The sequence below is a fragment of the Rhinopithecus bieti genome, unplaced genomic scaffold (genome assembly GCF_001698545.2).
Source record: "Rhinopithecus bieti isolate Rb0 unplaced genomic scaffold, ASM169854v2 scaffold_33121, whole genome shotgun sequence".
Classification (NCBI taxonomy): domain Eukaryota; kingdom Metazoa; phylum Chordata; class Mammalia; order Primates; family Cercopithecidae; genus Rhinopithecus; species Rhinopithecus bieti.
In genome coordinates, this window is record NW_016814090.1 from 199,069 (window position 1) to 270,292 (window position 71,224).

Consider the following 71,224-nt stretch of genomic DNA (forward strand, 5'->3'; position numbering starts at 1 on the left):
TAAACTCTCAAAGTAATATCAGAATCCCACACAGGGGCCTATAGGAGGGAGAAAGGTAGGAAGAGGGAGAGAATCAAAGAAAAATAACTAATGGGTACTAGGCTTAATACCCGGGTGATGAAATAATCTGTATAACAAACCCCCGTGACACACATCCTTTGCCAGAATAAGGCCCAGAGAGGTTAAGGGACTCACCCAAAGTCACACACAAGGTCTTCCTATAACCTTCCCCAACCCCTAAAGATAGTGATGGAATGTTCCAGAAACAGTCCCTCAACTCTCCCCTTTCTAATGGGATATATGAGCTGACACCTAATGATATGATTTAACAAGCAAAATATAGGTTAATATTTTGAGATATTAATGTAGGCTTCTTTCTTCCTGTATTTTCTCCTTCTTCTCTCCGCATATGAGCAGGTAGCATGGACAGGAGAGAAAAGAAATATCCTAGAAGGCTGGCTGCTATAATAATATTCATAAATACTACTATTATTAGTCTATAGTCTAAGTCCTTAGGCGAAATGACTTGCAGCATCTTGACAAAGGCAGGCAAAGAAAATGCTTTCATTGCCTCTAAGGAGACTTCCCAGGGTTGGACCTGCTCTGACACATCTGCATGTGTTTCCATCTCCCCATCTGACTCTGAGCTCCATGAGACAACAGACTTGGTCTTTTTTATCCACTGCTCTGTCCCCAGCACCCAGAATAGTGCCTGATGCAAAATTGATAATAAATATTTGTTGAATGAATTAATATACGAGGGGGAGGCAAGAGAGAGCAAGGAGATTGAGAAAGGAGAGACTTCGGAGCCTTGGAGAAGGAGCCAAGAAGCTGTCATCCAGGATGAGCTGGTGGGTGAGTCTGACAAATGGCCACAGGAATGCTATTGGGGTGCTCAGTCACCTTCTGTGACTCTCAGGGTTCCATTGGGGGAAGGTCTTACTATCACCAACACCAGGGACTGCCAGCTGTTTCCTCCACCAGCCTTCACAAGGACTTCATTAGTGTCTGCCCCTTACAGATCACTCAACAGCATTGATGCCCAGCAAAGCCCCAGGGCTTCACTCAGTCCTGATCTAAATTCACCACATGGACATTGCACACCACAGCACCTCAGGACAGCCCTAAACCCAAGAACAGAGGAGTGGGGCCCTGGAAAATGTCTTATCAAGCTCCTTAGGAGCAGAAGCTGAGACAGGGTTCAGGTGCAGGTGATTTGGGATCAGGGATGCTCTCAGGAGAAACTCCGGAGGGAGGGAGGGAAGCAGGATGGGGCAGGGGAAGAAGTTAAGCAAGGATGTGGGGCCAGCTGATGTCAAGGCTCAGCCGGATGCCTTGGAGAGCTCTGGGCTATAAAGAGTACTCAGTCTGTCTTCCTCAGGCCAGAGGGCCAGAATGTCATTGGTTATGGGCACAGGGGGCACACCTCCCAGGCACCGGTGGGGCAGTGCTCTATCCTCCAGAAAGCAAGCCTTCAGAGAAGGTCCCTGGTAGGAGCCTTTGGCAGCAGCTCTAGCTGCTAAAACGGAGATCAGGGGTCAGGGCAGGGTAGCCCCTGCTGCAGGAAGGAACCCTCCTTCAGGTACTGAGAGATGAGCACGGGAGTGGCTTTTGAGACCACCTTTATTGGTTTCTTACAGCTGCCATGACACAGTACCACAAACTGTAGGCTTAACACAACAGAACTTTACTCTCTCACAGTCCTGGAGGCTGGAAATCTGAAATCAAGATAACTGCAGGATTGGTTCCTTCTTGGAGCTCTGAGGGAGAGAGGATCTGTTCCACAACTCTCTCCTAGCATCTGGTGGATGCTGGCAACCCTTGGCATTTCTTTGCTGGCAGACACGTCACTCCAGTCTCTGCCTGCACTGTCACATGGTGTCGTCGCTCTGTGCCTGTGTTTCTGTGTCTTCACATGTGTCTTTATAAGGACATCAGTCATCAGATACAGTGCCATGCTAATCCAGTGTGACCTCATTTAACTTAATTATATCTGGAAAGACTCTATTTCTACAGTCACATTCACAGGTACCAGGAGCTAGGACTTGAATATATTTTTGGGGGGGAGTGCAATTTAACCCTCAACATTCCTGAGCTGGGAGAGCCCTGAACAGAGCCAGTGGGTAGTGATGTGAAGTATGGCAGAGGCGGCCGATGGCCTCACACTTCTGGGTGTCATGCAGCAGGATCTCTCTGGGCTTCCCAACATTTCCACCAGTCTCTCCAAGGCAGAAACCACCACAATGGTGCCTGCAGAAGGAAGGTGTTCTGTTTACTGCAGGACTTAATCTCAGGTTGTGCCAGCCACCTCAGAGAGTCATGGTGGAGTCATAAAAGGTTCTTTTTCTGGATGAAGAAGACAAAAAATAAAAAAGTGACAGACTTACTGAGCACCAACTATCTGCTCAAATGTTCACACATAGAATCTATGGCCAGACGACCAAGAAACTGGTTTCAGAGGGTACGTCTGGCAAGACGTGGCTGGGGACAGGGAGGGGAGGAGGATTAATTTTCAGCCTGGATTCTTTTTGTAGTTTTGGAATTTTTAATTATGAATATGTATTTTCTTTTCAATAAAGAAACAAATTAAGAAAACCATCTATTTATTTGAAATGGGATTTTAAAAATTTTCTATAACAGTAAGACTCTAAGTGTTAAAGTTTCTTCTAGACTGAATATTATTATAATTATTTATTGGTGAACGTTGAATCAAAATAACATATTTTGATAAATAGCAAACATGAAAAATAAAATTCCAACGAATGTGCATCTCATTGAGATGAAACTTGTGGTTTTTTCCTAATTAGTTCGTGTTTCCATAGGTGAATATAACTTATTGACAGCACAAGACAGAATTTGGCATCAATTCTATTTCTGTCTTTTTAACTATACAAATAAATAGATAGGAACAGAAGGATTTTCTTTTCTTTTTGTGACAGGGTCTCACTCTGTTGCCCAGGCTGGAGTGCAAATGGCACCATCACAGCTCACTGCAGCCTCAACCTCCCAGGCTCAAACAATTCTCCCGCTTCAGCTTCCCCAGTAGCTGGGACTATAGGTGTGTACCACGACACTCAGTTGATTTTTTAAAATTTCTCTTTTTTTAAGAGACACTGTCTCCCTATGTTGCCCAGGTTGGTCTCGAACTCCTAGGTGAGGGAAATTCTCCTGCCTTGGCCTACCAAAGTGCTGGGATTATGGGTGTGAGCAACTGTATCCAGCTGGGTTATCTTTTAATAGCAATGACACTCAATTTTTTGAACCCTTTCCAAGGGAAATGCTAAAAATCATTTGGAAAATTTGCCATCATCACAGTGTATTTTAATTAATTATGTGTCAGTTGTAACTCTATTATCTTCCTTCATGTTTGCTGAAAACACAAACACACAAAAACACACTTTTGTTGAAAACACACAAAAGTTGATTCCCCTCTAAAGAGGGGAACAATTATATAAAATCTCTTTATACTCTTTCATTTTTAAAAATGTGTTTTCTTTTTTAAAAAAATTATTAATAGAGATGAGGTCTCACTATGTTGCCCAGGCTGGTCTCGAACTCCTGGGCTCAAGCGATCTGTCCCCTCGGCCTCCCAAAGTGCTGGGATCACAGGCATTAGCCACCGCTCCTGGCCTCATACCCTTGCTTAACCCTTGAAGATGATTATAGATTTTCTGTAAACATTTCCTTATCTTTCCTCCCAGGATCTATGACCATTTCAGCCACTTCCTCACCGTTCTAAGGTCTGCCCCACTTTCCCTATTGACAGCCACATTAATAGCAAGCTCATTAATTACATCACCATTTGGTGTTCACTATGACCCCGGCTCTCTCTTCTTGCCAGTTCTTAACTTCTTCCCTGGGGTAAGTGATGTTTTTAATGCTCCAAATTTAATGCCCTGAAGTCATCTATGGAGCTAATCCTTAAATGTCGACTTTCTCTAATTTATCAGTTACAATTAAAGCCTTTTTTCCTAGGTCATTTTTCCTAGACTTCCAGCTAGGAGTCTTTGCATCCGGAAGCAAGGACGCCTCACCCAGGTCGCCACACTAATGCAGGAGGGGAGGGGCAAACAGCAGCTCTCTGGGTGTGATCTTCTCACCTCTAAGCTGAAGGAGACACCCACTTGCTGCTGGGGTCTCAGCAGATCTGCTGCCGTTAGCAGGAAATAGAACCACTCCCTTTCTCAGCTCCTTTTCAAAGAAATGCAAACCTAGACACTTCGAGACAGAGGGCATTGCCCTGTAGTACCATTGAGTTCTCTCTCAGTACCCCCTAAAGGTTGACAGTTTTTCTATTTATTTTTGCTCATTTTCTCCTGCATGAGAAGAGACTAGCAGGTATAGCAGCAAAGAGAAAATTATATTGGCTTGTGCACACGGGAGCTGGCACTAAGAAAGGTAAAGGAATAGGCTGCTCCCCAAGGGCAACATGTGGGTTAGTGTTATAGGGTCTTTCTATAGGGAAGGTTTACGTCAGGGCACATATAGGAGGGGTTTTTCTAGTGCTTGCACAGTGGCTCAACATGCTTCTTTGTACATCGTGTGTAGCATTAGCATTTTAAATCTCCACCCCTGGGCATGATTTTTAGCATTAAAATGAGGAAGGGTAACTATAGGTTGGAGTTTAAGTCTAACTGCACACATGGGGCTCTGAGGAAGCAGCCAGCCCCCTGAAATAGAAACATGACACCTAACAGCTTCTTGAGTCTTTTGTTACTAATTGGTTAAACGTTAGATAAGCTAGAGCTTAAGCGAAGGGCTTTTATTCTTCGTCCCCACTGAAACCATCTTAACATAGGGAACCAACCAGGTTGCCTGTCTCAGTAATACATGAAGGTCTGACAAGTGGGACCAGGAGAAATTAAATGAAGAGCACAATTCCCACTTTGTATGGTTTCCATTCCATCTCTGGAAATCCAAAATAAAAAATGCACAATGCTGTGCATATTCTCTTGGCAGAAGCAGGAAAGCAGCCCATCCAAACACACCTCGTCATTCCTTGGCTCAAGCCCGCAGTCCAACATGAAGTCCATGTCTTTGCCCTCCAAGTCCATGCTCTTTCCACTGTACCTGCTCTAGCATCTTCTAGAGGTGAGCAACTTTTTTCTGTGGTAATCCATTGAAAGACAGTTTTAAAACACCTCCTCTGTGTCAGACATGGTGCAAAGTGCTAAAGTTACCAAGATAAAACAGGTGTAGTCCCTGTCCTCAGAAGGCTTAATGGGAGAGACATTAGAAAGCTGGAAGAAGTTGATTGCAATACAGACAGAATCACCAGTGTAAATAATAGAGGTAAGCCAAATGGTCCACCTAGGAAGGTTGGCTAGGTAGGGGGAGGGGCAGAGTGGTCTAGCAGAGCTGCACAGAAGAGGAGGTCCTCTTTCTGTTTCTGGAACATGATAAACCCATTTCCAATTGACAGTCCCACCACATATTTACCTAGTTTACTCCTTGCTTCATACAGGTTTGGGATCAAAGGTTATCTGCTCAGAGAAACCATCTGTGTAAAATAACTTCTAATACATTCTTTATTCTCTTTTCTTCTTTCATTTTTCTTCACTGAACTCAATTAATTGCATTCTCTGCCTTCACACACATTACTAGATGAATTGTCCATTCTTCTTCTTATAGCTAACAGTGTGCTTGATGTCATCCCTCTTGCCTCTTCCTCAAGGACATCTTACCAGCATTGCTCTCCTCCTTCCCTACATTATTATTTTTCCTACTGTTCCCATGAGCATGCAAACTTTATCTTTGCATTATCTTTATATAAATACTGGACATATAAAACAAGCATAAGAAACCCTGGAAGTTGGAGAGAATAAGGCAGACTGGCTAGGAATCTCAGGACCCAAGGCAGGACATGGCAGTGAGTCCTCTGGCTTTTTCATTTTGCTTCATATATCCTGGCTCAGAGCGGAAAAGCTGCAAACCCAAAACACCAATGGGCACAGACAAAACAAAATTTTTTTAAGCCCAATAAAAGACTTTTGTCTCCAGCCAAAGGAACAGTAAAGAGGCGGCCTAGCAAGACAGAAAACTTTTAGACAACTGCTCTACTCCAGCCAAACACCACAGAAAACACAGAGGTCTCACCCCAACTCATGCCAGCAAATGCAGAGTGGGGACTCCACACTTTGACCTTCCTGCAGCTGTAACAAGCCCTCCCCTCCAACTCCCACCCTGTATGGTGTTAGTAGAGACTCCTTGAGGCCCTGAACTTTCACTCATGCCAGGCAATACTGAGACACCCCTCTAACTCTCCACTGCGGTAACATCAGAGGAGGCCTGCTGAAGAGTCAGGACTTTTACCACTGCTTAGTGATAATGAAGGCCACATGGAGAGTAGTAACAAAGCACCCCTACCCCTTTCAGCCACGGAGGTATCAGTGGAGGCCTAGTGGACCAGAACCCCCATTCCCACCCAACAGTAGTAAGGAGTTTCCCTCCTCAGATGTAAACAAAGGCCAAGTGGAGAACCTGGACTTCTACCTTCACCTGCAGTAATGAGGCAGCAGCACCCCTTCCTCTACTGGACTGGTGTCAAAAAAAGCCAGCTAAAACAGCAAGTTGAAGTAAGACCAGAGTCTCATAATATAGTAGCCAAAATATACAGATTTCAATAGAAAATCATTCATTATACCAAGAACCAGGAAAATCTCAAACTGAATTTTAAAAGACTATCAACAGATGATAGCACTGAGATGTCAAAAATGTTAGAATTATCTGACAAAGATTTCAGAACAACCATCACAAAGATGTTTCAACAGCAATTACAAACATGCTCAAAACAAATGAAAAAATGGAAGGTCTTAGTAAGAAAATACAAAGTCTCATCAGATAGATAATAGATATTAAAAAGAATTAAAGGGAAATTTTAGAACGAAAAAATGTAATAACCAAAATTTTAAAACTCAGTGGATGGGCTGAACAGCAGAATGGAGGGGACAAAGGAAAGAATCAGTGAACTTGAAGATAGAATAACAGAGAGAAAATAGACTAGAAAAAAATAACAAACAGAATCTCAAGGATATCAGGATTATAATTAGAGAACCTGCATTAATGTCATTGGCACCCTGGAAGGAAAGAAGAAAAAAGGCAAGCCTGAAAAAGTACTCAAAGAAATAATGGTTGAAAACTTCTCAAATTTTGCAAAAGACATAAATCTACAGATTCAAGAAGCTGAGTAAAGCCGAAATCTAAAATTTCAGCAAAATTTACACCTGAATATATAACAGTAAAACTTCTGAAAACTAAAACGAAGAGAAAATCTCAAAAGCAGCAAAAGAGAAATCACAATATACATGCAAGGGAAAAATAATCCAAATAACAGTGGATTTCTCATCATAAACCAGAAAGGCCTGAAGGAAGTTCTTTCAGCATTTTTCAAGTGCTTTTTTCAGTTCTTTCAAGTGCAGAGAAAAACAGAAACTCTCATATCTAGAATCCTATATCCATTGAAAGTATCCTTCAGAAATGAAGGGGAAATCAAGACATTCTCAAATAAGGGTAACCTAAGGGAATATATTGCCTACAGACTTGCCTTGAAGAATGACTAAAGGAAGTTCTCTAAACAGAAAAGAAACAATAAAAGAAGGAATTTTGGAATGTCAGGATGGAAGAAAGAATATAGCGGGAAAAATATGGGTGAAAATAATACATTTTCCTTATCCTCTCAGGTTTTTAAAACTATGTTTGATAATTGAAATGAAATTATGACACTGTCTCATGTGATTCCACATGTATATAAAATAAATATTTAAGAAAATTAAATTATAAGTGAGGGAAGGCAAAAAGATGTAAAGGGAGCAAGTTCTCTATATTTCATTCAAACTCATAAAATGTCAACATCAGTAGATTGTGATGGTAGATATATTTAAGGTAACACCTACAGCAATCACTGAAAAATACTATACAAAAAATAAGCTCAAAAACATTATGGATAAATCAAAACTGCTTTCTAAAAAATGTTCAAGTAACCCATAGGAGACAGCAAAAGAAAACAGATAAAGAAGAAAAGAAAAACAAAAGATAAAATAGCAGACTTAAGCCCTAATATATGTATAATTGCCTCAAATGTGATGGTCTAAATACATGAATTAAAATATGAAGCTTGGCAGAAGACATTTGAAAACATAACCAAATTATAAGCTCTCTACAAAAACCTCACTTTAAATATAACCTAAATCTCACACCTTACACAAACTTAGAATGATCACAAACCTAATTGTAAAATGTAAAACTATAAAACTTCTGGAGGAAAAAAAAACATAAAAATTAATAAATAAGAGGAAAAAAGCCTAGTAAAATATCTTCATGACTAGAACTAGGCAAAGAGACTTGACATCAAAATTACAACCCATAAAATTTAAAAATTGATAAATTTGACATTACCAAAGTTAAAATATGTTTTCCACGCAAAAGACTCTTTTAGGAGGATAAAAAGACAAGCTACAGAGTGAGAAAATATTTGCAAACCATGTATCCAACAAAAGAGTAATATCAAGAATATATTTCTTAAAACTCTCAAAACTAAACAGTTAAAAAAGCAAACAATCCAATTAGAAAATGGGTAAAAGACATGAAGAAATATTTAACCGAAGAGATGTATAGAAGGCAAATAAACACATGAAAAAATATTCGACATCGTTAGCCATTAGGAACATGCAGATTAAAACCATAGTGAGGTACCACAATAACTAAAAAACTATAACCAAAACTATCTAAACTATAAACTAAAAAACTATCAATAACTTAAAAAAAATAGTGACATCACCAATGCTGGCGAGGATGTAGAGAAACTAGGTCATTGATACGTTACTGATGCTGCAGACACTCTGGAAAACAGTTTGCAGGTTCTTTAAAACTGAACCTGCAACTACCATATGGTTCAGTAAAATTGTATTTCAGGAAATTTGTCCCAGAAATGAAAGCTTATGTTCACACAAGAAAACCTGTACACAAATACTTACAGCAGCTTTATTTATAACCCAAAACTAAAAATGACTCAGATATTCTTCAACAAATGAATGGTCAAACTGCGGTATGTCAGCACCATGGAATACTGTTCATAAATAAAAAGAAATGAACTATTGATACATGGAGCAACCTGGATGAATCTCCAGAGAATTATGTTGAGTTTTGTTTTGTTTTGTTTTGTTTTGTTTTGTTTTTTGAAATGGAGTCTCGCTCTGTCACCCAGGCTGGAGTGTAGTGGCCGGATCTCGGCTCACTGCAAGCTCCGCCTCCCGGGTTTATGCCATTCTCCTGCCTCAGCCTCCCGAGTAGCTACAGGCGCCGGCCACCTCACCCGGCTAGTTTTTTGTATTTTTTAGTAGAGACGGGGTTTCACCGTGTTAGCCAGGATGGTCTCGATCTCCTGACCCAGTGATTGGCCCGTCTCGGCCTCCCAGAGTGCTGGGATTACAGGCTTGAGCCACCGCGCCCGGCCTATGCTGAGTTTTCTTAAAGCCATCCCAAATGGTACATACCGTATGATTCTATTTATATAATATTCTTGAAATGACAAAATTATAGACATGAGTAAGAGGTTAGCAGTTGTTGGGGATTACGGAGGGGGGTGTGTCTCTTAAAGGGCAATGTGAGAGATCCTTGCAGTGGTGAAAATGTTTTGTATTTTGACACTGTCAATGTCAATATCCTGGTTGTGGTATTGTACCATGGTTTACAAGGTGTTACCATTTGGGGAAACAGGGTAAAAGGAACATGGAATGTCTCTGTGTTATTTCTCACAGTTGAATGTGAATCCACTATTACCTCCAAGTAAAAACTTTAATCCAAATAAAACTTTAATTAAAATAATAAAAAAGAAAACTTACACAAAAAATTATAAAGAATTAACTTTTAAAATGCCTCTCAACACCACTTCCCCTTTTATACCACAGCTCGATTTCTCTGTTCTCCTTCACAGAGCAAGTCTTTAAAAAATAAGTTTTCTTCTCTGCTTACTGACTCCAATTCCTCTCCTTCCAGTCTTTCTTAAATGTGCTCCAATCAAACTTTTGTCCACTTCATTTCACCATAATAGCTCTGGCCAAAGTCAGCTCTGGCCAAGGTCATTTATAACATTGCTAACTCGTATAGTCAATCCTATTTCTCATCTTTCTTGAGTTATAAACAGCATTTTACACATTTGGCACAATTAGTCAATTCCCTCTTCCTCCTCTTTTGGTTTTCCTCTTACTTTGCTGGATCTCTTTCTCAGTCTTCCTTTCTGGTTCATCTCCCCACCTCTTAATGTTTTAGCATCTCAAGACTAACTTTTTTTTTTTTTTTTTTTTTTTTTTTTGAGACGGAGTCTCGCTCTGTCGCCCAGGCTGGAGTGCAGTGGCCGGATCTCAGCTCACTGCAAGCTCCGCCTCCCGGGTTCACGCCATTCTCTTGCCTCAGCCTCCCGAGTAGCTAGGACTACAGGCGCCCGCCACCTCGCCCAGCTGGTTTTTTGTATTTTTTTTTTTAGTAGAGACGGGGTTTCACCGTGTTAGCCAGGGTGGTCTCGATCTCCTGACCTCGTGATCGGCCCGTCTCGGCCTCCCAAAGTGCTGGGATTACAGGCTTGAGCCACCGCGCCCGGCCATAAGACTCACTTCTTTATCCTTCCATTGTTCTGTCTATATTTGCTCCCTACATGCTCAGCCAGGCTCATGGATTTAAATATAATCCATTTCTGATGACCCTGAAATTTATATTTCCCACCTGGGCACCTTCCCAAACTATAGATTGTACATCAAGTGGTTTCCCTAACATCTTCCTCTAGTTGTGTGTTAATAAATGTCTTAAAGTTATGTGAGTAAGTCTGACCTACTGACTTCCACCCAAAACATCTCCTTCTCAGTGTTCCCTCTTGGATTATGGCATTTTGATATATTTAGTTGCCCAGATGTGTAATCTTGGATCATCCTGGACTCCTCTCCAACTCCTTACATTTAATCCATCAGCAAATCTTGCCCACTCTACCATCGAAATATGTCAAGAATCCAATACTATATCATGACCCTTAGCCAAGAGTAATTGAAAGCCACAAAGGATTTGGTGTGAACCCAGTGGGCCTCCTTCCTCCTTGTGGGTAACTGGACTTCCATCCTCCTGGACATGGGTCTGTCTGAATCACAGGCAGATTCTCTTCTGGATTGCCTGTCATTCAACCTGGGCCAACTATGCAGCAAAGGGTCCTGTCTTCCCAAAGAAATGTACTCAGCTGCTAGAACTAAATCTAGAGCTGCCTGTGATTTTTTTGCTACAACTTGGGGAGATCTGGTCTGTGAATGAAGGTGATTTAGAAGAAAGCAGGGCAAAGGAATGAAGAGATAATTTTCTGATGACAGTGTTGGAATTTCTGGATCCAGCTGCATCTGAAGCCAGATAAAACCCTGAACTTTTCAGTTATGTGAGCCATTAACTCCTTCCTGTCCTTACAGTATGAATTTAGTTTCTGTATCTTGCAACCAAGAATCCTGACTAATCCACTCCCTCCCCACCTCTATATGCCCAGGAACTTAGTCCCCTTCTTATTTGTATGGCATTTCCAGTAACTGATAAAACCAGGGTGCTTGTCTTGGGCTGTCAACAAACAGACCTTCTCAACATGTGTGGCAGCTGGAAAATCTTAACATCAAAGGTCCAGGTTGTATAGATTTGGTGTCTGTTTCCAAAATCCACATGCTGTTATCTCTTAAACTCAACAAATGTTTTTTAAAGCCTGCTATGTGCTTCTCTTGGGGCTGGGAATATAACTGTAAACAAAATAGACAAAGCTCCTGCATTTGTGGCACTTATGTCCTAATAGGGGAAGCTGATAATAAGCATAACAAGAAACTTATGTAATATAATACAAGTAGATCAGATGTTTATCAGGTGCTAGTCTGCCAGTCCAGTGGAAATATTTCTGTACCTCTGCCCTAAGGCCTGAGTGCCCCCTAGCTTCCTTGCCCCTTTCCAGGAACACCACCACCCTGATCTCTTTATGATCCAGTAACTACAGGGTTCATGCTCAGCCCAGCAGGGGTCTCTAGAATCCCTACCTTGTTTCGTACCCTATAGTTCTCTACCCTATTGGATGGACTGTTAAGTATTTTGACTATCACACCTGCTAAGATGATAAGTGCTATGGAAAAGAAAAATGGAACAAGGCAGTAGGGTCAGAACTACAATTTTAAATAGAATGGTCAGAGTCAATTAGTCGAGAAAGTGACATTTGAATAAAGAGTTGGAAGAAGGAAGGGTATGAGCCATGCAGTTATAAGGGAGGAAAGCAGTCCAGTTAGAGGGATAGCAAAGAGAAAGAGTGCAGGAATAGGAGATGAGACCAGGAGGTAGTGATGAGGGTTCTGGATCCTGTGGGGCCTTGTAGGACATTAGGAGGACTTGGAAATTACTCTTCTAAAGGAAAGGGGAGCTCTTGAAGGAAGCTCAGGAGAGGCAAGATATGATCCAATTTGTATAGATACAGACAACTTTAATGAGATAGAATTTATATTCCATACAATACACTCATTTACAAAGTATAATATCATGCTTAATTGTACATTCTCAGAATTGTGCCACCATCACAACAGTGATTTTTTCTTTATTATTTTACTTTAGGTTCTGGGATATATGTGCAGAACGTGTAGGTTTGTTACATAGTGTTTGTTACATAGCCATGGTGGTTTGCTGCACCTATCAACCTGTCATCTAGGTTTTAAGCCCTGCTTGCATTAGGTATTTGTCCTAATACTCCTCCTCCCCTTGCTCCTCATCCCCCCCGACAGGCCCCAGTGTGTGATGTTTCCCTCCCTGTTCCATGTGTTCTCATTGTTCAGCTCCCACTTATAAGTGGGAATATGCGGTGTTTCGTTTTCTGTTCCTGCGTTAGTTTGCTGATAATGATGGTTTCCAGCTTCATCCATGTCCCTGCAAAGGACATGAACTCATTCTTTTTTACGGTTGCATAGTATTCCATGGTGTATATGTGTCACATTTTCTTTATCCAGTCTATCGTTGATGGGCATTTNCCCATCCCCCCGACAGGCCCCAGTGTGTGATGTTTCCCTCCCTGTTCCATGTGTTCTCATTGTTCAGCTCCCACTTATAAGTGGGAATATGCGGTGTTTCGTTTTCTGTTCCTGCGTTAGTTTGCTGATAATGATGGTTTCCAGCTTCATCCATGTCCCTGCAAAGGACATGAACTCATTCTTTTTTACGGTTGCATAGTATTCCATGGTGTATATGTGTCACATTTTCTTTATCCAGTCTATCGTTGATGGGCATTTGGGTTGGTTCCAAGTCTTTGCTATTGTGAATAGTGCTGCAATAAACATACGTGAGCATGTGTCTTTATAGTAGAACGATTTATAATCCTTTGGGTATATACCCAGTAATGGGATTGCTGGGTCAAATGGTATTTCTGGTTCTAGGTCCTTGAGGAATCGCCACACTGTCTTCCACAATGGTTGAACTAATTTACACTGCCACCAATAGTGTAAAAGCATTCCTATTTCTCCACAGCCTTGGCATCATCATCACAGTGAATTTTTAAATATTTTCGTCACCTCAAAAAGAAACACCCTACCCCTTAGCCAGCACTTCACAGTATTCTCATTAACCCCTTCCCCCTGCTAGGTCTAAGTAACTAGGAGTCTACTTTCTGTTTGTTTCTACATATTTGCCTATTCTTGACATTTCCTACAGGTGGAGTCATATAATATGTGGTCTTTTGCGACTGTCTGCTTTCACTTGGAATAATGTTTTCAAGGTTTATCTGTGTTGTAGCATGTATTAGTACTTCATTCCCTTTTATGGCCAAATAACATTTCATTGTATGAATATACTACATCTATCTATGTATCAGTTAATGGACTTTTGGGCTTTTATGAATGCTGTTATGATCATTTATGTAAAAATCTTTGAGTGGAAGCACGTTTTCATTTCTCTTGTGTATACACATAGGAGTGAATTGGTGGATCAAACAGTAACTATGTGTAAATTTTGCTGAACTGTCACTGTTTTCCAAAGTGGCTAAACCATTTTACACTTCTACCAGCAGTACTTGAAGGTTCTTTCTCCACATCCTTGCTAACACTTATCTGATTATTTTTACTGCAGTCCTCATGGTGGGTGTGAAGTATTATCTCACAGTGGTTTTGGTTTACATTTTCCTGATGACTACTGATGTTGAGCACCTTTTTATGTGCTTAGGGGTCACTTGCGTGTCTTAGGAGAAATGGCTATTCAGATCCTTTGCCCAATAATTGGGCTGTGTATCCTTTTAAAATTGAGTTGTGTGTGGTCTTTATATCTTCTAGATTTACAAATCTTTTCTCCCATTCTATCAGTTGTCTTTTTGCTTTCTTGGTCGTATCCTTGGAAGCACAAAAGTTTTTAATTTTTATGAACTCCAATTTTTTTTTTCTTTTATTGCTTGTGCCTTTGGTGTCATATCTAAGAATCCATTGCCAAATTCAAGGTCATGAAAACTTATACCAGTATTTTCTTTTAAGAGTTTATAATTCTGGCTCTTATATTTTGGTTTTTGATGCACTTTGGTTTAATCTTTATACACAATGTAAGAGTCCAATTTCATCCTTTTGTATGAGGCTATACAGTTATCCCAACACCATTTGTTGAAAAGACTCATTTTTCCCCATCGAATAGTCTTGACTTCCTTGTCAAAATTCACCTAACTATAGATAAATGGGGTTATTTCTGAACTATGAATTCTGTTTTGTTAATCTGTGTGTCTATCCTTAAGTAAGTACCACATTGTCTTGATTATTGTTTTGCAATTAGGAAGTATGAGTCCTAATTTTTTCTTCTTTTTTATGATTGTTTTTGGCTTTTCTGGTTCCTTGAGTTTCCATATAATTTTTAGGATCAGCTTGTCAGTTTCTATTAAAACCCAGCTGGGATACTGATAGGAACTGTATTGAATCTAAAGATCAGTGTGGGGGATATTGCTATTTCAATGCTTAATATTTATTAACTATCTGAGACAATATTTATTTTCTTCTGATTATGAACGTGGGATGTCTTCCCATTTATTTAGTTTAATTTCTCTCAATACTGTTTTGTAGTTTTTAGAGTATGAGTTTTGCACTTCTTTTAACCTTATTCCTAAGTGTTTTATTCTAGTTGATGCTACTATAAATATTGTTTCCTTAATTTCATTTCTGGATTGTTCATTGCAAAGGTATCGAAATTGATTGTTACATATTGACTGCATATCCTACAACCTTGTTAAACTCATTAATTAATTCTGATAGTTTCTCAGTGGATTTAGTGGATACACATCATCATATAATCTGTGAATAGAGGTAGTTTTACTTCTTCCTTTCCAACATGAAAGCCTTTTATTTCATTTCCATTTTCTTCCCTAATCTGTACATTAGCAAACAGCTACCTTGTTGAGCATACACCAAATCCGGGTGAGAGTGCAGCAGGAATCCAAGTGAGAACGGATTGCGCCTTGTACCAGGGCAGCAGCAGAAAAAGGGTCACAAAATGGTTTGGATGTTTCTCTTTTGTTCTTCTCTCCTTTATTATTTTTGACTATCTTGATGGTTTTTTGTTGTTGTTGTTGTTTTGTTTTGTTTTTAACCTCAACCAACAACAAAGCCAACATTTACTTTCTTAAACTCCTCCTGTGGTTAAATTCTTAGTAAGCAGTTCCACATGAAGGAAGCAGACACCAGACTGGAGGCTAGAAAAGCACAAACCCTACACGTCCTGTCTATGTAACAACAGATCTAACAAGGCAGGTCTGGCTGGAGGGAAGGTCTATTTTTACGAGACGGGGAAAAAGAGAAGTGTCCATCACCAGGGCTGAGAAATGCTGCAACTCTCAGCAATCAGCTAAAGATAACTCAGGCCAGGAACTCTGCACGCAGACTGAAGGGGCCTCAGTGCTCTGTGCATGCAGGATAATTCAAGCTTCTCCAGTGAGCAGCCATCCCAAGCTACTGGATCCTTCACTTTGGGGACACTAGCTTAACCAGCGTTCCTCAAGAACTTCCTTCTCCCTGAAGGTGGCAACACAGGAAAACTCCCCATCAGTCCCTCTTACCCATATACTTCAAGCCAGATGTGATATCTCTCCCTCCTGGCAAGCAGGACCCTAGAGTTCTAATCTGGGCTGGGCCTAGGGTGAGTCAAGGGAAGCCCCTAGGGCACTTGCATGACCCTGAGGGTGAGGGCTTCCTTATATTTTGCATCTTAGATGTTTCTCTTGCCTCACTGGATGGCCAGCCCTGGTTTTAATCCCAGATCTGCTGTTGACAGGCCATGTACATGAGGACAAGTCTCTTGTTCTCTCTGGGCCTCAGTTTACTCATCTGAGAAATTGAAGTGCTGGAGTTAGATCAGTGTTTCCCAGTAACTGATCCACGAACCCAAAATTATCCTTAATGTTCAGATTCACAGAACCTTTACCAAATGTCCTCACTTCTGAAAATCTAAAAACTTCTCTATAAGAACCTAATGTACGACTATAGAATGTGGCAAATGGAGTCAGGGTCCTCCACAGGACTCATTCCTCCCTAAAGAAACTGCACCATCTTCTCTACAGCCCAGTCAGGGCTGTCCCAGCCACTATTGTAACATCACTAACTGCCCTGACCAAAAGTGATTAGACTAGAGGTAGAACCCAAACCCAAGATTAACCAATCTATAGACTGGACAGGGACAAGCAAGTTATTGCTCTCACAGTTTGGGCATTTCAGACTCCGTAGCTGATAATGGTGGGCAGTTCAGCGGTCAGGTCAGACTCAAGGCGGATGGGCACAGAGACCCACCTGCAGGCAAAGAAGCTGATTAAAAGAAGGAAGATGCAGACAGACGCAGTGATGAGTAAGTCTTGTGGCCTATGAAAGTTGAGAAATTACTTTGCTCTTGAGAGAGGGAGAGTGTCCCCAGCTCCTGACTTTCCCATCCTATGCAAACATGAGGCAGGAAGGCCCAGAAGCAATAAGCAACCAAGTACCTAGATTACAGTCTCCAAATATCATTCTCAACTTTAGCACTTTTGCAGAAATAAGTAATTCCAAGGCCAAGGCAGGGAAATTGCAAGATGAACCTGAAACATTTTCTTGTGCCAGCAAGTAAAGAATTACTCAAAGAACAATGGGGACATGTCTATAGCTCATGGGTACAAATGTCAAAGGTTATCATCTAGCCAAATCTGGAATAATTTGATATTAAAATAAATACTGATGATAATGGATTAAATCTGCTGAATAAAATAGGAATCCCTGAGCCTACATCAATAAAAATAAGTAGAGGATTGACTATGAGTAATTTTTTTTAAAAGGAAAAAAGTAAGTGGAGGAAAAGGGAAATGTCTTCCTTATAGTAGCACAGCAGCTAATATATATCGTAGGAATGATGATAATAGATAAACCACCATTTACAACCGCCCTAACAGTGGTTAATTCAAGCAAAAGTAATCAATAGCTACTAAATCGAGTTAGTGGAGATTTAATGGGATACAGGACATTGGCATAGTTTGAGAATATCTTCCCACAAAATGTTCATCAATTACAAATAGAAAAATGATGAGTTAATGTGGAGAAACCTGACACAAATTGACCAGGTGCTAAAGATGGCCATCCCCAGTGTGGGGACGAGCCCACATTGTATGCCCCCTCGTGTGATGCAGTGAGAAGATGACAGCCTCCCTTCCACATAGCACTCCCAGAACATACATGTGAACCAGGAAACACTGGTGGAACCAGGCTGAGCTTCGGCACTCCCAGAACACAAGTGTGAATCCAGTCCTGAGGAAACATTGGTGGAACCAGGCTGAGCTTCATCCTACAGACTGAGATCATGAAACTATTGAGATCATGAAAAACAGGGAGAGACCAAGGAATTATTCCAGATTGAAAGAGACTAAAGAGACTTGAGTATGAAGTGCAAAGTGTGATCCTAGCCTGGACAGGAAAGAGACATTGTTAGGACAGCTGGCGAAATATGAATACATTCTTTGGATTAGATGTTAGTGTTAGAGCTGATTTCCTGACTGGAAGAGTTGTATGCTGGTTATGTAGAAGAGTGTCCTTGGTTTGGAAAGGTGCACACTGAAGATTTTGGGAATTTGGTGCATCATGTTGCAAATGTATTTTTTAATGTATGTATTTATATGTCTTTATTTTATATATTTTTATCTTATATAATATATAACTATATCATATGCACATTACTTATGAATATATCATTAGTATCACAAGACAGAGCTTCTATAATTTTGTCTTTCAGGCCTACCATTGACTTTTTTCATTTTAACAAATATTTCTAATTTCCTAGAATTCTTTCTTGCAAGTTTTTCCATAGTAATCTATTTTTGTTTTACAAACAGAATATATTCTCGATACTCCATTCAATTTTGGACCTTGCCAGTTGAACATTCCACAGTACTGCAATATCAGCCTGATCAAAACTGAACTTCCCTTCTTTTCCTACAAGCCTGTGGATCCTATAGTCTTGTGGGCCACTGAAAGCAATAGCTTTCTTTCTAAGTTGGGTAGGGAGCCATTGAAGGGTTTTGAACAGAGAAGTGACATAATAAAATTTGCATTTTAAAAGAATCACCCTAGCTGTATTGAAAATGGACTGTAAGAGGCAACAGAAGAAGAGAAGACTCCAGTTATAAGTAGGATGGCAAATAATCCTGGTTTGTGCGGGGCTGAGGGATTTCCTGAGACTGGACTTTCAGTGCAAAAACTGTGAAAGTGCCAGGCAAACTGAGACAAGCTGGCTACTCTAGTTAGGAGACTATTTGAGAAGGTTCTGGTGTGAAATGATGATAGGTTGGACCTGTTAAATGGAGATAATCATAATCATTTATGATTATGATTATGTCTCATAATCATGAGATGTCAGATTCTGGATATATAATGTGTATGTTTTATATAATACATAATGCATGGGATGTGTCATGTGAGGAAAAGAGAAGATTCCTGTGTTCTCAGATTGAGTACTAGGAGACCTGAATTAGCATTTACTGAGGGATGAAGGGGACTGTGGAAGAAGCCATGTTGGAGGTGAGGGGTACGTCAAAAGCTCAATTTTGGACTTTCTAAGCATGAGATGCCTATGATCCAAAAGGAGATGTTACAAGGCAGTGAAATACATGAGCCTTGAGATCAGAGGAAATAAGTCAGGATTGTAAATATTATATATAGATGGACTTTAAAAAGAAATTCATAAAGTGTAGATAAAGAAGAGAAGAGGTTAAGAACTGAGTCCTGGAGATCCCCATATTAGAAGGGCGGACAATAGAGGGAGAACCACCAATAGAGAGTGAGAAGGAGCTGCCAGTGAGCTCAGAGGCAAACCAGGAGAGTGCAGGGGTCCTGGAAGCCAAGTAAAGACGGGTGCTTCAAGGTAGGTGGCATGATTCCCTGCATCCAGTGGAATCTGGGGCCTGCAAATTGACCTTTGGGTTTAGTTATAGGGAGATCATTGTTGAACTTGACAAGATTTGTTTGGGTAGAGTGGTGGGGACAAAATCTTGATTAAGGGAGAATGGAGGTGGACGCTATGGCTCATGCGTGTAATCTCAGCACTCTAGGAGGCCAAGGCGGGCAGATCACTTGAGGTCAGGAGTTCAAGACCAGCCTGGCCAACACGGCGAAACTCTGTCTCTACTAAAAATACAAAAATTAACTGAGCATGGTGGCACGTGCCTGTAGTCCCAACTACTGAGGAGGCTGAGGGAAGAGAATCGCTTGAACCCGGGGGGCAGAGATTGCAGTGAGCCAAGGTCGCGCCACTGCACTCCAGCCTGGGTGACAGTGGGTGACAGAGTGAGACTCGGTCTCAAAAAAAAAAAAAAAAAGAGAGAGAATGGAAGATGAAAGGCAGTAGCTGGAGGGGAAGTGGAAATGCTCTTTGTTGTTTTTAAGATGTGAAAAATAACAGCATGTTTGCAGATGGGAATAATACAGTAGAGAGGGGAGAAATGATGATTCAGGAGAGAAGGCAGAGAATGGTGAAGTCATGTCCTTAAGAAGCAGAGAGAGGATAGGATCTAAGCCTTCAGGGAAGGAGCCAGCCTGACCTAAGAGTAGAGACAATTACTGCACACTAATAGGAAGGAAGACAAGGCATGTGAGTACTGTGTCAGGAGACTGGGTGGATCTGGCAATGGGAGCTCATGAAAATTCTCTTCTGACACTTCTAATTCTCAAGAAAGTCAGGAGCAAGGTAATCAGCTGAGGTGGGATGGGGAGGCTGCACTGGAGGTCTGAAAGAGGTAAGCTATAAAGTCATCACCTAGGGAAGCGGATGGAATGGGGAAAAGAAGGACACTTGCTGAGCAGCACTCTGAGCTACTTGAGGTTTCAGTGGTCATGGATTCAGAGAGAGAGACCAGTCAGCACTTTACAACTTTCAGTTCCCTGAATGCTATCTGGGTTTCTTTTTTTTTTCCTATTTGTTCATCTTAGTCCTTCTCAATTTTACTGTTGGTTTTGCAGAAATGTCTGGTGGTCCACGGTGGCCCATTTATATTTGAAGTAAAGGGCTAGGTTAATTCATGTAGGTGACTGAAGACACTCAAAGTTCCCCTCCCCAGTTACTAAATAGGCTGAATGAAAAAAAGACCTACAACTAGACACATCATTGTCAAGTTTCAGAACACCAAAAATGAAGAGGCAATCTTAAAGTCTTCAGGTACACACACAAAAATGATAACAGCAGTAAAATTGTCACCTGCAAAATAAAATAATAAGGTATCAGAATGCCATCAGCTATCCTAGGGGCTAGAAGACAAAAAGCAAGCCTTCAAAGTTCTAGAATTCTAGACCTAGCTCAATCACCAATACAGCAAAATGGTAGAATAAACATACCTTTCATCGTACTTATGATGTGTTCCAACAAAATAAGGAAATCAAAGAAAGACAAGGGCAGGAAAGAGTGAATCCATCTCAGAAGAGCAATGAAGGGAAAGCCCAGGAGGAAGGTTTACCTTTCATCACTCTTAGTTGCACGCCTTTCCTCAGGTTCAAATGTCTTTATGTTGTGCATCTATCACTTTCACAACTGTTTCTTTTGAAATAGAGTCTTGCTCAGTCACCCAGGCTGGAGTGCAGTGATGCAATCTCTGCTCACTGCAACCTCCACCTCCCGCATTCAAGTGATTCTCATCCCTCAGCCACCTGAGTGGCTGGTATTATATGTACCACCATGTCTGGCTAATTTTTGTGTTTTCAGTAGAGGCGAAGTTTTGCCATGTTGGCCAGGGTGGTCTCGAACTCCTGATCTCAAGTGATCCTCCCACCTCAACCTCCCAAAGTGCTGGAATTACAGGCGTGAGCCACTGCACCCAGACTAACAACTATTTTTGTTTAAATAACTCTTCACTTTTTACCTCTCAGATCGTCAAAATTCTGGACACTGTAACTTCTCCCCTCACATGACTCAAAGTGTTGGAAAAATACATAAGCTTAATTCCTTACTAATTTTCACATCAAACCTCTTTCTTTTCATATTATCAGAAATATTTAGATTTAATTATTTATAACTGGTTTCACTGTTATCAATAGTTACATAAAATGCCTCTTCACATAAAAATGCCTCTTTATTACAGAAGCTGTCTTCATTTTAATTTATTTTTAATTTATTTTATTTGAATTTAGTTTTCTTTTGGCTGAATCTTTTCAGCCATATTACCCTTTTCAGAAAAAGTTCCTGGGCAGTATACTTTCCAAAATGTCTTTCTGTGACTTGTACACACTGATAATACACAAATGGGCATAATTTCTAGGGTTACACATTTACTCCACAAACTCTAAGACAATGCTCAATTGGCTTCTATTATTTAATTAAAAGAGGGTATGTATCCTTGGCTGTTTAGTAGAATCCTGTTTAGCAAATGCACACACCAGGAAGTAAACATGATCCCCAGTACTGAATTCCATGAGCTACACATTCTATCTGAGCACTACTCTTGTTTTCTCTTCTTTAAAAACATATGGTTGCTTTATTTATTTAGCAAGTGGATAACATTAAACATGAAAGCTTTCCATTTGTGGCACTGAATGATGGCCTACACAGAGGATCCTTCAAAAGCTGCAATCAAGTACCCACCCATCTAACTTTTCAGCAGTACAAACCCAATTGAGATCTTCTGGTTCATTTGCTTGAAATTTCTTTTTTATTCCATCCTTAGAGTTTGTGTAGATCATTTTACTTTTCAGAGGTGGTAGTTCTGGTGCCCACAAAAACAAACAAACAAACAAACAATATTCTTCTGAATTTCTTTGTTTCAAAGCTTGCATCATATAAAGCATAGCAGCAATCATTTTCAGGAAGCATTCCCACGAAGTGCTTGAAAGGACCAGTTATGGTTACACCAGTATCTCCAGCCGAGATCTCTTTGCCCTCTTCTACAATGATGCACTTTTTGTCTGCACTGAGACAAAAAATGACAGTCTTCTTTCTTTTCTTGATTTCTTCTGGTGTGGAGCATTTATGAACTTTCATGTCATGAAAAATGTGACATACTTCATCAGCCACTTGCGCTCCTGAGTCCATCTTTGCTGCTGCGGTCACAGGGACACAGGGGAGGCCGCCGGCGGGCACAAGTCTGTGGAGTGTTCTTTTCACAGCTGCAGACCAACAGACCGCACTGCTCTTAACTAGAAACGTCTGAACACTGAGTATTAAACAATAAAGCCTAAACCCTGGCCACATCCCGACTCTAATCCTAGACCAAACAAAACACTAAAACTCACCTTAATCTTCAGCCCCTTGCCCTAACCTCAGTGTTAACCTAAACCTTAATCCTGATGCTACAATTTTAAAGCATGAGCATTTGGTCTATGCATAAAGTGGTTTATCCAAGGCAGTGAGTAAAGAAGGCATCTCCTTCCACTTCCCTTTGCTCACTCTGCCCCAGCCCACAGCCCCTGGCCAGTCCCCTCATTTTCTTCTGGTCTTTACTCACACACCACCTTCTGCAAAGAGTTTAAGCCAATTGTGCAGTTAGAGAGAACAGTCCCCACAAGAGACCACCCTCGCTTCTGACACCAAACGCAATTTAGGGTGCACAACCACCTAAAACCACCCTCAGGTTACATAACTTGCTGGCAGGGCTCACAGAACTCACAGAAAGCTGTTCTATTCATAGTTGTGTTTTATTACAGGGAAGCCATACAGATTAAAATCTGCCAAGGGGAGGGATGAGATCAGCCAAGGCAGAGTCCAGGAGAGTCTGTCTAAATATAACACTTCCATTTGTTCTCTGTGACATCATGGGCACCGCTTATCACCAGTGGGCATAAAATCCACTTTACCTATTTGTGTATTGCCTCTTTCTCCCATAGGAATGTGAGCTTTATGACGGCAGGGAATTTGGTCAGCTTTACTCACTGCTGTGTTACTTCTAGAACTGCACCATCCAATACTGTAGCTACTAGCCACGTGTGGGTAGTGAGCACTTGAAAAATGGCTGTCCCACCTCAAGATACACCATAAGTGTAAAATATACACGGAATTTTAAGGGCTTAGTATTACAAGAAAAAAGTAAAATAACTCACTGATAATTTATTATACTGGTTATATGTTAAAATATTTGGTAGATATTGGGTTATATAAAATATATTATTAAAATGTATTTCTCTCTTTTATAAACTTAAATTGTAATCTGCAATGTGTGTGTGTGTGTGTGTGTGTGTGTGTGTGTGTCTGTGTGTATCAGGCAGCACTGATCTAAAAGAAATGTCAGTAAACTTTTTCTGTAAAAGATCAAGTAGTAAATATCTTAGGCTTTGGGGCTGTATGGCCTCTACTCAACTCTGTTGTTGTAACACAAAAGCAGCCATAGAAAAGACTTAAACAGATAGGTGTTGCTGTGTTCCAATAAAACTTTATTTACAAAAGCAGTCCCACAATTTATCTTATGGTCCACAGTTCAGCCCCAATCTAGAACATTGATCCATAGTCAATATTCAAAAAATACTTGTTGAGCAAATGGCAAGAGAGAAGGCTAATATAGCTGCAGCACATAAGCCAGGAGGAGAATGGTAAGATACTTCTGAAGTTAATCAGTGGCCAGAGTGTGTAGCATCTGTTACCCACGGATTTCATTTTAAGCCACTGGAGGAAGTTAAGGAGGATAGTGGTAAAATCTAATGTAACTTCTATCAAAGTTCACTGTGATAGATGCTACAGTTTGGCACTCAGACATGCTGCTCTCCCACCCCTTTCAGAACTCATCCTGAAGGTTGGCGGCCAAAAGCTCTCAGGTGAGTCCCTCTCCAAGGGTTGCTCATGGTTGAAGAGCACTGCCTTGTTCAAAGTAGCACTCCTGGTCGGGCATGGTGGCTCACGCCTGTAATCCCAGCACTTTGGGAGGCCAAGGTGGGTGGATCACCTGAGGTCAAAAGTTGGAGACCAGCCTGGCCAATATGGAGAAACCCCATCTCTACTAAATATACAAAAAATTAGCCGGGCATGGTGGTGTGCACCTGTAGTTCCAGCTACATGGGAGGCTGAGGCAGGAGAATTGATTGAACCCGGGAGGCGGAGGTTGCATTGAATGGAGATTACACCACTGCACTCCAACCTGGGTGACAGAGCAAGACTCCGTCTCAAGAAAAAAACAAAAACAAACAAACACAAAAAAAGTAGCACTCCTTTCTCGAAATTAACCCACATTCAATGACTCACTAATGTATGGCATAAAAGTCTGACCTTCTTGCACCCTGTGCAGACAGTTCCAAAGCACTGCTCCAGCTCCAGAGCTCCCTCTGGGATTGCGAGCAGTGACCTTGGTTGTGGCTGCATGGCATTTCCACAGTCCACCTCACTCCCCACGGGAGTTCATCTGCTTCCATCCCTCTTTCACAGATGTTGATGTCATGAGCACTCCCCAAAAACCTGCCTGCATGCAAATCTGCATCTCAGAGTCAGAATCCAGAGAACCTGACCTGCAACAGCTTATACCAGCAGTGGTCCAAGAAAGCAATGCTGATTGTAGGTAAAGTACAAGTAGCCCCAGCAAAATGAGTAGTGCAATTGTCAAAGCTGTCGCGCATGGTGAACTAGGATGGCATATGGAGGGAAGGAATGCCCTGGTGGGTGGAATGTACCAGGCCTGTGTGAACTATCAAGTAGTCATCATAAAGACAATGGAATTGGATGGCCATTGCCTGGGAGCTACTGAAGCATTGGAGAAAGTGTCAGGTGTGAAAGCCAGAGGGCCTCCTAGGCAGCATATCGAGAGACTCAAATACTGCATCCAGGGAGCAGAAAAGGCTGGGTGGTCAGGGTAAACAAGGAGACCTGTATGCAGGCCATTGCAACAGCCTAGGCAAGGAATGTAACTGGCTTGGCCCCAATGCTAACAGCAGCACTGGGGAAAAGTGGTCGGATCCTGGCTACATTTTGAAGATGAAGCCAACATAATTTGCTATGGCATTTGTATTGGTTTCCATTGCTGTTGTAACACATGATGCAAAGTTACTGGTTTAAAACAACATAAATTTATTCCTTTACCATTTTGGAGGTAGGAAATCTGAAAATAGTCTTATGGGGCTAAGAGCGAGCAGCAGGACTAGTTCCTTCTCGAGGCTCTGAGGGGAGAATTCCCCCAACTCTTCTAGCTTCTAGAGGCCACCTGCATTCCTTAGCATGTGCCCACTTTCTCCATTTTCAAAGTACATCTCTCCAACCCTGCTTCGATCCTCACATCTCCTTTTTCTGACTATCATGCTTCTGCCTCCCTGTGGTACAATTGGTCTGCCTGGATAATCCATCCCTATCTCAAAATCCTTCATTTAACCATATCTGCAAAGTCCCTTTTGCTGTGTAAGATAACAAACATATTCACAGGTTCCAGGGTTTGGATGTAGACAGCTTTGGGGAGACATTATTTAGCCCATACATGGTTGGAGATGGGGGTGCAAGAAAGGGAGGAGCCAAGAATGACCTGAATGCTTCGGGGTCTGAGCGATTGGGGAATGCGTGGCCACTAACCTAGATGGGGGAGACACAGGGCTCAGCGATTCAGTCCATTCTTCTTTGGAAGCCAAGTCCTGCCACTTCCCCCCAAAGGCTTTCCTGTGTTAAATGATAATTTTCAGAAAAAGGTAAAATCATGACTCTCATACAGATGTAAAAATTAGCACATGTTGAAGAATTTACTTCACTTATATGATCTAAGAAAAGCAGGCAGGTGTTACAATCAGTTTAAAGGAAAGCTCAAAACAGCACAAATTTATATGGAGTAAAGGAATGTTAAGATAAATTGCAAATGAGGTCAAAACTGAGTTTTCCACAGTGAGGAGAAAGTCATTTAAAATCACTACCAGACAGCACAGCATTTATATACCAGTTATAACTTACAAAGAGTTTCAAAATAGCTCAGACAATGTACAGACCTAGAATCTTATAACGCAGGAAGGTGTGCTACAGATGGTGCATTGTTTTCTATTGAAATACAAAGATTTTTTCCTACACTTGATTTTTCTGACAGAAGTACTCCATGTTTAAGTCCTGTCAAGGGCAGATTGAGTTTCTGGAAGGCAAGGAACAAGAAGGAGGGTTTGATGTCTCCAGGCAAGATCTAACAAAAGACTGGCAGAAAAATAACAACAACAACAACAACACATATTAACATGAACATTTGGTATTGTATTCATTACAATACTTTTTAACTAGTCTTTATTTATAGAGAAGGTGTTATGGACTCATAGTTTGTGACCACCCAAAACTCATATGTTGAAACCCGAATGCCACCCTCCCCCCAGCCCCTCCAAGTAATGGTATTAGGAGGTAGAGCCCTTGGGAACTAATTAGGTTTAGATGAGGTCATGAAGGGTGGGGCCCCATGATGGGATTAGTGTCCTCATAAGAAGAAGAAGAGAGACCACAGCTCACTGTCTGCATGCACATAACGATGAGGTTCTGTGAGCCCACAGTGAGATGGTGGTCACTGTTACCAGGAACTGAATCTGTCAGCACCTTGATCTTGCACTTCCCAGCCTCTAGAACTGTGAGAACTAAATGTCTGCTGTTTTAGCCACCCAGTCTATGGGATTTTGTTATGACAACTCTAGCAGACTAATGCAGAAGCTATTAATCTGTTTTTGGTCCAATCAACGTATAATCAGCCACTTGGTGACATTTAACATTCTACTTAAGTGCAATTAAACCAGACTAAATGTAAACCAGCATAACTTATCTACCCTTCTGGCCATTATCACTTTGAAAACAAAAAAAGCATTCCTTTTGTTCAGCCATTCTACAGCATACACCAGCCCTTCGTTGTCTGTGGCTAAATTGGAAGTACAATGATTTATATAAATAAGGTAGGGAACAAAAAATAATTTTCCCTCTACCCTTCTTTTCTTTTTTCTTTTCTTTTCTTTCTTTTTTTTTTTTTTTTTTTTTTGAGATGGAGTCTTGCTCTGTAGCCCAGGCTGGAGTGAGTGAAGGGGGGTGATCTTGGCTCACTGCAACCTCCACCTCCCACGTTCAAACAATTCTCCTGCCTCAACCTCCTGAGTAGCTGGGATTACAGGCTCCCGCCACCACACCTGGCTAATTTTGTATTTTAGTAGAGACAGGGTTTTGCCATGTTGGTCAGGCTGGTCTCAAACTCTTGACCTCAGGTGATCCACCTGCCTCAGCCTCCCAAAGTGCTGGGATTACAGTCATGAGTTACCGTGCCTGACCCCCTCTAACCTTCCTAGTTGGTGTGGGACCCTCTGTAACAACAGACAGATTAACAAGAGAAAAACAAAGAGAAATGTATTAACATGTATATTTTATATATATATGGAAAATACTCAGGGAAAGATTAATTCTCAAACAAGTGGCTTAGAATTTCAATTATGTAGCATCTTCAACAAGGAACAATACATTCTTAGAGAAGTGTCAAGACAGAAGAAAAAGAGCTTGAGTCTCCAGGTGGAGAAAATTGTGGGAAAGCAAACATATGGGAAATTTGTGGTAGATAAGGGCTAGTCAGTGAAGTCTGTTATGTCTACTCCTCTGGTGCCACCTTCAGGCTGATGAGGGCCTAAAGTTGTCGTCGGTCTTTGTTCTTCCTGACAGAGGAGGAAGAACTCCTTTGTAAAGTTATATCCTGTTTTTAGGCAAATGGGGAGGGCAAAGAACTTTTCTTGTGTCTGCCTTTTCTCAATTACCTTCAGTTTAAAACAATCCTTATGCCAGTGTAGCATATTTTAGGGTGGAGTATTCTGCTACCCTTTAGTAGTACATTTGGCAGTGCAGTCTCCTATATGGTCTCTTTCCCTCCATCTCTTCTAATCCAGTTAACATGCATGAGAGAGAGAAAGAGACAATAAGCAAACCCTCTGCTATTCAGCAACTTTGGCAGGGCAGGAAGATAAAATCCAGTACCAGATAGAAAATCTTTGCCAGTCTCCCGTACTCTTGTTGGCAAAAGGAAAGTGTGTTGGGAGAAAACACTTTCTCTTTACCTATTTATGTTCAGAGTCTACAGATTAACCAACCACAGACAGATTAAGGGAAAAAAGATGAAGTTTATTTATTCAAAGGAGTCTTCAGATAAATATGGCTGTCTAAACAGCCCAAAATAGGAGTTTATATACCCACTTAACAAGGAGAAAGGGAGGTGGAGAGAGGACTTCCATGGAAGAACAAATGGAAGGTAAGAAGTTTCAGATAACATTTGTTTAAGCAATTACTCATTATGGTGACAATGATTAGTGCCTTCTCTGGCTGTAAACTTCCTAGAGAGGGGATTTATGGCAGCAGTGTTTAGGAGGTCCTGCTTAAGTCAGCAAAGTTTAGGAACTTTTTGTTTATTTGTTTCTGCAGCTGCTGTTTGTTCAGATGTTTTTAGCTTAAAATAATCTTTATGCCACTGAAGTGCATTTCGGATCCCTGCAGGTGCAGAATAATTCTTCATGTAACGTGACTTTTCAGGGTCTCTTCCTGTCTCAGAGATTTTGGTCTAAGCTCCAGAAGTAAGAAAGATGCATTCAAGTGCCACACACTCTGAAATGAAGTGGCAATTGCAGAAAAATGGTGACTGAATTGGTTCTCACTTTTTAGTTCACCACCTGCCACCAGGCTATATTTGGGGAAGCTGGCATGGGCCCAGAGGCAGCCTGAGGTGGCTGATGGTCCATGATACCATCTCCAGAAGCCCTGCCCTAGCTCAGGTCATCACTTCTTATGTCTCACTATGACATCAATACCCCAACTCTTCCTCAAGCATCTACTCTTTGTGTGTTCCCCCCAACACCCCCACCACCAAGTCGCAAAGCAGCAAAAGAGGTCTGTCTAAAATGCAGTCTGTTTATACTATTAACCTGTTTAAACCACTCCAAGACTTCCTACTACTCTGGGATAAGATCGAAGTATTTGCCGAAGCTCACAGAGCTCTGTGTGATGCACCTACCCCACCGGTCCACCTCCATCCCCTACTGAGACTGATAGCACTCTCTCCTTCCCTCCCTTTCCTGTCCCCAGAATGCACAATGTTCTCTCTCACTTCAGGGTCTTAGCACCTGCTGTTTCCTCTGCTGGGCTGCTGGGGACATCTTAGCCTCCTCTCCTATCTCACCTATCTGTAACATTTACAGACAGAGGCAAGAGAATAAATGGATCCCTGGCCTCATCCCTCTTTTGCTCTCGTCCCTGGTTCTGTTCCGCACCATGAAGTGCATATATGTGAACATCCCAGACTGCAGATCCAAGGAACGTCCATAAACTCCCCTCTCTTTGGCCACCCTCCCAGGCCTAAAGGTGTATGGTTTAGCATAATAGTCTGCCCTCAGTGGATGAACCTAGAAAAGAGGACCACACAGGCCCTGGAAGTGAGGTGGAATGTTTGAATTGAGAATACTTGGTCCCAGGTACGTTGAGATGGAGAGAGATGTCTTAAAAGGATTTGCTCATGGGCTGCCTGGAGGGCCAATAGGAGCCCAACTGATTTGCATAGATGTTCTCCTAGGACCAGGGGTTGAATGGGAGTTGTCAGGAGAAGGCTGGAAAGTACATCACCTGTGTCAGTAACTGCAGGGGGTATGGGGCATGGACATCCCCAAAGAACCTTCAAAACACCCATGATAGAAAGAGCCACCTGCTGACCAGGCACGGTGGCTCATGCCTGTAATCCCAGCACTTTGGGAGGCCGAGGCAGGTGGATCACAAGGTCAGGAGATCAAGACCATCCTGACTAACATGGTGAAACCCCGTCTCTACTAAAAATATAAAAAATTAACTGGGCATGGTGGCGGTCGCCTGTAGTCCCTGCTACTCGGGAGACTGAGGCAGGAGAATGCTGTGAACCCGGGAGGCAAAGCGTGCAGTCAGCCAAGATTGCACCACTGCACTCCAGCCTGGGCGACAGAGCAAGACTCCACCTCAAAAAATAATAATAATAATAAAAAGAGCCACCTGCCAACTCCAGGAGCAATGTGTTAGGGAAGTCCCAGGCATTCAATCTCTTTCCTGCCCTTTACCTGTCTCCCTGCCCCATCCCTTGAGTTTTGACCTGGAGAGGTCAAAAAAGCTGGAGTACAAGCTGGGCAGGCTGGGGAGATGGACAAGGTGGGTACATGGAAGGTACCCTGGCTCAACTTGGAAACCTGGTGAGGAAAGGAAGTGTAGCTGGCTTCCTCACTATTTCTTCCCTTACTCCTCATTCCTCTTTACCTACTCATGATGCCACTCCTGACTCATGTAGAGTTGGGTAAGGAGAAAGAGGAGAGATAGAGTGGCAGAAAAGTGTTGCTGATGCCCTCTGGGTGGGTCAGATGTCCAAATGCTGGCTCTTTCTCTTGTGGGGTGCTCTGGTGGGTGCACTGTAGACACCATCCCACAGGTGCACCATTCCCTGATAAGAACAACACAACCTCCAGCCAATTGCTTATGATGGCTTCCCCACCCACACAGGTCCTTGCCCTGCCAGCATCCTCTCGAGTGGGTTCACAGGAAATCTTGGCAGTTCTCTTCACTCTTGCACCCCAGTCAGCTCGAGCGACTCAGGCCAAGCTCTGCCAATGGCTCTCTTGAAGACCCCTATCAGACTTGAGGGGAGGGGAAGAATAACCCTTTCCTTTAAGAAATCCTCTGTCTATCTTCACCCTTAGTCCCATGCTTCTCTTTGTGTGGTCTTAATAGCTATTATCCCATTGGAGAATCACAATGACTCTGAGGAAAGGGAGGGTATTTGTATATGCAACATATTGGAGATAACGTCAAAAAGGACAAGGGCCTGGAGCCTGGGAACCTTGTCACAGCCTCAAGTTTAGGTTAGCCAGCAAATTAGTTTACTTTGATGGCAATCCATTTTCCCACCCAGGCAGTAAATTCCATAATAGCACAGACTGTCTGTCCTGTTTACCATATATCCCCAGCTCTTAGCAAAGAGCCCAGCATAGAGTGGGCACTCATAAATATTAATTAATGAATTATCTCTATCTATTGCAGCATAACAAACCACTCTAAAACTTAAATGGCTTAAAATAATGAAAATCATTTCTTTTGCTTACAGTTGGACAAACAGGAACAACTCATTTCTGCTCAATGTGGTATCAGCTGGGACAATTCATCTTGAGACTGGAATATCTGCTTCCAAGAATATCCACAAGTTGATGCTGGCTGTTGGCTGGGAGCTCAGCCAATGCTGTGGCCTGGGGGCCTTGGTTCCCTTCCACATAATCTCTCCACAGGACACTTAGGCTTCCTCATAGCATGGTGGCTGGGTTCCAATGTCATCAGAGATGGAGGCTGTATTGACTTCTATGACCCAGCCTCAGAAGTCACAAAGTGTCCTGCCACTGAAGTGATAAGTCAGCCTGGATTCAAGGGGATGGCACAAAGACCTCTTTCTCTCAATTAAAAGAGTATCAAAGTCACATTATGCGCATAACATATGAGGTAGGAGATATTGCAGTGACCATCTTCGGAAAATTCATCTAATCTGTCCCATGGATAGGCAAACACGATCACTTCCTGGTGGACCCAGTATTTGAACTCAAGTTCTGCTCAGTACATTTTGTTCTAGGAGGAGGGGATATATGTCACACATTCTAGAAGGACTTCTCTCTAACCTGGAAAATATAAAGCCTTGGAGTTTGGAGAGTTAATTGACAGTTATGAAGATAATTCACTTATTTGTGCTAACTGCCTCTTCAACTAAAATGTAGGCTTCCTAAGAAAGTTTTGTTATGTTATATAATTTTATACATATTTTATATTAATATATTAGATTTTCTATTAGGTATGTACATATACAATAGTCTCCAGTGCTCAGCCCAGAGTCTAACACATAGCAGCTGTACAAAGAGTACAAAGAAATCTTGTAGAATAAATTAAATACCTGCTTAGTCCCGCTAGATGAAGTATGGCTTGATGAGGTGCTGCCACCTTCTGGGAACTGAGGTATTGCTAGCCATTTCAACGGCACCATGTCTTTGCAACTAACTATGCACTCCTTGCCCCAAGCCACTCTCAGTTTACAAGGCACTCTCCCAGTGGCTGATTTTTTATGTATGTAAGTATTTATTTATTTAATTTGAAACAGGGTCTCGCTCTGTTGCCCAGGGTGCAGTGCAGTAGTGCAATCTCAGCTCACTGCAGCCTTGACCTCCCGGGCTCAAGCTATCCTCACGCTTCAGCCTCCAGAGTAGCTGGGACCACAGGCATGTGACACCAGGCCCAGCTAATTTTATTTATTTTGTAGAAATGGGGGTCTCGCTTTGTTGCCCAGGCTGGTCTCGAACTCCTGGGCTCAAGTGATCTTCAGTCTCCCAAAGCGCTGTGATTACGTGGGTGAGCCACCTTGCCCGGATCCCTAATGGCAGATTGATTTTTTTCTTTTTAACAGGAATTCCAACCCCTGTGTTGATTCCTATTTGACCAATGAGAGCTCTGAGGACCAGAGCTGCTGAACAGAAGCCTCCCTCCTGGTATCTCTACGGCCTCACCCAGCTCTCCTCAGCCCCCGCCGCCTGGCTGTGCCTCCTCACTGTCACTGTTCTGCCAAAGTGCTCAGGGGAGGCCTTGCTGAACCAGCAGCCCATCCTGCCTGCTTATCTTATCACAATTCTGTGTAGCCCCAGACAGTGGTGCTGTCCTCCCCACTCAAATATGGTCTTCCCTTAACCTCCTCCATGATCAACTCTTCTCCAGGTTTTCTCTCTCCCTCTCTGGCTGCTGCTTCTCTCAAGTCCGCCTTCTCCCACATCTGACTCTAAGCCCACTTCTCTTCACAGACCCCTGCGAATGCTGCTCCCGTCACAGCCTCAATCCCCATCTGCACACAAACACCTGCCAGCCCAGTCTTCTCTCTTGAGCTCCACATCTGATTGCCTGGTCCCCAGAAAGCTAGCTCTGACTGGGACAGCCCGACATTTAATGTGTACCTTGTCTAAAGTCAGCCTGTGGTTTCCCCACACCCCCAACCACCCTGCCCCTTCTCCCACTCCCACTGCCCCCACTTATGCGTCCCCCCACTCACTTATCCAGACAACCAGGTATCAGCCCAGAGTTTTCCCTTCCTCACCTCCCGGGTCACTAAATGGTTTTCAGAAGTAACATCAAACAGTACACCAAGCAGTTTGGCATATTTTAGCTCTTTTAGGTTCTGTCGACTCTGACTCCTGGGCAGCCCTCAGATAGTCCCTCCTCTCCCTCATCTGCCACCATCAGATCCTCATCACATGGAACCTGGACTGCTGGGACAGATTCCGTGCCCTGTCTCCTCCCCTGTGGCCTGACTCTAACCGACTCTACACTCCAACTTGCCCCTGATTAAAACCCTTCAGGATGGGACCCAAACTCCATGCCTGCCATTCAGTTTTCACAACTTGGCTCCATGCTGTCCAAGACCATGCTCCACCTCTGCCCACATATCCTGCCTTCAAGGCACACTGCACATGTCACACCATCCAAGCCTCTGTGCCTTTGCCCACTCTCTTCCCTTTGCCCAGAACCTCCTTCCCTCATCTTCTCATGTCCAAAGTGTCTCATCCCCACTGTACAGACAAAGAAACAAATTCATTTTATTATTTTTATTTTTTTGAGACAGAGTCTTGCTCTTTCACCCAGGCTGGAGTGCATTGGTATGATCTCAGCTCACTGAAACCTCCACCTCCCCGGCTCAAGCAATTCTCCTGCCTTAGCCTCCCAAGTAGCTGGGATTACAGGTGCCTGCCACCATGCCCAGCTAATTTTTGTATTTTTCGTAGAGATGGGGTTTCACCATGTTGACCAGGCTAGTCTCAAACTCCTGACCTCAGGTGATCCGCCCGCCTCTGCCTCTCAAAGTGCTGGGATTATAGGCATGAGCCACTGCACCTGGCCAGAAACACCTGGCCAGAAACAGGCTCAGAGAGCTGACACAGTTGCCCAAGGTTGTACAGTTTGGGAAGTAGTGGAGCTGGGGTCCCAAAGGAAGACTGCCTGAAACCAGCTCTTTTCAGTGCTCTGCAGGGTCCAGACTTTATTCCAAGCCTTGGCTTCCCCATGTGTAAAAGGGGGAAATAAAAAAACAAAGGGGTCTTCCTGTTCCCACTTTGCCTGATCAGGATTTCTTCATTCTGAGATGCTCTGAAGTTCCCTGGTGACCTGGGGGCACCGAGCACAGCTGCCTAAGGCCCCTAGCCAGCCACTGAGTGGACAGTGCTCAGGTCAGACCCTCCTCAGGGACCGCCTGCGTGACCTGTGAGTGCTTTCCACTAAGAACACTATGACCAGTGGGCGGCGTGGCCTTCTGCCTGCCCTCAAGTTCTCCAGTTTCCAGTCTGTGTTCCTTATCTATTGCTGTGTAGCAAAATATCACAAAATTATCAGTTTAAAAGGATGCTTCCACTCCCAGTTCTGAAGCTCAGCGGTCCTATAGACATGGCTGGGTTCTCTGCTCAAGGTTTCCAAGGCTGAACCTGGGCTGAGTTCTCATCTGGAAACTGAAGAGAAGTCTTCCAGGCTCATTCATGTTGGGGAAAGGATTCAATTCCCCGAGTTTCCAGGACTGAGGTTCCTGCTTTCTTGAGGCTGTTAGCCTTTCCTGGCTCCTTGCAGCCACCCACAGTCCTTCTCATGTGATCCCTACAAGTTCAAGTCAGCAAGGGTGCAGCAAATTCCCCTCATGCTTCAAATCTCTCTTCGCATTTCTCTTCTGCCATCAGCTTGGGAAAACTTTTGAGGGGCCATCTTTAGAAGTCTGACTAGACCCTCATTCATCAGGCATTTGCTATCTGCTCCACACCTAACCTGTACTCAGCAGTGCTGGGGGGCAGAAATGAACAAAATTTGATTGCATGGCCTCTGGGACTCCTGTCTCAATACCCCTCTATTCATCCTGTGCTTAACCAGATTTTCCACCTACCTGTCCATACTTAGGCCATACCTGTTACCTAAATGCTGTTCGCCACTGTATTCATTGGCCAAAGCTGCTGTAACAAAATACCACAGACTGGATGGCTTTTAAACAGACATTTCTGTTCTCACAGTTCTGGAGGCTGAAAGTCCAAGATCAAGGTGTCAGCAGGGTTGGTTTCTGGTGAGGTCTCTCTCCCTGGCCTGCAGACAGCAGCCTTCTCACTGTGTTCCCACATTGCCCTCACTTTGTGCATGTACATCCCTGGTGTTTCTTCCTCTTCTTATAAGGACACCGATAGGGCAACAGTCACACTTTTATGACTTCATTTAACCTTAATTACCTCTTTAAAGGGTCTATCTCCAAATAAAGTCACATTTCAAGGTAGTGGGGCTTCCACATATGAATTGGGGGAGGGGAAAAGAATTTAGTCCACAATACCTACCATCTCCACCCATCAAGTATCTCATCTGGGGGGCTCAGTTCACAGGCTGCCTCTTGCATAGATGGAGTTTGTGTCTCACTGGGCTCCCCAACACCCAGTTGGTACTTCTGTTCCCACCATGTCAGTTTCCCACTAGACTGGGAGGTTCTAGGGAAGGCTCCACAGCTGACAAGCTGGTGTGTCCTGGGAATCCTCCAGCAGAGGCCTGCTCCCAGTAGGGCATCAATAAGTGTTGGGGAGGAACAGAAGAGCAGGGGATGCTAACAAGGTCAAGCAACAGGGCCTCCAGCTCCAGGAGAACTGACGAAGGCTGCCAACCACACATCTTCCTCGCGAAAAGTGTTCTGGGTCCCCAAGACTGTGCGCTGCATGGCTGATGACAGTTCTGCAAGCCCAAGGACTAGGGGGCAGCCATCTCTCAGCCTTCTGCAGCCCCACCCAGACAGAGTTGGACCAGGTCCTTAGAGAGACTTAGGCCTGTCTCATCCCCCATTACATCCCTCCTCACAACGTATCCCTGGGTGCTATAGAAGTATACGTGCCATCCTGATCAAGGGCTCAGGAAACCTGAGTTCTAGTCCTTGATGTGCCTCTCGCTTATTGTGTCACTTTAACATTTCAACGTAACTTCTCTGAGCCTTTGTTTCCTCACCTGTAAAATGGGCACACAAATAATTTTCTCATAGGGCTTCTGTGAGGATTGCATGAGGTCAAGCATATACAAAAGGAGCTCAGAACACTGGCTCAGAACACTAGAACTGGATATTAAAGGAGTGGGGGATTTGAACATTCGCAGTTCTGGAAAAGGTGTTCTAAGCCAAGGAAAGTGAACTAAATGTTAGTACTTTTACCTTCCCTGTGGCTGTTAACCATAAATAAATCCCTTTCCTTTGCTGGGCCTTAGGTTTTTCAATTGGAAAATAGGAATTTGGATTCAATCTTTCCCTGTCACTGAGATTTTTGACCTGGAGAGGACTTTGACTGTTAACTTATACATTTCACAGATGGGGAAAATGAAGAGGGGTTGTCAGGGCAGTAGTGGGGCTACGAGTGAGGACTTCTGACTTCCAGGCCAGCGCTTGCCCCAGCACCTTTCAGCCTCTCCCAGTGTGCAGAGCCAGCCAGACCTGATACAAGCTGACTACCTGCCTTAAACACCTTACTGGGATTAATCCTCTACATCTGTGCTATCCAATATAGTCGCCACTCACCATATGTGGCTACTGAGCACTTGAATTATAACAAGGGTAACAAAATGCAACATGCACAAATGGCTTCTTTAGTTTTATTTAATTCACTCAAATTTTAAAACTGATATTTAAGTTACTAGAAAATTTTAAGTGTGCTTGAACAACTTGAGAATCTACTTTTCAGCAATACAATACATTTTATTAAACATAGATCACGTGGTTTTTCTCATTGTTGTTATTGTTGTTTGAGACAGGGTCTCACTGTCACCCAGACTGGAGTACAGTGGTGCCATCTCGGCTCACTACAGCCTTGACCTCCCAGGCTCAAGTGATCCTCCCACCTCAGCCTCCCAAGGAGCTGGGATTACAAGTGTGTGCCACCACTCCTGGCTAATTTTTGTAGAGACAGAGTTTTGCCACATTGTCCAGGCTCGTCTCAAACTCTGTGCTCAAGAGATCCACCAACCTAGGCCTCACAAAGTGCTGGGATTACAAGCATGTACCACCATGCCTGGCCAGATAAAGTGTTTCTGATGAAAATTTAGTTTCTGAATTAAGATATACTACTATAAATGTAAAATATACACTGGATTTCAAAGATAATTCAAAATATCTTATTAATAATTTTATATTAATTTATGTGCAAATGATAATTTGGAAATCTAGGTCAAATAAAATATTAAAATTCATTTCATCTCTTTTATTTACTTTTTTAAATGTGGTGACTAGAAAATTTTAAATGACTTATATGGCTCTCTCTCACACTATTTGGCTTATGTTATTTAGACAAATTGCATTATTTTTCTACCCAATAGCACTGGCCCAAATCTTCAAAGCAACTCCATGACATGGGTCTGTTATTATCACCCTCATCTCACAGACAGGGGACCCTAACGTAGCATATGCTGCCCATGCCCCATACTACCTTGCCCCACTTGGGGTCACCTGTAACTTCCATAGATAGTTCCTATAAGAGTTTCCTACTTCAAATACTTGCATCTTCTCTCTGCTTGAGGAGCAAGCAAGAAGTACAGGGGAAGAGAAAAAAGATAGCACTTCCTGAAACAGCACCCAGTTAATGGGAGGTGAGGGTTGGTAGAAAATACCCGACTGTCTTAGTCCATTTTCTGTTGCTTATAACAGAATAACTGAAACTGGGTCATTTATGGAGAAAAGAAATTCATTTCTGGCCGGGCACAGTAGCTCACGCCTTTGGGAGGCCAAGATGGGAGGATCACAAGGTCAGGAGACCGAAACCATCCTGGCTAACACAGTGAAACCCCATCTCTACTGAAAATACAAAAAATTAGCCAGGCGTGGTGGCGAGTGCCTGTAGTCCCAGCTACTTGGGAGGCTGAGGCAGGAGAATGCTGTGAACCCAGGAGGCGGAGCTTGCAGTGAGCCAAGATTGCACCACTGCACTCCATCCAGCCTGAGCAATAGAGCGAGACTCTGTCTCAAACAAAAAAAAGAAGAAAAAAAAGAAAAAAAAATTCACTTCCTATAGTTATGGAAGCCGAGCAGTCAAAGGTTGAAGGATGGCATTTGGTGAGGACCTTCTTGCTGGTGGGGACTCTCTGCAGAATCCCAAGGCAGCTCAGGGCATCATATGGCCAGCGGGCTGAGAGTGCTTGCTTAGGTGTCTCTTGCCCTTCTCTTCTAATAAAGCCATCAGTCCCACTCCCATGATAACCCATTAATCCATTAATCCATTAATCTATTAATATAATCTATTAATCCATGAATGGCAGAACCCTTATGACCCAATCATCTCTTAAAGGCTGTCATGTTTCAATACTGCCACATTAGGGCTTAAATTTCAACTTGAATTTTAGAGAGGACAAATATTCAAACCATAGCACTCACTTTCCTCACCCCAAGTGAGGCATGCACTATCCCCCATCTCTCAGAGGGTCTCCAGTGAGATTAAACTCAGTTTCATGACGAAGTGGAATCTATCCCTAGGATACAAGAATGGTTCAACACACAAAAATCAATTAATATTATATGCCACTTTAACATAATAAACGATAAAATCACATGATCATCTCATTTGACTTAGAAAATGCATTTGACAGCCGAGCCTGGTGGCTCACCCCTGTAATCCCAGTACTTTGGGAGGGGGAGGCTGGTGGATCACTTGAAGCCAGGAGTTTGAGACCAGCCCGGCCAGCATGGTGAAACCCCATCTCTACTGAAAAAAATAGAAAACTTAGCCAGGCATGATGGAGTGCACCTGTAATCCCAGCTACTTGGGAGGCTGAGGCAGGAGAATTGCTTGAACCTGGGAGGTGGAGGCTCAGAGGCTGCAGTGAGCCAAGATCATGCCACTGCACTCCAGCCGGGGTGACAGAGCGAGACTCGATAAAAGAAAACAAGAAAAGAAAAGAGGAAGAAAAGAAAAGGCATTTGACAAAATTTGACTGCTTAAGCTGTCAATAAACTAGGAATAGAAGGAAGGTACATCCTAACTAGGAATAGAAGGAAGGAACATCAACATACTAATAGCTGTATATGAAAAGCCCACAACTAACTTCATACTCATAAGTGAAAAACTGAAAACTTTTCCTCTAAATTCAGTAACAAGGCAGGTACGCTCCCTCTCACCACTTCTATATTGAGTAAACATAGTACCGAAGTCCTAGCCAAAACAATTAGGCAAGAAAAAGAATAAAAGTTAATCAAATCAGAAAAGTAAAACTGTCCCTATTTGCAGATTCTTATATATAGAAAACTCTTAAAGACTCCATTTTAAAAACTGTTAGAACTAATGACAAAAACTCAGTAAAGTCGCGGGATACAAAATCAACATATGAAAATCAGTTGTGTTTCTATACTCTAATGATGAACTACCTGAAAAGGAAATTAGGAGATTAAGCCCCACTTGTTTACAGAGGCAACCCGCTTTCATCCCTTCCCTTACTCACTTCTCTACCCTCACTACATTCCTGGGATCCTCTCCCAGTTAAATCACTTGCACTCAAATGCTTGTCTCGGATTCCGCTCTTGGAGGAACCTAAATACAGACATTAAGGTACAGAGAGCTGAAAGACTCTCAGAGGTCAAATAAATACTAAGAGACAGACTGGCAATTTGATCTGAGGCCATCTGACACCAGCTCCCACTCTCTCAAACACCATGCTCTGTTTCCTCTCACACGGTAGCCATGATATTGCCATGGCAGGAGGGTGGAGACTCTCCCCTCAACTCTGCTGACCCCAGAGCAAAAAAATCCCTTCTCTAGCTTCAGATGATTCTCTCTGGTATCAAGAGGCTGAGCAGACCCCTCCCCTGCAGGCTTGGAATACAGCCAGCCTGGCTGCCCAAGCTGTCCCCCTGGCACCAATGCCTGCTTCCCAGCCAGCAGGAAGCCAGGACTGCCAGCCACTGCCAGCCACTGCCAGGGTAGCCAGGAGTTGCACAGCTATTAAGTGTCACGGGTAGGATTCAGCCTCAAGCAGTCTGGCTCCTATCATTCTTGAATCCCATCTCTCCTGAAACTTGAAGTGAGTCAACTGCCAGCTACTTATCAGCTCCTTCATGATTTATGTGTGAATTTCTGCCCAAACCCAACTTCAATGGACCCCACTTGGAGGGAGGGGCTGGTAGGAGACGATGCCTTGGACCCTAAGAACCAGTAGGCTCCGAAAGAGAGGACTGTGATAGCTGGAAGGGAACCACCCTTCCCTCACACACCCTCCACGAGCACCTCTCTGCCTGTTGACAAAGATCAGCTGTTCAACCTCAGTATATTTATTTATTTCCAGCCTCATTCCCAAAATGATTTGAGAGAGCTTGAAGAAATAGAGGCACAGCATCTCCACTGTTAAAGTAAGTTAAAACGGAGCTCAGACCTGAAGTATCCCTGAGCAGGCAAAACAAGTTAGGTCTCGTAAGGGACCTTAACCTTGCTTGATTTGCAGACATAATGCAAAACTGGAGCCCTTCCTGCCTGCCTGCCTTCCTTCCTTCCTTCCTTCCTTCTTTCCTTCCTTCCTTCCTTCCTTCCTTCTTTTCTTTTCTTTTTTTTGGAGACAGGATCTCACTTTGCCACCTAGCCTGGAATGCAGTGGCACAATCACGGCTCACTGCAGCCTCCACCTCTCTGGCTTAAGCGATTCTCCCACTTCAGCCTCCCAAGTAACTGGGACAACAAGTGCACGCCACCACACTCAGCTAATATTTTCTTTTACTTTTTGTAGAGACGAGGTCTTGCTATGTTGCCCAAGCTGGTCTCCAGCTCCTGGGCTCAAGTGATCCTCCCACCTCAGCCTCCCAAAGTGCTCAGATAACAGGTGTGAGTCACCATGCCAGCCCTTGAGCTATTTCTTGTAAATGCTTCTATTAAAGAAAAATAAAACTTAAGTGCAACTAATGAGAAGCAGCTAGCACAAATAATTATATAACCAGGGACTTTCCAATGGGATAGACCAAATAAGACAACTGTATAACTGTAACCAATCAAATATTATCTTTGCTTTATTTCTGTATCTGTCTTATAAAAACCTCCCGCTTGTGTTCCCTCAGTAGAACTCCCAAGCCACTTCTGGTTTGGGACTGCCTGGTTCAAAAATTGTTGTTTGCACACATAAACTCTTAAAAAATGTATTATGCCTCAGTTTACCTTCTTAATGCCACTAAAGATACTCCAGTAAATAATGCCTAGTTTACTACCTTGACAGCCTCATAATTAATACCATGATGATGTGATATCATTAGATCATTACACATACAGTGACTAGCTTGTCCTGGCTTTGTTAGAACTCTTCCAGTTTTAAAACTGAAAGTCCCTTGTCTTGCAAAACTCCTCAGAGACAGACAACAAAAAGTTGATCACCCTCATTACACAGAATTTGAACCATAAAATCTACTTGCTAGTTTAAAAATTTAGCTCTGAGTTTCCTAGCAGCCAAGGCAAAGAGAAACACCATATGTTATAAAAATTGTTTATTTTATTGACAATTCTCCTTCCAGAAAAAATTATTTTCTTATTTATTTTAACATCTATAACAGCACTATCCGGTAGAACTTTCTGCAATAATGGAAACATTCTGCACTATTCAATATAATAGTTTCAGGTCGGGCACGGTGGCTCATGCCTGTAATCCCAGCACTTTGGGAGGCCAAGGCAGGCGAAACAGCTGAGGTCAGGAGTTTGAGACCAGCGTGGGCAACGTGATGAAACCCCATCTCTACTAAAAATACAAAAATTAGCTGGGCACAGTGGCACACACCTGTAATCCCAGCTACTCGGGTGGCTAAGGCAGGAGAATCACTTGAACCCGGGAGGCAGAGGGTGCAGTGAGCCGAGATCGCACCACTGCACTCCAGCCTGGGTGACAGAGCGAAACTCCATCTCAAAAACAAACAAACAAAATCAATATAATAGTTGCTAGCCACTTGTCTCTATGGAGCACTTCAAATATGGCTAGTGTAGTGAAATAACTGAGTTTTTATTTTATTTCATTTTAATGTACTTAAATTTAAATAGCCTCATTTGGCTAGTGGCGACTGTATTGGACAGCACAGCTGTACTAGATACAAAGAAACCAAGTGTTCAGGGAGAGCCTCTTTCTTAATACTGAGGCCTGAGGAATTTCTCCCATGATTATCACAGGAGGTGAATACAAAAGTTAGTTCCACCTAGCGGCTTTTCTTTTTTGTATTATATACAGTATAATAGCTGGCGCTTCTAAAACATAGGCTATGTGCTAAGTGCTCTCAGGCACTTTTTTTTTTTTTTTTTTTTTTTTTGGAGACAGAGTCTCGCTCTATCACCCAGGCTGGAGTACAGGGGTGCGATCCCAGCTCACTGCATCTTCTGCCTCCCAGGTTCAATTTTCCTGCCTCAGCCTCCCAAGTAGTTGGGATTACAGGCGTGTGCCACCATGCCCAGCTAATTTTTTATATTTTTAGTGGAGACAGGGTTTCACCATGTTGGTCAGGCTGGTCTCGAACTCCTGACCTCAAGTGATCCACCAGCCTCAGCCTGCCAAACTGTGCTGAGATTACAGGTGTGAGCCACCGTGCCTGGCTGGAGGCACTCTTTTCATATAATAATTCCTTCAATTCTCAAAACTAACCTAGAAAGTAGGAACTTTCAGCATCCACAGGGAGAAAGCTCCTCCTGGGAGAAAACCTGAGAGACCTAAGGCTGCCCCTTCCCTGAAACACTGGTTCATTGGTCTCCCTGCCCTTCCTAGAGAGAGCCAGGAGCCTGGGGGACAGATAGAGGGCTAGAAAAGAGCAGGGGAAGAGACAAGAGGGAGGGAGACCAGGAAGAGGGGTTCCCAGATGTCCTCACCCCCATCCCAGCTGCCACTGCAGGACTGATGTTGACTACATGGAAAAAGTGAGCAATGTCTGGCATCATCCTGGTACCAGAGGGCATTTGGGGAGTCAGAAGGAAGACTTCATGTGCCAGGCCACAGAATGCACCTGCATACCCACAGGCATGGAGCCTGGGCCAGGCCCACCTAGGACAAAACACCTCTTTCAAGTTTTCTGTGGGTGGTCCCCTGATATCCTTCACCACACTGGTCTGACTGCCAGGATCTCTTGGGCCTGCTGGGCCCCTCAGACCCTGGTAAGCAAAGGAGGAGGCAGGTGTGACCCCCCTCCCCGCTGCCACTCCATCTGTGACTGGGAAGCTGATGACTCCAGGGTCAGAAATAACCCCACGGTCAGCTGCCTGCATGCCGCCCTTCTCCTCCCCTCCGTTCCCAGAAAGCCTGGGCCCTGAGTCAGAGGGAAGAGTCAAGAAGATAGAAAGGACTCAGATAATCTGGGATGAAAACCACGGAGTCCTGCTGTGGAATTCATTCATTGGGAGGCCGAGGCAGGCAGATCACCTGAGGTCTGGAGTTCAAGACCAGCCTGGCCAACATGGTGAAACCCCATCTCTACTAAAAATACAAAAATTAACTGGGTGTGGTGGCGCAAAGGAGGAGCTGGACCTGGCCAATCTTGGCCCAGTGAAGAGCTGTGCCTCGTCATTCAGATGTCTTCCCCCCAAATCCAGCTTCATCAGGGCCGTGTTGACCTGTGCTGTGGGGCACGGGGAGGAATGGATAAGAAAGAAGGAACTCTTTAGTGCAGAAGGGAATGGGGAAGAAAAAGAGCTAAGCCTCACACTCAGAGGTATTCAGGCTCAGAACAGAGGAGGAGGGGCCCAGCCTGCCCTCAGGAGACCTCCAGTCTCCTGGCACGGTGGGTGGAGACACGTCAGGAAGAGTCAGAGGCAAGACCAGAGTAGAGTGATGGGGGCTCACAAGACGGGGGCAAGCTGTCCAAGGTGTCAGATGCCCCTTCTTATTCACTCTCTCAAAATAGTCTGGGACACCCCCAACCCCACAACCCAGCTGAGTCACTGACCCCAATCCCCAGATCAGACTTTGGATGAATGAAGCTTCTCCCCCTCTGTTTCCCCTCCCCAGCCCAAAGGACATGTAACTGATTCCCCAGGATGGAAGAGTGACTTCCACAAGACCTAAAAATAACCAAACCACTTAATACTCTGAACATAGCCTCTCCCGCCCGCCCCCACCACAGCCCACCCACTAGCCAGCAAGATAAAGGCAGCTGCTGGGGCTGGCAGGGGACAGAGACCCGGAGCCAGGGCAGCAAGAAGGTGTCTGTTGGAGCCAGCAGAACAGAACCAATTTGAACAAGAACCTGCAGAGGAACGACGAACCCTGAGACCACAGCTGCTACAGACCCCAAACACCCCATCAGCCAAGAGAGACCCTCAGTGAGTAACCTACCTCTCTGTCCTTCCACGGCAGGGCTGGCGTTCACAGCTGGGATCCCCTGCCCTTCTGAAATGGATGTATTAGGGGTGGCTCTGAGTGGGGGAAGGAGATTGAGGGGCATGCATGGGAGGAGGTGAGTGGAAGTCTCAGATATAAAGAACCCACAAAAAAGGTAAAGACAGTGTGAGCCCCATGGGAGCTCTCAGAGTGGCTGCCACAGGCCTGAAGCTAGCAGAAAGGACAGGCTCCTGCCAGGCTGGCATAATCCAGAAAGCCCTGGGGTTGTGATTTTTAAAATACAGGTATGGAATGCCTCAGGCTTCAGGGCTTCCTCCCAGGGAAGCCTCAGGCAGGCCCAGGGTCTGGAGGAAGGAGGAACAGAAGAGAGGCGGGAGCAGGGGGCTGTAGGAAGGCCTGAGTGTGCATTGCTAGAACAAGCCCCATGCCTAGTTGCTGTGGATGACACTCTTGGCATATCTGGCCCAGGGATAGCTCCCAGGGGCTGGCCGGAGCCCAGCTCCCTATGTATCATAGCCTAAAACCTGGGGTGGAATTTGGACTCTGCCCATGGTCTTGCCCAGTGGGAAAGCCCCCAGGGCAGATCTGGGGCGCTCAGGGGAGGGAGACCGGATCTGAATTTGCCCAGATGTAAAGATATATGGAGCCAGCTGGGCCAAGGAGGAGGTAACCTGAGGACAGCAGTGGGACCATCCTGAGAGGTTGGCCCAGCCCTAGGAGACCAAGCTTTAGGACAATTCTTGGGGTCACCCCACCTAAGTCTGGTCCCGGTTATGAATTCTGTCCTGACTCGACACTTGCCCCAGGAGTCTCAAGCCAGGCAAGGATGGTGGCAGGAAGGCCAGGAGTCAGGAGGCATGCTTCAGGCTTTGCTACTGCCTTGCAGAGCCTCCTTGGACAGCTCCTTTCCCCTCTTTGGCCCTCTGTTTCCCTATTTGAACAATAAGGGGTTTAGATTGAGTGACCTCTGAGGGTCCTTAGGCCTGACATCCCTGGACTCCATGATAATAACTATATGTGGCCTTAGCAGAGATTCTGGAAATTCCTGGGGGTGGGGGTGGGGTGAAGCTGATGGTCTGCCCATGCCATCTGCTCAGGTCACCCTGCTGGTGACAGGATGGAGTGGAGGTGGAGACAGGCACAGGTTTGCCTTGGGCAGGGGATCCTTGTTGGAGCTCAGAAATGAAAGAAAACCACCCAGAGCTTTGATGAGACTCAGGTTACAAGTTTCAGAGCTCACACTCCCCAAAGGTTCTGATGTCTTTGGTAGACATGCCAGGGTGGGCATGGGGTCAGCAGGTCTCGGTTTCCTCTCTCCTCCTTCTGAGGTAGCCATAGGGAGGAAGTCCTGCCCCACTTGCTGCCAGTACTTCCCTCCAGCGTAGACTCCTTTGGCCAGGGAAGGTGTCCAGGTTCTAGCACCTGGTTGGACTGCAGCCCAGGGGCCTGACACCAGCCCAGGAGGCAGGATAGGTGAGCCCAGGGTAACGAAGGAGATGAGGTGAGCCAAGGGCACTGAGGATCCCCACTGGCTGGGCCTCAGCCTCCCTCTGAGCCCAGGGCTGCTGTTCTGAGGCCAGAACCTCAGCTATATTTAGCACCCTGTGTGGTGCAGAGCAGTGGGTCAGGGGCAGCGGGAGGGGGCACATGCTTCCCATTCTTTCCCTACTGGCCTCTGGAACGGTTAGTACACCTGTCACAAGACAGATAAGACATACATGGACAGAGACCAGAGAAGGGCTTGAGGGGTGGGAGGCCATTGAGGGGCGGGGGTGGAGCCGGGGAGAGGCTAAGCTGGGGTGGCCATGAGGCCTGCAGGGGCAAGGCTTAGCCTGAAGCCCCCCTGAGTCTGAGCCCCTGAAGCTGTGCTTGCTTGCTTAGAGAGCGGTCTCCAGGAGCAAGGGGCAAAGCTGTCTCTGCAGAAAGGACCCTGGTCCCATGGTCCTCTCCCTGGTAGGTGTCACCCTCATATCCTCCGAGGGGTGTCTGCTGGGGAATAGACTGGTCCTATGGCCAATAAGAAAGCTTTATACCTCCTACCCTCTTATTTCTTGGGCCCATGCCCTAAATGGAGTCTAGGGACTTCCACTTATTCACCAAGATCTGACTCTGGGCCTAAGTTCCCTTGTCTTTATTTATAAATGGTTGTGCTAAAAGACCTTTGAGATCCCCCTAGCTCAGACATTCTCAGTCTTGGAGTATAGTGCAGAAAACCCTGACCAGAGATTCAGAATTTGGATCTGGCCTAAACACGAGATATCTGACGAGCAGCTTCCCAGCCCTGATCCTCAACTGCTTTTGCTCTAGCATGGGCTGTTGGCCTCTGCTTGCCTCCTTGGGCCTGGGAAAAGTTGGAGTGCGTTGACAGCCAAGAGATAAAAGTTAGGCAGCACTCCAGGTCAACATGGCAAGTCTGCCCTCTGGTGTTCTGCAAAGGAATCTCGTCTCCATGGGAAATCAGTCACCAGGTTAGAGACCTGTCCCTCCATGGCTGGGACTCCAAAAGTCAGGATTCCCCCAGTCCACTCTCCTGGGAGTCTTCTAGGGCAACACTGATTTTTAACAAAGGAAGGCGAGGATGGGACATGTCCAGTTTGCCCACTGGAGGTTTAGGCATCCCTTATGGAGCTAAAGGAAAGAGTCTCATGTCCAGTTGTCCCATGGTTGCTCCCTAGCAACCCAGGAGATGTAGGGAAAGCAGGAAGCCACTGTGATTAATGGGTCCATATGTCCTAAGTTCAAGACCTGTTGCCCACAACAGGCAGCAAAGTGAAACCCAGGCCAGGCACATAAAGAGAGGCAAGGAGTCTCTAAGTGTAAGTCACCCAGAGCTACTCTGACCCTGAGCCCTGTTTACTGCCATTTCTCCCAGCATCCAGCCTCTAACCTGCTGAACATCTAGATCTAAGGCCCCCCATCCCATCCTTATCTCTGCCCCTTCTTCTCAGAAGGATGGCCGACGCCCAGACACAGGTGGCCCCCACACCAACCATGAGGATGGCAACTGCAGAGGACCTGCCCCTCCCTCCACCCCCAGCCCCAGATGACCTGCCACTGCCACCACCCAAGGAGTCCTTCTCCAAGTTCCACCAGCAGCGGCAAGCTAGTGAACTCCGCCGCCTCTACAGGCACATCCACCCTGAGCTCCGCAAGAATCTAGCCGAGGCTGTGGCCGAGGATCTGGCCGAGGTCCTGGGCTCTGAGGAACCCACTGAGGGTGACGTTCAGTGCATGCGATGGATCTTTGAGAACTGGCGACTGGATGCTATTGGAGATCACGAGAGGCCAGCTGCCAAGGAGCCTGTGCCGGGTGGTGACGTCCAGGCCACTTCCCGCAAGTTTGAGGAAGGCTCCTTTGCCAACAGCACAGACCAGGAGCCAACCAGGCCCCAGCCAAGTGGAGGAGACGTTCGTGCAGCCCGCTGGCTATTTGAGACAAAGCCACTGGACGAGCTGACAGGGCAGGCCAAGGACCTGGAGGCCACTGTGAGGGAGCCTGCAGCCAGCGGAGATGTGCAGGGTACCAGGATGCTCTTTGAGACGCGGCCACTGGACCGCCTGGGCTCCCGCCCCTCCCTGCAGGAGCAGAGCCCCTTGGAACTGCGCTCAGAGATCCAGGAGCTGAAGGGTGATGTGAAAAAGACAGTGAAGCTCTTCCAAACGGAGCCCCTGTGTGCCATCCAGGATGCAGAGGGTGCCATCCATGAGGTCAAGGCGGCATGCCGGGAGGAGATCCAAAGCAACGCGGTGAGGTCTGCCCGCTGGCTCTTTGAGACCCGGCCTCTGGACGCCATCAACCAGGACCCCAGCCAGGTGCGGGTGATCCGGGGTATTTCCCTGGAGGAGGGGTCCCGGCCCGACGTCAGTGCAACTCGCTGGATCTTTGAGACGCAGCCCCTGGATGCCATCCGGGAGATCTTAGTAGATGAGAAGGACTTCCAGCCATCCCCAGACCTTATCCCACCTGGTCCAGATGTTCAGCAGCAGCGGCATCTGTTTGAGACCCGAGCGCTGGACACTCTGAAGGGGGATGAGGAGGCTGGAGCAGAGGCCCCACCCAAGGAGGAAGTGGTCCCTGGTGATGTCCGCTCCACCTTGTGGCTATTTGAAACAAAGCCCCTGGATGCTTTCAGAGACAAGGTCCAAGTGGGTCACCTACAGCGAGTGGATCCCCAGGACGGTGAGGGGCATCTATCCAGTGACAACTCCTCAGCACTGCCCTTCTCTCAGAGTGCCCCCCAGAAGGATGGGCTAAAGGGGGACGTGAAGACTTTTAAGAACCTTTTTGAGACCCTTCCCTTGGACAGCATTGGACAGGGTAAGGTTCTGGCCCATGGGAGTCCAAGCAGAGAAGAAGGAACTGATACTGCTGGGCAGGCCCAGGGCATAGGGTCCCCAGTGTATGCCATGCAGGACAGCAAGGGCCGCCTCCATGCCCTGACCTCTGTTAGCAGAGAGCAGATAGTCGGAGGTGATGTCCAAGGCTACAGGTGGATGTTTGAGACACAGCCCCTAGCCCAGCTCGGCCGAAGCCCCAGCACCATTGACGTGGTGCGGGGCATTACCCGGCAGGAAGTGGTGGCTGGAGATGTTGGCACTGCTCGGTGGCTTTTTGAGACCCAGCCCCTGGAGATGATCCACCAGCGGGAGCAGCAGGAACGACAGAAAGAAGAGGGGAAGAGTCAGGGAGACCCCCAGCCTGTGGCACCCTCCAAAGGTGATGTGCAGACCATCCGGTGGTTGTTCGAGACTTGCCCAATGAGTGAGTTGGCCGAAAAGCAGGGGTCAGAGGTCACAGATCCCACAGCCAAGGCTGAGGCACAGTCCTGCACCTGGATGTTCAAGCCCCAACCCGTGGACAGGCCAGTGGGCTCCAGGGAGCAGCACCTGCAGGTTAGCCAGGTCCCGGCTGGGGAAAGACAGACAGACAGACATGTCTTTGAGACCGAGCCTCTTCAGGCCTCAGGTCGTCCCTGCGGAAGAGGGCCTGTGAGATACTGCAGCCGTGTGGAGATCCCTTCAGGGCAGGTGTCTCGTCAGAAGGAGGTTTTCCAGGCCCTGGAGGCAGGCAAGAAGGAAGAACAGCAGCCCCGGGTAATCGCTGGGTCCATCCCCACGGGTTCTGTCCACAAGTTCACTTGGCTTTTTGAGAACTGCCCCATGGGCTCCCTGGCAGCTGAGAGCATCCGAGGGGGCAACCTCCTGGAAGAGCAGCCCATGAGCCCCTCAGGCAACAGGATGCAAGAGAGCCAGGAGACTGCAGCTGAGGGGACCCTGCGGACTCTGCATGCCACACCTGGCATCCTGCACCATGGAGGCATCCTCATGGAGGCCCGAGGGCCAGGGGAGCTCTGTCTTGCCAAGTATGTGCTCTCAGGCACAGGGCAGGGACACCCCTATATACAAAAGGAGGAGCTGGTGTCAGGTGAACTTCCCAGGATCATCCGCCAAGTCCTGCGCCGGCCAGATGTGGACCAGCAGGGGCTGCTGGTGCAGGAAGACCCAACAGGCCAGCTCCAACTCAAGCCACTGAGGCTGCCAACTCCAGGCAGCAGTGGGAGTATTGAAGACATGGACCCCGAGCTCCAGCAGCTGCTGGCTTGTGGTCTCAGGGCCTCCGTGGCAAGAACTGGGCTGGTGATGCAGGAGACAGAGCAGGGCCTGGTCGCACTGACTGCCTACTCTCTGCAGCCTCGGCTAACTAGCAAGGCCTCCGAGAGGAGCAGCGTGCAGCTGTTGGCCAGCTGCATAGACAAAGGAGACCTGAGTGGCCTGCACAGTCTGCGGTGGGAGCCCCCAGCTGACCCGAGTCCAGTGCCAGCCAGCGAGGGGGCCCAGAGCCTGCCCCCAACTGACAGCATCATCCATGTTCCCCCACTGGATCCCAGCATGGGGATGGGGCATCTGAGTGCTTCAGGGCAAGCTATCCCTTGCCCTCCTCAGTCCATTGGAAAGGCAGTCCCCCTGGCTGGGGAAGCTGCAGCACCAGCCCGATTGCAAAACACAGAAAAGCAGGAAGACAGTCACTCTGGACAGAAAGGGATGGCAGTCTTGGGAAAGTCAGAAGGAGCCACTACTACCTCTCCGGGGCCTGGGGCCCCAGACCTCCTGGCCGCCATGCAGAGTCTGCGTATGGCAACAGCTGAAGCCCAGAGCCTGCACCAGCAAGTTCTGAACAAGCACAAGCAGGGCCCCACCCCCGCAGCCACTTCCAACCCCATCCAGGACGGTCTTCGGAAAGCTGGGGCTACCCAAAGCAACATCAGGCCTGGGGGTGGAATTGATCCCCGGATCCCAGCAGCCCCCAGAAAGGTCAGTGGGGAAGAGCAAGCACTACCCAGAGGGCTGCCTGGGGGGTGGGTGACAATTCAGGACGGCATCTACACCGCTCATCCCGTGAGGACATTTGACCCACCAGGGGGTGTCCAGCCTTCTGAGAGGGAACCCCAGTCAAGGCGCAGGGAGACTGCCCTCTCAGTCCAGGCTCCCCGCCCACTCCAGGGAGGCCCAAGTCAGAGTACTGGGCCAGGGCGGGAGGAGCCTGGGGGCCGCACACAGATGGCCTGGGGGCCTCCAGGGAAGTTGATGGCAGAAGTCTGCCCAGGGGACCTCCAAGCTGCAGAGACCACCCTGAAGACTGCCCCTCTAGGCCGCCACAATCTGGCCTCTGGGCCCCAAGCCGCATGTGCCAGCCCGCACCCCCATAATGCCTTTGTTCCTCCTCCTCCTACTCTCCCAGCTGCTGTGACAGGACCTGACTTTCCAGCCAGAGCCCGCCGTGACGAGGACTCCATCCAGCAGGCCTCTGAGCCCCTGAAGGACCCCTTCTTCACCCCACAGCAGCCCTGCTGGCCAGAAAACCCCTGGAGGGTCACAGAAAAGACCTCAAAACTGGAGCCCACCATGCCCCCAAAGAAGAAGCCGCAGGTGCCCCCTAAACCTGCACACCTAACCCAGAGCCACCCTCCTCAGAGGCTGCCCAAGCCCTTGCCTGTATCTCCCAGCTTTTCCTCAGAGGTGGGGCAAAGAGAACACCAACGAGGTGAGACAGATGCAGCCATCCCTCAACCAGTCAAGGTTCTCACCACTGTAGGCCAGGGCCACATACCTCTGGCCAGATGCCCCAGTGGACATAGCCAGCCCAGTCCCCAACATGGTTTCAGCACCACGGCACCCAGGCCCACCAACAATCAAGCTACAGGCAGCAATGCCCAGAGCTCTGAGCCCCCCGAGCTCAATGCCCTCAACCGTGATCCCACCTCACCGCAGTGGGGCCCCAGCACCTCAGGAGACCAGCCCATGGAAGGTTCCCACCAAGGGGCCCCTGAGAGCCCTGAGAGTCTGCAAAGAAACCAGAAAGAGCTCCAGGGCCTCCTGAACCAGGTGCAAGCCCTTGAGAAGGAGGCCGCAAGCAGTGTGGATGTGCAGGCCCTGAGGAGGCTGTTTGAGGCTGTGCCCCAGCTGGGAGGGGCTGCTCCTCAGGCTTCTGCTGCCCACCAAAAACCTGAGGCCTCAGTGGAGCAGGCATTTGGGGAACTGACACGGGTCAGCACGGAGGTCGCTCGACTGAAGGAACAGACCTTGGCAAGGCTGCTGGACATTGAAGAGGCTGTGCACAAGGCACTCAGCTCCATGTCTAGCCTCCAGCCTGAGGCCAGCGCCAGAGGCCATTTCCAGGGGCCTCCAAAAGACCACAGTGCCCACAAGATCAGTGTCACAGTCAGCAGTAGTGCCAGGCCCAGTGGCTCAGGCCAGGAGGTCGGAGGTCAAACTGCAGTCAAGAACCAAACCAAGGTTGGATGCCACACTGAGGCCCAGAGTCAAGTCAAGATCAGAAATCACACAGAGGCCAGAGGTCACGCAGCCTCAACTGCCCCTTCCACCAGGAGGCAGGAGACATCAAGAGAAAATTTGTGCCTCCCTCGGGTCTTACCTTCCAGTCGAGATTCGCCCTCCTCTCCAACATTTATCTCCATCCAGTCAGCCACAAGGAAGCCGCTAGAGACTTCTAGCTTTAAGGGTAACCCTGATGTCTCAGTGAAAAGCACACAAGCGGCTCAGGACATAGGCCAGGCCCTGCTCCACCAGAAAGGTGTTCAAGACAAGGCTGGGAAGAAGGACATCACCCAGTGCTCTGTGCAACCTGAGCCTGCCCCTCCCTCAGCAAGTCCCCTGCCCAGAGGGCGGCAAAAGAGTGTTCTGGAGCTACAGACTGGGCCAGGGAGCTCACAGCACTATGGAGCCATGAGAACCGTGACTGAGCAGTATGAGGAGGTGGACCAGTTTGGGAACACAGTCCTCATGTCTTCCACCACAGTCACCGAGCAGGCAGAACCACCCAGGAGCCCAGGCTCCCACCTCGGGCTCCACGCCTCCCCCTTGCTGAGGCAGTTCCTGCACAGCCCAGCTGGGTTCAGCAGTGACCTGACAGGAGCTGAGATGGTGCAGGTGTCCTGCAGCTACTCCCAGCCAGCTACCCAGTGAGGCCCACCGCCTCCCACCACACCTGCCACCTGTTCCTGGCCTCCACTGCCTCAGGACTGAGGTGGGTGCCTGCCTCCTGCACAATGGAGCAAGGACCAAGAGGAAAGGGCATCTTCAGAGGATTACTGTGGGCCATTTCCCTTTCATCAGTTCTTTCAATAGGCCCAGTTCTTCCAAACGGAAAAAGAAAGGTCTGGAAGAGGCCCACTGAGTAGCACAGGCGTGAGGGTAGGACGGGGGCTCCCAGCTACATCACTGTGGAGGATGTAATATGTACAAGACACACACCTGTTTCTCACACAGGCCTGGCCCATGCATGGACATGTGTGAATCTGCACACCACTGCCTGAGTTGAAGTCCCCCAGAGTGTCCCTCTACCCAGAGTTTTAATTTTTTTTGTTAGTCCGAATGCTCCCAGCCATCTGCTCTTTAATCTCTGGAGAGGAACAGAGCCAACTGGACACAGCGTTGGTCTCTGTTTGGAATCACTGTGAGGTCTCCAGAAGGACCTGGCCGCCAGCCCCTTCATCACCATCTCCACCATTCAGCTGGTCATCTGGTGGCCCAAGGGTCACACAAAGAGTCAACAATCAGCATATCCCTAGAAGCCAAATGCACTGCCTTTCTCTGTCCCCACAACTGTCCCCCACTCTGCACCCCAAATGGGAAGCATACGGTCTGAATAAATCCAAGTTTTATTCTCTATTCTGTGCATGTCTGACTGTGTGTACATCTGTTCCAGTCTGTGTTCCCACTGCAGGGGGAGAAAACAGCCACAACCTCCAGGTGCCTCGTCTTCCTAGCAACAGTAGTGTGGGAAGGCTCTAAAAGCCACCCCTTCTCCTCCATCTTGGCTGGCAACCAGAAATGCCCTGCCCACACTTCTAGTCTCCTTGCCCCTATTCTCATTACACGCGCACACACACACACACACACACACACACACACACACACACAGCGCTGCCCTCTCTATCTCGATCTCTCCTCTTGGATGTTCTTGAACACCATCCTGGAGGGGTTCTTAGAATCCTGCCCCAGAGTTGGAGAGCAGCCCATTCAGGCCTGGGAAGCGGGAGGAACTCATGCCAGGAGAATTCCTCTGCCCAAGACGTCTGGGTCACTTCTGCCTGTTCAGCCCAGGTGTCGTGTGCCAAGCAGGGGTTCCTGGGAAATGGAGTGCACAGATCCTGGCCTAGAAAGTCAGGATGTTTTGGTTAACGGCCCTTTTCAAGCTGTCTTTCAAAAATCACTAAGCATCTTCTGTATTCCAGGCCTGTTCTGGGCAATGGGGATACAGAGGTGAGGTCCAATGGGGTCCTGCTTTCAGGGAACTTTTTAGAATGAGGAGACAGAGACAATAAATATGAAAAATTAGATCAGGAATAGGGTGATCTGACTAGGCCACTCTCCCACTTTGGGATAAGAGTCTTAAAATATGGTCATGCAACAATGGCAGGTGATCGCCTTAGACGGCGGCGTGGCCAAGGCAGGGCTCTCTAAGGAAAAAAACACCTCAGCTGAGATCTAAATGACAAAGAGCAACTATATGCAAATCGGGGGAGGAAGCATGCTAGGTAGAGGGAACAGCACTTGCAAAGACCCCAAGGTGGAATAAATTTAGTTCCTGGGTTTCCTGGATACCCAGGCGTTTGAAACTAGGATTGCCTCACACCAAGTTTATGTGGAAAGTTACCCACACTTTGCTTCAATGGAAGAGATGGGCCCTATCCTACCCCTAGCCCAGGGCCTAACCCTCCACAACCCTCACAGGCCCCTCATTGCCTGCTCAGCCAATATGCGTAGGGTTCCCCTGGGACAACACAGCTCTGATCTGGAAAGAGCCTGTGCCCTGTGGGAGACTGTGCTGTGTCGAGAATAATCAAGGTACCAAATCCACCTGCTTGGGCCTGGTACACAAATCTTGTTGATCCCCTGCCTTCTGCAGGATCTCACTTGATTACAGGGCCCAGCAGCCTATATAGCATGACTGTTATCCTCAATGTTCTCATCTCTAAAGTGGGCACAGTTATAATATCTACTATTGTGAAGATTAAGTAAATTAACCCATATATGCCTGAGGTCGCAATTTTTTGAATTTTTGTAATCAGACTTTGGCAATGACCTTGAGCAATCGGATAAATAACTCCCACATGCTTAGCGTTCCAATAATGGAACGCTAGAAAGTATAAAGAGCTTGAAGCTATGCCTGGCATCTGGAACTCAAGGACATTCACTTTTAGTATTATCGTAATTTTTAAAAAATATATATCTTCTTTCTTACCTCCAGGAGTGTCCCTGTCTCGTTCATCTTGGTACCTCTTTACCACAAGTGCCTAGAAGGCACTCCATAAATGTCAAATAAATGAATGCATAAATGAATGAAATGATTGAGTAAATCTGCCCATTCATCCAAGTAACTTTTATTGAGCACCTCATTCATGCCAGGCTCTGTTCAGGGTGCTGAGAACAGAGATGAACAAGGCAGAATTTCTGCCTCAGCTTATGAAACTTTGGTTTCAAGAGGGAAGACAATATAGGTAGAAGCAGACAAGATAATTTTAGAGGGGAGAAATACTGTGAAGGAAATACAAAAGTCCAAAAGGGAAAGGTTGGCAGTTCCTTCAACTTGGGTGGTCAGGGAAGGCGTCTCAGCGGCGGTGACCCGAATGACAGAAGACTCAGTCCAATTGGTTGGAGATGGCGGCCTGAGGGGAAGAGTGGGGAGAGGTGGCTGGGCCGGTGGTGCGCGCCAGCGGCGGCGTGCACAGAGAGAAGCGGCTTTTCGCCAAGGCCGCTCCGGGTACCCTGCACACCTGCGGCCACGCGTGCCGCCGAGGAAGGGAGGGGGCGGGCGGGGCTGAAGGCGCACCCCGCGGGAGGCGGAGCGCGTAGCGCCCAGACCCCGCCCCCGAAGCCTGCAGGGCGTGTTCCCACCGGCCGTCGCCGAGGCGACGATGAGAGTTAAGGGGCCGCCGAGTTCAGAACGTTCAGGCGGCGGCGGCTGTTGCTGGGAGACGTCCGGCAGGAGCGCAGCCAGGGACTGGCTCTGCACTGCAGACGACGGACGCCAGGACGCGCCATCCTGGCCAGCCCTCTCGCTGCGGCTCCCTTCAGACTCCAGACGGAGAGCGGGTTCCCGTCCTCACCCATGTCTGGATCCTGCTCGGGACCTGCAGGACTGGGCGCCTCCTCCCTCCCTGGTACTCTCTGTCATTGCCTCTGTGTCCGGAATTTGTCCACCAGTCCCCATCTTCACCGCCATCACCATGTCTCAAGCCACCGTGCATCCTCCCTTCCCTGGGGGATGAGGCACTGCCATAGCCTCCCCAATGATCCTCCTCCCTTTGCCCTGTGTGTCCTTACACTCTGTCCTCCACCAGGCAGCCGGAACTCTTATTAATAAGAGTTTACCAGATCCAGACACTCCTGCATAATACCCTCCACCGGCTCCCCAGCTCACTCAGTTTTAAATCCAAACTCCTCTCAGTGACCTGTAGGACCAGAATGACTTGCCTCTCTGCCTTCCTCTCCAACTTCGTAGGCCCCACTCTCCTCCTCACCCACATCACCCTAGTCACACTGTCTTTCTTGCCCTTCTCAGAACATACCAAGCTGATTCCTGCCTCCGGACCTCTGTACTTAATGAACCCTCTGGCTGAAAATCTCTTCTCCCAGATGGTTAGTGGTTGAGCTCCTTCTCACTCAGGTCTCAGTTCCAGTGTCTCTCCAGAGAGGCCTTTCCTGATCAGTCCTCCCCGCTTCCCCCATCTAAAGAGGCCCTTGTTTTCATGCTGCTTTATGTTTTCCCATATTTTCCTCTCACAATATGAAATTATCTTGCTCACTTATTCCCTTGTTTCTTAGTGTTCTAGATATTATTTCTGCATAGCAAACCACCCCAAACAGGAATTTGGGACAGAGCACAGTTGGCATGGCTTGTTTCTGTGCCACAATGTTTGGGATGTCAGCAGGGATGTCAGCCAGAACACACACGTGTGGCCTCTCCATGTGGCCTGGGCGTCCCCACAACATGGCAATCTCTGGGTTGTCGAACTTCATAAGTTGTAGTTCAGGGCTCCAAAGACATGTCCCATCTAACAAGGCAGAAGCTGTATCGCCTCTTATGACCTAGTCTCAGAAGTCATGAAAAATCACATCTCTACATCCCGTTGGTCACAAGTGAGTCACAAGTCTGCCCAGATTGAAAGGAAGCGGTTATTAGACATCACCTTTTGGTAGGCGAAAGGCAAAATTCTAGAATATGCATACATCTTTGGAAAGTGACATCTCCACAGTCAGTCTTCCCCCCACTGAAGTAGCATTTCCATGAGGAACCACGTCTCATTTGATTTTTATTGCATCCCCAGTGCTAGAATGGTGCCAGAACACATAGTAAGTGCTAAATTCATGTTTTAGAGTGAATACATGAAGGATTATCTTTCAAGGAGTCATTCAAGCCCAGCTCTTCTCCCTGCAAGTGTATTTCCTGTCCCAGCCCTTGATTTTGGCCTGATCTGCTCTGGAGAAAGCCCAGTGTTCGTACTTGAGGGTGGGAGTCAAGACTATTATGGGGGTGGGGATGTGCACATAAAAACAGTTACTGGGGATTAAGAAGTAGGTAGCCAATGAGTTTCTGGGACAGTTTTCTACTGAAAGGGTATTGAAAACTTAGTCTGCTTTTCCCCATTCTTTATCCTGGAAATGTCCAAGTGAGGTGGTTTTGTCCTCCAGGCCATAGGGAGCAGGAAAGTGGCCCAACAAGAATGGAGCTTTGGGGAGGCAGCTCAGGCAGCAGGGGTGGGGTTAGAATGCATGTTAAGAACAATCGCAGGATCTGGGCAAGAGGTGGCCCTGAAGCTGCCCACAAGCCTGTGAAGTTACTTGAAGTCTCCTTGCTTTGTTATTTGTGAAAGACCTTCCATTTGATCTTCCCGAAGTCCTGGAGCACATACAGGTTCTCCTCCTGTCTTCCTATTTTCCAAGAGGGGTAGCAGCATCTGCCATTCATCGAAGCCAGAGAAGATAGCCCAGGCTTCTCCCTGCATTACCGCCTCATATCAGTGGGCTTTGGCTTCCCAAGTATGTCTTCCCCTTGCCCCCTGCTTCATTTCTACGTTGATCTGTGAGCTCCAACATCCAACTGTACCGCAGCAACAGCCTCCTCATGTCTCTCCCCACCACCAGAGCCACCCCCAAACCATCAGTCCTCCAATCCAGCCTTGCAGCAGTTTCTCACCACCTCTGTCACCTTAAAATCCACGCTTCTTAGGTCATTCAAGGCCCTTCCTGTGCAGCTGTTACTGTGTTTATGGCCTCCTCCGGGAGGGGAAAATTCTATCTTCTAGATCCTTTCATGTTCTTTCCAGGCTGTGTCACATCGCCCTGATTTTACCCAGGGCCAACTCACCCATCCAGCACAGGGGGCAACAGTGCCTAGGGTCCACAATACTTTTAGAAACTCATGAAAATGTTTTAATTTATTTTACTATCAGAAGGGAAAAACAAACTCTCTGGCCAAAGACATTGTTTGAATATATAACATTAACATATTGGACTTTATACCACCACAGTCGTAAAATATACTTTTAAATTTTTTTTTTATGGAAAAGGAGCCCATTAAGGCAAAAGTACTTAGGGTCCACAAAAATCATAATGGGGCTCTGGTTTTGGTTATGCTGTCCCTCCCCGCAACCTGTGGCAGAGCTGCCTAGTTAGATGCCCAGCTAACTTCCGAAGAAAACTCTAGCAGAGGCTCTGCTTGGGAACCCTCAGGAACCACTCCCTGGCCCCAAATCAGGCGCTATGAGGACTGAGGTCCGCGCCCCAACCCCCACCTGCGTCCCGGAAGGCAGGCGCGCGGGTGCCCTGCTGCGGGCCAAGGGGGCGGTACTCGGGTATCGCTGGCTGCAGCTGGCGCCGCCCCGCCTGCCGCTTCCACCCGACCTAATCGGAAAGGAAACAGGCCTGAGCTGTTCTCTCCCTTCTTCCTCAAAAGCTCCCGCCCCACCACCCCTCCCCCAACGCCGCTCCCGCGCTCGTCCGCCCCCCGTCGTTACGTTTCTTACGAAAAAGTGCTGCTGAGAATTCCCAGAAAGTCCCGGATATGAAGTCACTCGCGTGAGGTCACCAAGCCTGGTTCCAAGAATCAGAAGCTTGTGGGGGAGAAAGGAAAGCGCAGAAAAACAAGGAGCAGCGCTCGGAGTCGTGGCTGCGGCCAGCGTTGGGGGGACGGCTAGCTCAGCAGGGTCCCAGGCATCTCCAATCAGGCCTTGGCCGGTGTGACCCCTGGAAAAGTTCCAAAGGAAACTAGGCTTCACTACCATATTAGAGGAATGCCGACTGAACACAGAAATACCGATCCCTATTGACCAAGATCAAAAAGTCTGATACTGCATGATGTTGGAGCAGATGGGGAAACAGCAGTGTTTATCCACTGTTGTCAGGGAGAGAGAACTGGCTGGGTCTGCCAGTTTGGAGAACAACTTGGAAATATGATCAGAATTTTAAATGAGCGTACCTTTTGACCTAACAATCACACATCTAGGGACTTATCCTACTGAGAAACACAAGGATAAATGCTTGTGCTATGTTAGCAGCACATCGTTTCAGCTGCATTGTTTGAAATACTGAAGGTCAGAACCCACCTAGATGTCCATCATAGGAAATTAATCTAAAAAATGCCGTGGAATACTATGTGCTGTGAACAAGAATGAGGCAGCTGTTTATGAGCCAGCTCTGTGTTCCCCATTATGGGGTGTGTGTGTGTGTGTGTGTGTGTGAGGGTCTTGTTCTGTCGCCTGGGCAGGAGTGCAGTGGCGCAATCACAGCTCACTGCACCCTTGACCTCCTGGGCTTAAGTGATCCTCCCACCTCAACCTTCAAAGTAGCTGGGACCACAGGTGCACGCCACCATGCCTAGATAATATTTTTCAATTTTTTGTAGAGATGGGGGGGGTCTCACTATGTTGCCCAAGCAGGTCTTGAACTCCTGGGCTCAAGAGATCCACCCCCCCTCAGCCTCCCAAAGTGCTGGGATTACAGGCGTGAGTCACCACACCTGGCCTGGTCATTTCTTAAAGGTATATATTCATTCAACAGACATGTATTGAGCACCTACAAAGTGCATGGCACATTGCAGATACTGGAAATAGAGAACAAAACAGCTTATGGGGATGGGGAAAAACAAAAAAATGCATCAAGTGGTGATAAGTGCTATGGAGGAGACTCAGTCAGAGCAAGGGGTACAGAAAATGTCGGGGTTGTGCTATGTTAGAGTGGGTGGTCAGGGAAGGCCTCTGGGACAAGTTGATTTTGGAGCAGAGACCAGAATGATGGGAGAGAACGTCACCTATCCGCCCGGTGTAGGGCCTAGCCTGTGCACAAGATTTTACTTGGACACGAAGACCAGCCAGGAGGCCAGCGAAGCTGAAGAGGAGCGGGCAGGGTCACAGTGGTGGAAGGAACGGTCTTGAAGGAGGGGAGGAGGAAGATCAGGTAGGACTTCCTAGGCTTTTGTGAGGATTTTGGCTTTCATAGCCATTGGAGGTTCTTGCACAAAGAGGTGACGTGACTCGACTTAGGTTTTAAAGGATCTGTCTGGCTGCTGAGGGGAGACTACTACAGAGGGGCAAGGGTAGAATCTGGGAGCCCAGGAAGGAGGCTGCTGCAACCATGGGAGATACAGCAGGGCTGGACCAGGGTGGTAGGAGATGTCACCCAATGATCTGCTTCTGGGTGAATTCTGATAGTAGAGCTGATAGGATTTGCTGATAGCCCCAGATCTAAGTATGAGAGAAAGAGGTGTGTGTAACTCTAAGTATGGAGTTATCTTTCATCAGGAGAGGGAAGCTGGTGGGAGGAGCAAGATTTTGGGGAACCGGGGTGAAGAATCAGTCTGAACTGTTCACATGGATTGGGAATTCCGGAGTGATGGAAACATGAGAGTTGTTTCGAATTTGTAGCACAGAGGGTCCCAGGGAGAGACAGCTGGCACCCTGGAATTGAGAAATTTGAGGAGGGTTTAATAAAAGGAGCCTTTAGAAAAGAGTAGCAGGATGTAGAGAAACCAGGAGGGTGGTGTAGGCCCCCAGGGCTAGTAAGAGTGGGTCCTTAACTATCCATAGTTCTGAAGGAGTGAGAAGAGGGAGTTGCTGGAACCTGGGGACAAAGATAACTGAAAGATAGCTGAGTGGAGAAGACAACATCCAAATTCATGTGATTTCATCCAAGGAAGGGAATTTATCTTTTTTTTTTTTTTGAGATGGAGTCTTGCTCTGTCGCCCAGGCTGGGGTGCGGTGGCACAATCTCGGCTCACTGCAACCTCTGCCTCCCAGGTTCAAGTGATTCTCCTGCCTCAGCCTCCCGAGTAGCTGGGATTACAGGTGTGCGCCACCACGCCTGGCTAATTTTTGTATTTTTAGTAGAGACAGCATTTTACCATGTTGGCCAGGCCAGTCTTGAACTCCTGACCTCAGGTGATCCACCCACCTTGGCTTCCCAAAGTGCTGGGATTACAGGTGTGAGCCACCACACCAGCCTGGGATTTATCTTTTAGTAGACAAGTTTGTATGTTGCCAACTGACAGGAGCTGAGGCCTTTGGTGGAAAAATGCAGCCACTCCATGGCAACCCTACAGGGAGAACAAATATCCTGACCTCACTCTCCACCCCACCTCCAAAGGCCATGGGAAGCCAGAGGGCAAAGAAGCCCATGGATGCAGCACATACGGGTCAGTCCCCAACCCAGAGCAGGGAGTAAAAGGATTGCAAGTGGATCTGGAGCGGCGCATGGAGGCCAGGGACACAGTAGCCAGCAGTGAAGGTGATCCGTAAAGCCATAAGGCTGGAGAAGAGATCTCTTAGGAAGTGAAGCAGATAGAAAAGTGGACCCAGGTCACTGTGCTGGGACCCTCCAATATTTAGAGATTGAGAGATAAAATAGAGCCAGGAAAGGACCCTCCAAAGGAGCAGTCAGTAAGACAGGAGAACAGCGAGCCATGCCTGAAGCCAAAGGAAACAAGTGTATCTAGGAGGGGGAAAGGAGGGAGGGCTGAGATAAAGACTCCAGAGAGGTCTAGTAGGATGAGGGTGTGTGTGTGTGTAAATAATGTACATAGCATATTTCTGGAAAGTAACAAAAACTATTAATGGTGGCTCTAGCGGAGACACCTAAGGGTAAACAGAAGAAAGGAGACCTAACTTTTCATTTTCTTCCATTTTTGATGTTTTCAATCATGTGTATGTATGAATTTTATCAAAGGAAAGAAAATAGGACTTTTTAAAAAGGTTCTCCCACTGCAAGAAAGATATAATTTTATAGAAAAAGCAGATCCAGGCTGGGCACAGTGGCTCATGTCTGTAATCCCAGCACTTTGGGAGGCCAAGGCGAGTGGATCACCTGAGGTCAGGAGTTCGAGACCAGCCTGACCAACATGGTGAAACCCCGTCTGTACAAAAAAATACAAAAATTAGCCCGGCATGGTGGCAGGCACCTGTAATCCCAGCTACTCAGGAGGCTGAGGCAGGAAAATCCCTTGAACCCGGGAGGCGGAAGTTGCAGTGAGCTGAGATCGCACCATTGCACTCCAGCCTGGGCGACAGAGCAAGACTCCATCTCAAAAAATAAAAAAAAAAAATTAAAATTAAAATAAGAAAGCAGATCCACAGTTTTTTTAAATCAGTTGAAAGACAGGCTTGGAAGTAAACAAACAACCCCATCAAAAAGTGGGCAAAGGACATGAATAGGCACTTTTCAAAAGAAGACAAACATGTGGCCAACAAGTATATTTAAAAAAAAACCTCAATAGCACTGATCATTAAAGAAATACAAATCAAAACCACAATGAGATACCATTTCACACCAGTCAGAATGGTGATTATTAAAAGATAAAAAAAAAACAGATGCTGGTGAGGTTGCGGAGAAAAGGGAATGCTTAACACTGTTGGTGACAGTGTAAATTACTCCAGCCATTGTGGAAAGCAGTGTGCCAATTCCTCAAAGACATAAAAACAGAGGTACCATTCAACCCAGCAATCCCATTACTGAGTATATACCCAAAAGAATATGAATCATTCTATCATAAAGACGTATGCATGCCTCTGTTCACTGCAGCACTGTTCACAATGGCAAAAACATGGAATCAACCTAAATGCCCATCAATGACAGATAGCATAAAGAAAATGTGGTACATATGCACGATGGAATACTATGCAGCCATAAAAAAGAATGAGATCATGCCTTTTGCCAGAACATGGATCAAGTTGGAGGCTATTATCCTTAGCAAACTAATGCAAGAACAGAAAACCAAATACCACATGATCTCAGGAGTTCAAGACCAGCTAAATGGTGGACATGGACACGCAGAGGAGAACAGACACTGGGGCCTACTTGAGGGTGAAGGGTGGGAGGAAGGAGAGAATCAGGAAAAATAACTAGTGGATACTAAGAGTACGTGGATAATGAAATAATCTGTACAACAAACCCTTGTGACACAAATTTATCTATATAACAAACCTGCAAATGTACCCCTGACCCTAAAATAAAAGTTAAAAAAAAAAAAAGAAAGAAAGGCAGGCTTGGGGGTAACCCTAGAATTTGAGAAAGAGAGTTGATAGAGTCTGGGACAGGCAGGGCTGAGAAGAGAATGGCTGGAAGCATCTTCTCCACGTGTCAGTCCAGCCAATGGCTTTAGGAGCAGTGACCTCTGACATCTGGTTTAAATTGTGTCCTGCTATGTGCTTCATGACCTGCCCCTCACTCCACTTCTTCCAACTCAAGACTTCAAGAAAGCTTAATTCATCATGTCTTAATATCTTTTAAATAATTTTACATGTCATGCTTTAAGTATTTTCAGTCTTGTATATCAAAAATAAATCCCCCTCCTTAGATGAAATCACACAAGCTTGGCTGATGTCCTCTTGGAAGGCAGATTCCTCCTAGTTCTCTTTCTGAAGAAGCTAACCCTTAGACAAGGTATTTCTTTCTTGCAGAGCACAGAATCCTTTGGATAGAAAGCTATCTTTTTTTTTTTTTTTTTTTTTTTTATTAAAAAACAATTCCCAATTTTGGGGAATTTTTTTGGGGTTTTGCTTTTTTTTTTTTTAGTTAAGAATCAGTTCCAAATTTGTGGGAATTATTTGAGGATTGTGCTCTGATTCTTATCTCGATTGCAGGTCCCAAGGAGGATGGGGTCCTCGTTAAAGACTCTGGTGGAACCAGTCCCTCAGGAGCCTCAGGCCAACTTTAGGAGGCTTCTCACCAATAGATGGAGGGATGAGATTGGGGGAGGGAAGCGGTAAGAGGTAGCTTTGGGAAATTGCATCCTCTCCTTTCCTAGGGCTGCTTCCTTGGGTTGGGAGTCAGGGACTCCCAATCTAACAGACTTAAGACTTTTCTGACATAAGAGTTCTCCCAAAAGGGAAGGGCCAACAGAGGAAAGGGAGCCATCAGCACAGGTCATCTCCCTTCTTGGAGCCTGACTGTGGCTGGCTAAGTTCAGTCAGAGCTCCACTTTCTTCTCCATTGCTCAAACTTCTCAGTATAGCCTGTGCCTTTGAGTCTCCCTACCTCTGTCCTGATAAAAAGAAAACTCCATGAGAGCAAGGAGTTTGTGTGTATCATTTTCTGCTAATGATCAATGACTAGAATCCTGTCTGGCACTCAGTTGAGTACACAGGATGAATGAATGGCCAAAATGCCTTTTCTGCAGCTCAGACTACATTTCAAGAGAAACTCCCTAGACCAGCTTCTCCATCACCCCCTCAGAAATCTTCCAACCATCCATTTTTATAACCCCATATACATAGGTCCTGGGGTTGGCAGCCTCTACTCAGTGGTGTACCATAGCCTCAGAGAGGTGATTGTGCACGTCTCTACCCAATTTCACTTTCTGTGCCAGTAGCTTGAAATCAGCCATCATGGAATAATTTATACCACAGAAATTAGAAAAGCTATAGATCACGACTTCCTTCCTCCCCCAACCCCTGCCCCAACCCAGAGAATTGGTTGCTAATCATTTACCAGTACACTACTGCCTCCAGTCCTGTTTTGTCACTTACAAGCTCTGTGATTCTGTCAAGTCACTTACTTGATCTGAGCTCCAGTTCTCCGTAAGGTAGACACCCCATAGTATCTACCTATAGAATTGTTGGGAGGATTAAATGTGATTATAACCCTGTAATGTGTTTAGCACACTGGCTTGTAGTAGATACTCAATACACTTTAGTATGGTTCCAGTTATCTATTGCTGCATAACCAATTCACAAATGTAATGACTTAATACATTTATTTTGCTAATAAATCTGTAATTTGGGCAGAACTTGATGAGAATAACTCATAACTGGAAAGACATGAAGGCTAGAGATGAGAATCATCTGAAACTATGTTCACTTACAAATCTGGCAGTTGATGCTGGCTGTCAGCTGGGGCCAATGGCCAGGACACCTACATGTGAGGTGTGTGCCAGGTAGCCCAGGCTTCCTCACAATATGGTGGCTGAGTTTCAAAGGTGAGTATTCAAGAAAAAGCTAGGTAGAAGCTATATCACCATTTCTAACTTAGCCTTAGAAATCACACACTATCACTTCTTTCACGTTCTATTTATTAGAAGCAAATCACAAAGTCTGGCCCATTTTCTTTCTTTTTATTGAGATGGAGTCTTACTCTGTTGCCCAGGCTGGAGTGCGATGGCACAATCTTGGTTCACTGCAACATCTGCCTCCTGGGTTCAAGTTCTTCTCCTGCCTCAGCCTCCCAAGTGGCTGGGATTACAGGCACCTGCCACCACGCCTGGCTAATTTTTGTATTTTTAGTAGAGACCCTGTTGGTCAAACTGGTCTCGAACTCCTGACCTTGTGGTCTGCCCGCCTCAGCCTCCCAAAGTGCTGGGATTACAGGTGTGAGCCACTGTGCCCAGCTGCCTGGCCCATTTTCAAGGACAGGTATGTTAGATTTCCATTTTGATAAGAGGAACATGTGGCCAGGGTCAGTGGCTCATGCCTATAATCTCAGCACTTTGGAAGACCGAGGCGGTTGGATCACTTGAGGTCAGGAGTTCAAAACCAGCCTGGGCACCATGGTGACCATTTCCACTAAAAACACAAAATTTGTTGGGCATGGTGATACATACCTGTAATCTCAGCTACTTGGGAGACTGAGGCAGGAGAATCACTTCAACCCGGGAGGTGGAGGTTGCAGTGAGGCAAGATTGTGCAACCGTACTCCAGCCTGGCAAAAAAAAAAAAAAAGACTCCATCGCAAAAAAAAAAAAAAAAAAAGCATGAAAGAATGTGTAGGCATGTTTTTAAACCATCACAGCCATTATTATTGTTGTTGCCTTTAGTATACTCTAGCCTGTAGTATGGGAATTATCCCACTTCTTAGCCTATGCACTCTCCGCGGGAGGGCAGGAATGCATTAGATTCTTTAAGGTTCATCTCCTGAACCCGCCATCATTCTGCATGTGAGCGTAGGGCCCTGCAGGATTCAGTAACTGTTATATAAATGAATTTCCTCTTTCAAGAGTTGGCCCTGGACATTTATGCTCCAGTTCCTTAGGATGACATCCCATTTGGCCCCATAAGAACTAAGGTGAGGGCCAGGTGTGGTGGCTCATGCCTGTAATCCCAGCACTTTGAGAGGCCAAGACAGGTGGATCATCTGAGGTCAGGAGTTCGAGACCAGCCTAGCCAACATGATGAAATCCTATCTCTACTAAAAATACAAAAATTAGCCAGGCATGGTGGTGGGCGCCTGTAGTCCCAGCTACTCGGGAGGTTGAGGCAGGAGAATAGCTTGAACCCGGGAAGCAGAGGTTGCAGTGAGCTGAGATTGTGCCATTGCACTCCAGCCTGGGTGACAGGGTGAGACTCTGTCTTAAAAAACAAACAAACAAACAAAAACAAAACCTGAGGTGAGGGATCTGGATAGGACACAGCTAGGAGAGCAGTTGATTTTACCAGCAGGGCCATGATTCTAACAAACCCTACTTACCTTGGGGTAGTGGATGATTGAGAGGGTAAGCTTATGGTTTAAACTCCCTCCAAAGCTTCTTCTGAAGTTGGAATGGCAAGATCGTTGTCTGGGAGTCAGGTAATGGGTTCATGATATAACCTCTTTCTTGACCTTAGTCTGTCAACTGGAAATAAGAAAAAGTCCATAGGTTAGACATTTCTAATAGATTATTTAGAAAACTAGGTTAGAGGCCAATTTCTTCTTCTGGAAATGGTTGACAGGGTCACAAGCTTTTCTCATAAGAAATAGGAAAAGATGAAGCACAGAGAAAAATGACTTGTTCTGTGGGACATGACTCCATCTGTTTCTTTTTCTTTCTTTCTTTTTTTTTCAGACAGAATTTCGCTCTTGTTGTCCAGGCTGGAGTGCAGTGGTGCAATCTCGGCTCACTACAACCTCCGCCTCCTGGGTCCAAGCAATTCTCCTGCCTCAGCTTGCCGAGTAGCTGGGATTACAGGCATGCCCCACCACGCCTGGCTAATTTTTGTATTTTTAATAGAGATGGGGTTTCACCATGTTGGCCAGGCTGGTCTCGAACTCCTGATCTCAGTTGATTCACCCTCCTTGGCCTCCCAAAGTGCTGGGATTATAGGTGTGAGCCACCATGCCCAACCCCCTCTCAGTTCCTTTGAGATACACAGAGCCAGGATCTAATCCCAGAGAGAAGCATGAGTGTGTACACAGATGATCTCCTATTTACTATGGTTCCACTTACAATTTTTCTACTTCACTATGGTGTGAAAGCTATACACATTTAGTAGAAACCGTACTTCAAGTACCCATACAACTATTCTATTTTTCACTTTCAGTATTCAATAAATTACATGACATATGCAACACTTTATCGTAAAATAGTCTTAAAAGTGTTAGATGATTTTGCCCAGCTGTAGGCTAGTATAAATGTTCTGAACACATTTAAAATAGGAGAGGCTAAGCTATGTTGTTTAGTAGGTTAGGTGTATTAAATGCATTTTTGACTTAGGATATTTTCAACTTATGATGGGTTTATCAGGACTTAACTCCATCATAAGTCGAAGAGATCTCTATGTGGGATGTTTGTGTGGGGACTTCTTTAGGAAAGATCCAGGAAGGAAGGGCCCAGAAAACCCTTCATTTCAATGGTGAGAGCAGAAGTAGAAGCAGAAAAACACAAGAGCTGGGAAAGCGAGGTGAAAGGGGCTCAGGGGAGACAGGAGGTAAAGAGTGGTCAGGCCCAGCCCTCCACTGGCTGGAGACCCCTTCCAGCCTTGGTTTCCTCTTCTCTTATTCCCCTCCTGCCCCAGCTTATGTCAGGAGCTCCCTGTCCTCAGTGGGTCTTCCAGGTAAGTCTAAGAAGGGCTGAGGCCCCTGTGTGTCATGCCTGGTTGGGGGAGTTCAGGTCATACCTCCAAGGCAACCCCCAAGGGCATCAGGATGTCAGTCTATGCTGGTTCCATCACAGGGAACACCAGGGCCGCTGGGTCTGTCCCTCACCATAGAGTAACCCTAGGCACTTCAGGGCCCTGACTCTGGGCCACAATCTGCTCATTGATGAAATAAGCAGAGTTGTCTAGAATAGTTTTTCCTAAGGTGTGTTTCATGTATCTCAGAGCCGGCAGGGATATTTCAAAGAAAAAACTGCCTCGAGCTCATTTCCCTCAGAAGCAAACCCAGAGACAAAGATTTGAGTGTTTCACTTGGATCCCAGGAAGCACTCACAGAAAGAAAGGAAGGTGGGCAGGGAAGGGAAGGAAACCAACACAGGGTGTGTTGATGAGTAAATTACCGGAGTGGGCAACTGCGGCTCAATCTCCCTGGGACCTCTGGGATGCTGTCTGGAACACCCCTCAGTGTCTACCCTAACCCATTGTCAGCTAAGGGCTGTATTCAGGGTGCACTTCCAGCCTGCCCTGTGTGCCTATGGAGCATGGTCCTGTGACCAGAAACATCACTCAGGCAGAGAGTCACCTGTGTTTGCAGTGAGAAACCATCAGGAGGTATGAGAACTATGAGGGCCAAGGGGATAAAAGCAGGGCATGGCAGAGGTTGCTACACAGACAAGAAATTTTGTTCACATACATTTCATAAATGTGAGATCAACGATAATTTCCATAGAAATCTCATTACCTTTGTAATAATTATCACGGTCTTGTAGCATGCACCTGTGCCATCAGAGCTGCATTAAGCAGTTTAGCTCAGCTGGTATTTAGTAAAGAGAATACCATTAGCTGTAGTCTAACTTGCTAAAACATTTTCATACTGTTTTCATGGTATTGTTTATATTTGTTATATTTCCATTTTATTGTTACTATTATTGTTATTATATTATGTCATATAATAATGGCAGTATGGCCCCAAATCATAAAGATAGATCCATCATTCAAAAAAGGTTCATTAAATAATAAAAGTATTATTGAAAATGGTAACAAAAATACTGCAATATAAAGAGTGATTATGTATATTTGGGCAGATGAGTGGCTGAATCAGATTATTTTATACGAGTAGGAAAAATAAAGTATGAATCAGAAATAAGGGTATGGAAATGAATATCCAAAAATAGGATTTTGTTAGCTGGTAATGCATTTCCTCGAGGCATCGTCTATTGTGAAACTTGTCAGATAGTGGCATGATGCCCAGTGAGGCCTCTGCATCATATTTGTTTGCATCAGACCCTGTAAACTAGTTAGAAGACCAATCAAGCTTTTCCTGAATATCAGTAAAATAAAGTCTAGTGTGATAGGGATGCATTTTCTCATTGAAGACAGAGAAAAGATTGAAACCACAGAGGCATCATTAAACTTGTCCAATTTATAGTGAAAATCAACACAATTCACACCATGGCTTTTAAATTGAGTCATAGGCTACCAGGGAATATGATGATTAGAGAAAAAGCAGAGCAAGCTCTTGATGAAATTACTGGATCAAACAACACTTTTGGATGTCACAGAAAATCAATGGCACACAGTGTGAAAGAGCTGTCCTGAGTGAGTACTAGCAGACAATTGGCTTCATTGTTGAATAAAACCACTTGTGGTAAGCCTCATTCATTGTTAAGAATTCATCCCATTCCTTCCTTCTTGATGACAAATCCCTGATTTTGATCCATGCACCAAAGTCTCCAGTCTCAAGCAATTAATTACAATGGTCTAAATCAGGCATGATCAACCCGTTTCCCACTTTTCCAGTCTTCCTTGCTACTGTAGGAGACCATGAAACCCCGTTCTGATCAATGAAATATGATGGGAAATCTGCTGAGGGTACTTCTTGAAAATTTTTCTCTCCCTCCTTCTTCCTAAGTTGACCATGCCTGGGGCTGGGCAGCCATCTTGCAAGTATGAAACAACCAGTACAAGGTAAAGGCTGAAATAATTTTAAGCACATTAGCACTGCCATTACTGAGCCACTGAATGTCAGTGGTTGCCTACTTCAAGACTTCCTGCTATAGTATAGAAGTCAACCCCTCTATGTTTAAAGCCACTGTAACTTGTTTTCCATCACTGATAGTTGCAAATTTTGCTAATGGGTACACCACTGGTGTGTGGAGTATGAGTCAGCTCCTCACATATTTTCAAGACACATGAAGGAAATGTACTTGTTAACTTTTTATGCTGTTTATCACCGAATTCCTTTGCAAGATTAGAGGAATGAGCTTCTGGCTCCCAGTTGGGTTCGGCAATGGCAATCCCCAGCAGGAAATGGAGAAGGAAGAGAGTGAGATCAGGGCACTTAATCCCCTGGTTTCCTGCCTGTGAGTCAACATGGGTTGGATGCATCCTTCAATAGGAGGCCACTGGTCCTCCCAAGACAGCCCATTCTATCGGTTCTCTCCCTTCTAATGACAACTTCCACCTATTTTTTCTTCAGGCCTGTTGGTGGTAACAATTTTGCTACTGCTTCTCCAGTTTATTGTACCATCTCTTGGCATACGTCTAAATCTGCAGGACTGTAAATAGTCCCCTTGTAAACAAGCCTTCCTAAAATCAGGCTTCCTAAAACAAGTCTTTTTTTTTTTTTTTTTTTTTTTTT

At 45.9% G+C, this 71,224-nt stretch overlaps 2 protein-coding genes across 5 annotated transcripts; one reads left to right on the forward strand and one right to left on the reverse strand.

The window, feature by feature from the left end:
• Positions 1-22,042: 22,042 nt before the first annotated feature.
• Positions 22,043-22,530, reverse strand: LOC108513768 (destrin). The gene is given in 3 exon segments (XM_083287427.1): positions 22,043-22,084; positions 22,086-22,254; positions 22,256-22,530. Coding segments are annotated over 3 exon segments (486 nt in total).
• A 21,994-nt stretch (positions 22,531-44,524) lies between these two features.
• Positions 44,525-53,913, forward strand: XIRP1 (xin actin binding repeat containing 1). 4 transcript variants are annotated; one of them, XM_017849660.1, is made up of 3 exons: positions 44,525-44,705; positions 47,597-51,036; positions 51,464-53,913. In XM_017849660.1, the coding sequence occupies exons 2-3, from the start codon at positions 47,677-47,679 to the stop codon at positions 51,470-51,472; spliced, it is 3,369 nt and encodes a 1,122-aa protein (XP_017705149.1). In that variant the 5' UTR covers positions 44,525-44,705; positions 47,597-47,676; the 3' UTR covers positions 51,473-53,913. The 4 variants fall into 4 exon arrangements, with proteins under 4 accessions (XP_017705149.1, XP_017705148.1, XP_017705147.1 ...); XM_017849659.1 differs by having other exon boundaries at positions 44,526-44,705; positions 47,673-51,036; XM_017849658.1 differs by having other exon boundaries at positions 44,529-44,705; positions 47,597-53,913.
• Positions 53,914-71,224: the final 17,311 nt, after the last annotated feature.

Coding starts and splice junctions, on each gene's coding strand:
- XIRP1 (XM_017849658.1), top strand. CDS start 47,677: ATGGCCGACGCCCAGACACAGGTGGCCCCCACACCAACCATGAGGATG.